This window comes from Caretta caretta, chromosome 28 (genome assembly GCF_965140235.1).
Source record: "Caretta caretta isolate rCarCar2 chromosome 28, rCarCar1.hap1, whole genome shotgun sequence".
In the NCBI taxonomy this organism is placed as follows: Eukaryota; Metazoa; Chordata; order Testudines; family Cheloniidae; genus Caretta; species Caretta caretta.
In genome coordinates, this window is record NC_134233.1 from 3,460,752 (window position 1) to 3,530,764 (window position 70,013).

A 70,013-nucleotide genomic window follows, 5' to 3' on the forward strand; every position below is an offset into this window, starting at 1 on the left:
GTATGGGGTGCTGACTCGGGGAGGAGGGGGGGTCGGGGCTGGGGCAGGGGGGGTCGGGGTGCAGGAGGCGGTATGGGGTGCTGGCTCGGGGAGGAGGGGGGGTCGGGGCTGGGGCAGGGGGGGTCGGGGTGCAGGAGGCGGTATGGGGTGCTGGCTCGGGGAGGAGGGGGGGTCGGGGCTGGGGCAGGGGGGGTCGGGGTGCAGGAGGCGGTATGGGGTGCTGGCTCGGGGAGGAGGGGGGGTCGGGGCTGGGGCAGGGGGGGTCGGGGTGCAGGAGGCGGTATGGGGTGCTGGCTCGGGGAGGAGGGGTGGTCGGGGCTGGGGCAGGGGGGGTCGGGGTGCAGGAGGCGGTATGGGGTGCTGGCTCGGGGAGGAGGGGGGGTAGGGGCTGGGGCAGGGGGGTCGGGGCGCAGGAGGGGTATGGGGTGCTGACTCGGGGAGGAGGGGGGGTCGGGGCTGGGGCAGGGGGGGTCGGGGTGCAGGAGGCGGTATGGGGTGCTGGCTCGGGGAGGAGGGGGGGTCGGGGCTGGGGCAGGGGGGGTCGGGGTGCAGGAGGCGGTATGGGGTGCTGGCTCGGGGAGGAGGGGGGGTCGGGGCTGGGGCAGGGGGGGTCGGGGTGCAGGAGGCGGTATGGGGTGCTGGCTCGGGGAGGAGGGGGGGTCGGGGCTGGGGCAGGGGGGGTCGGGGTGCAGGAGGCGGTATGGGGTGCTGGCTCGGGGAGGAGGGGGGGTCGGGGCTGGGGCAGGGGGGGTCGGGGTGCAGGAGGCGGTATGGGGTGCTGGCTCGGGGAGGAGGGGGGGTCGGGGTGCAGGAGGGGGTATGGGGTGCTGACTCGGGGAGGAGGGGGGGTCGGGGCTGGGGCAGGGGGGGTCGGGGTGCAGGAGGCGGTATGGGGTGCTGGCTCGGGGAGGAGGGGGGGTCGGGGCTGGGGCAGGGGGGGTCGGGGTGCAGGAGGCGGTATGGGGTGCTGGCTCGGGGAGGAGGGGGGGTCGGGGTGCAGGAGGCGGTATGGGGTGCTGGCTCGGGGAGGAGGGGGGGTCGGGGCTGGGGCAGGGGGGGTCGGGGTGCAGGAGGCGGTATGGGGTGCTGGCTCGGGGAGGAGGGGTGGTCGGGGCTGGGGCAGGGGGGGTCGGGGTGCAGGAGGCGGTATGGGGTGCTGGCTCGGGGAGGAGGGGGGGTAGGGGCTGGGGCAGGGGGGTCGGGGCGCAGGAGGGGTATGGGGTGCTGACTCGGGGAGGAGGGGGGGTCGGGGCTGGGGCAGGGGGGGTCGGGGTGCAGGAGGCGGTATGGGGTGCTGGCTCGGGGAGGAGGGGGGGTCGGGGCTGGGGCAGGGGGGGTCGGGGTGCAGGAGGCGGTATGGGGTGCTGGCTCGGGGAGGAGGGGGGGTCGGGGCTGGGGCAGGGGGGGTCGGGGTGCAGGAGGCGGTATGGGGTGCTGGCTCGGGGAGGAGGGGGGGTCGGGGCTGGGGCAGGGGGGGTCGGGGTGCAGGAGGCGGTATGGGGTGCTGGCTCGGGGAGGAGGGGTGGTCGGGGCTGGGGCAGGGGGGTCGGGGCGCAGGAGGGGTATGGGGTGCTGACTCGGGGAGGAGGGGGGGTCGGGGCTGGGGCAGGGGGGGTCGGGGTGCAGGAGGCGGTATGGGGTGCTGGCTCGGGGAGGAGGGGGGGTCGGGGCTGGGGCAGGGGGGGTCGGGGTGCAGGAGGCGGTATGGGGTGCTGGCTCGGGGAGGAGGGGGGGTCGGGGCTGGGGCAGGGGGGGTCGGGGTGCAGGAGGCGGTATGGGGTGCTGGCTCGGGGAGGAGGGGGGGTCGGGGCTGGGGCAGGGGGGGTCGGGGTGCAGGAGGCGGTATGGGGTGCTGGCTCGGGGAGGAGGGGGGGTCGGGGCTGGGGCAGGGGGGGTCGGGGTGCAGGAGGCGGTATGGGGTGCTGGCTCGGGGAGGAGGGGGGGTCGGGGCTGGGGCAGGGGGGGTCGGGGTGCAGGAGGCGGTATGGGGTGCTGGCTCGGGGAGGAGGGGGGGTCGGGGCTGGGGCAGGGGGGGTCGGGGTGCAGGAGGCGGTATGGGGTGCTGGCTCGGGGAGGAGGCGGGGTAGGGGCTGGGGCAGGGGGGTCGGGGCGCAGGAGGGGGTATGGGGTGCTGGCTCGGGGAGGGGGGGTCGGGGCTGGGGCAGGGGGGGTCGGGGTGCAGGAGGCGGTATGGGGTGCTGGCTCGGGGAGGAGGGGGGGTCGGGGCTGGGGCAGGGGGGTCGGGGCGCAGGAGGGGTATGGGGTGCTGACTCGGGGAGGAGGGGGGGTCGGGGTGCAGGAGGGGGTATGGGGTGCTGGCTCGGGGAGGGGGGGTCGGGGCTGGGGCAGGGGGGGTCGGGGTGCAGGAGGCGGTATGGGGTGCTGGCTCGGGGAGGAGGGGGGGTCGGGGCTGGGGCAGGGGGGTCGGGGCGCAGGAGGGGTATGGGGTGCTGACTCGGGGAGGAGGGGGGGTCGGGGCTGGGGCAGGGGGGGTCGGGGTGCAGGAGGCGGTATGGGGTGCTGGCTCGGGGAGGAGGGGGGGTCGGGGCTGGGGCAGGGGGGGTCGGGGTGCAGGAGGCGGTATGGGGTGCTGGCTCGGGGAGGAGGGGGGGTCGGGGTGCAGGAGGGGGTATGGGGTGCTGACTCGGGGAGGAGGGGGGGTCGGGGCTGGGGCAGGGGGGGTCGGGGTGCAGGAGGCGGTATGGGGTGCTGGCTCGGGGAGGAGGGGGGGTCGGGGCTGGGGCAGGGGGGGTCGGGGTGCAGGAGGCGGTATGGGGTGCTGGCTCGGGGAGGAGGGGGGGTCGGGGCTGGGGCAGGGGGGGTCGGGGTGCAGGAGGCGGTATGGGGTGCTGGCTCGGGGAGGAGGGGGGGTCGGGGCTGGGGCAGGGGGGGTCGGGGTGCAGGAGGCGGTATGGGGTGCTGGCTCGGGGAGGAGGGGTGGTCGGGGCTGGGGCAGGGGGGGTCGGGGTGCAGGAGGCGGTATGGGGTGCTGGCTCGGGGAGGAGGGGGGGTAGGGGCTGGGGCAGGGGGGTCGGGGCGCAGGAGGGGTATGGGGTGCTGACTCGGGGAGGAGGGGGGGTCGGGGCTGGGGCAGGGGGGGTCGGGGTGCAGGAGGCGGTATGGGGTGCTGGCTCGGGGAGGAGGGGGGGTCGGGGCTGGGGCAGGGGGGGTCGGGGTGCAGGAGGCGGTATGGGGTGCTGGCTCGGGGAGGAGGGGGGGTCGGGGCTGGGGCAGGGGGGGTCGGGGTGCAGGAGGCGGTATGGGGTGCTGGCTCGGGGAGGAGGGGGGGTCGGGGCTGGGGCAGGGGGGGTCGGGGTGCAGGAGGCGGTATGGGGTGCTGGCTCGGGGAGGAGGGGTGGTCGGGGCTGGGGCAGGGGGGTCGGGGCGCAGGAGGGGTATGGGGTGCTGACTCGGGGAGGAGGGGGGGTCGGGGCTGGGGCAGGGGGGGTCGGGGTGCAGGAGGCGGTATGGGGTGCTGGCTCGGGGAGGAGGGGGGGTCGGGGCTGGGGCAGGGGGGGTCGGGGTGCAGGAGGCGGTATGGGGTGCTGGCTCGGGGAGGAGGGGGGGTCGGGGCTGGGGCAGGGGGGGTCGGGGTGCAGGAGGCGGTATGGGGTGCTGGCTCGGGGAGGAGGGGGGGTCGGGGCTGGGGCAGGGGGGGTCGGGGTGCAGGAGGCGGTATGGGGTGCTGGCTCGGGGAGGAGGGGGGGTCGGGGCTGGGGCAGGGGGGGTCGGGGTGCAGGAGGCGGTATGGGGTGCTGGCTCGGGGAGGAGGGGGGGTCGGGGCTGGGGCAGGGGGGGTCGGGGTGCAGGAGGCGGTATGGGGTGCTGGCTCGGGGAGGAGGGGGGGTCGGGGCTGGGGCAGGGGGGGTCGGGGTGCAGGAGGCGGTATGGGGTGCTGGCTCGGGGAGGAGGGGGGGTCGGGGCTGGGGCAGGGGGGGTCGGGGTGCAGGAGGCGGTATGGGGTGCTGGCTCGGGGAGGAGGGGTGGTCGGGGCTGGGGCAGGGGGGGTCGGGGTGCAGGAGGCGGTATGGGGTGCTGGCTCGGGGAGGAGGGGGGGTCGGGGCTGGGGCAGGGGGGGTCGGGGTGCAGGAGGCGGTATGGGGTGCTGGCTCGGGGAGGAGGGGGGGTCGGGGCTGGGGCAGGGGGGGTCGGGGTGCAGGAGGCGGTATGGGGTGCTGGCTCGGGGAGGAGGGGGGGTCGGGGCTGGGGCAGGGGGGGTCGGGGTGCAGGAGGCGGTATGGGGTGCTGGCTCGGGGAGGAGGGGGGGTCGGGGCTGGGGCAGGGGGTTCGGGGCGCAGGAGGCGGTATGGGGTGCTGGCTCGGGGAGGCCGGGCAGCACTTCCCTCGGGTGACTCCTGGATGACGGTGTAGCGAGGCTCGGGCGGCCTCCCTGCCTGCCCTGACCCCATGCCGCTCCCGGACGGGACCAGTGCACCCCCGTGGGGCTGGGGCCATGTGGCTCTGCACGCTGCCCCTCTCTGCAGGCACCGCCCCTGCAGCTCCCATTGGCTAGGAATGGGGAACTGTGGCCAATGGGAGCTGCGGGGATGGTGCCTGCAGGCAGGAGCGGCGCGCAGAGATCCCTGCCCCCACCCCCGGGCCAGTTCTGGGAGCGGCGTGAGGGGAGCCCCACTGCCCCCCAGAGATGGCCATTGCCTGGGAGAGTGTCTCGGATCGAGCGGTCGGTGCGCACTGGAGTGGACTGATCGGTATTCCTCGCCTTCCCAAATGCAAGGTGAGCTTCCACAGGGTCATGGAAAGTCAGAGCCAAAAGGACACGTTGGGTTTTTGAACATAGGAGGCGGTTCCAGTCCCCAGTGCTCCCGCCTGGGAACCAGTGCCGCGTGCTGGACGTTCTCATCCTCGGGTCCGTCGTGATTTTGCAGCATTTAAATAAAATCTACTGAGTTCTACCCCTTCGTATGTTTCCTTTCATCGTGCTGAAGATAAACCTTGGACTTTAATAGCTGTTTCATGCAAAATATAAAGGTCTAAAATGTTGGCAGTTCCACTAGTTACCCTGCATAACCATGGTCCTAAGCGTTCAGGGCATGATCAATTTTTGTCTGTGTGAAACCATTAATACTGTCTTCAGAAGCTGTCAATTGTTCTCCCATGCTGCAGTGATCTCAGTTAGCTGAATGGCAGCCTCGGGATGCAAACCGCCAGGCAATGGGAAATAATTTGTCTCACGTAGCAACAGCTGATATTATATAAAACAGCAGAAACAGGAACGTGACAATGCATAGAGAGAGGAAAGTCTTAGTCCTTACCCATGGTTACTAGGTCTCTAGCTGCCTCAGCTGAAGCTGAAGCTCGAATCCTTTGGCTTGGACTGATTATCTGTCCCGTTATTTGGACAGTGTCCTTTTTTAGCACTTCGTTTTCCTTGAAGTTGACAAGGCTGGTAAGCATGGGGTGAGCTGGGGGTGATACCTGCAGTGAAGGGGACAGGAGCAGAAAGACAAGTCTATTAAAAATGTAAGCAGTGTCAGGATGAGCTCCACCCTGACATCTGGTGGTGAGGTGTGGCAAGTTGTAGAAAAGAACTTCAGGGGCCAATCTCATTTGCATAGGCACACCCAGCCCACCTAGAATGAGGCCATAGCTGCCCAAATGGTCACTTTGGCTGCTGTGGGATCCCCAGTGTCTCTGTTATTGGGGCAGGAAGAATAAATTGTTATTACCCTGATTATGGGAACTGTGCTTGGAACGGTACTTGGCCTTTTGTTATGATGGAGGGACTCACCATCAACTAAGTAGCACTCGCTAGGCAAGGGTCATGGGTTCCAAAGCTTTGTGGATTGAGGGAGGTTGGGGACAAGTAGTAATACTTAGTGGCATGGCCTCCTGGGTAAGGGCTTTACATGCTAATTGCACTTCCTTCTGTTTCCACTGTAGAATATCAGAGCTAATTTTGATTCTATTAGGAGTCTAGTTATAAGCTGCTGAGCTCACTTTAGGCTAATAGTGTACCAGCACTGAGGCTCCCCTACTAGAAGCTGAATTCACCAAAGAGCTAAACTGACGAAGAGCTGAAATCACTGAGTGTTGTGTTAACTAGTGGGGAAGCCTGAAGATATATTGTGGAGCAGTTTGTGGGGTGGCTGGAGTACCTTGTGGACAGGCTGGTGGAGCAGTTTGTGGGAAGGCTGGAGCTGCTTGTGGGCCATGGAGCAATTCGTGGACAGGCTGGTGGAGCAGTTTGTGGGACGGCAGGAGCTGCTTGTGGGCCACGGAGCCAAGCAAAGCAGTTCATGGGGCGGCTGCTGGAGCGGAGCGAAGGCCTATGGAGCTGTGGGGTGGTCAGCTTCAGATCATGTAAGGTGCCCCTTACCTCTCTCCCCTCCACATCTCCACCCAGGTTGGGAGGTAAAGCTCTGCAGATAAACTTTCGAACTCTGGGGCTGCCCTGACCAGGGACAGAGACTTTTGTCGTGCCATTCAAGGTTAAATTAACTTCAAGGTCTTGTAAGTAGCTGGTAGTGAGAATTTGGCTATGAATGTCTTAAAATGAAGGGAACATGATGGGATGTAGATTTAAAATTATTCTTTTGAGTCAGACTGATGTGTTATAATTAGGCACAAGGCACTGACAAGATGGGTCAAGCTGGAAGGCGTGAGACCAGAACTGGGGGGGCAGAGATGATTTCCACCCTTGAAATGTGAAGTGAGACTTCCCAAAATAAGGCGAATCTGCCAGTGGGTATGGAGGAGTGTTACTGGGTATTTAAGCATCCTAGAATACAAGTTTTAATTTATTATTTGGAGGTCAATTCCTTTTGCCATTACTTACAGTAAGCAGCAGTGTATCGTTTTGTCCATACTAAGCTGTTGATTGTCAACAGCCTCTTAGACAGACAAATTAGGTGAGGTAAGACCTTTTACTGGGCCAACTTCTGCAGGCTCTTGTGATAGCTGGGATCTCCCTTCAAGCTGCTAACTTACAGGGCTGCATCCACTGTAAATTAGGAGGGGAAAAAAGCATCAGCAAGGTGACTTCCAGGGTATTGTCACAGCAGATGTTTCACAGGGCATGTATTAAAGTTAGTTATTCTCAATAATCGCATCACGTGTGTGTTTTCCGCAGCAGCTTTTAAGGAATTGGGCATTAGGCTGATTTACACTTTGATAGACATGAACAAGGAATGCCAGGTTGTGCTTTGTAGTACATTGTGTTCATCACATATACATCTAAGTGGCCCTACAGATTTCCTGTGCACTAATGTGGACACAAGAACAAATGGATATAAACTGGTCATTGGGAAGTTTAGACTTGAAATTAGATGAAGGTTTCTAACCATCAGAGGAGTGAAGTTCTGGAACAGCCTTCCAAGGGGAGCAGTGGGGGCAAAAGATCTATCTGGCTTTAAGATTAGACTCGATAAGTTTATGGAGGAGATGGTATGATGGGATAACATGATTTTGGTAATTAATTGATCTTTAAATATTCATGTTAAATAGGCCCAATGGCCTGTGATGGGATGTTAGATGGGGTGGGATCTGAGTTACTACAGAGAATTCTTTCCTGGGTATCTGGCTGGTGAATCTTGCCCACATGCTCAGGGTTCAGCTGATCACCATATTTGGGGTCAGGAAGGAATTTTCCTCCAGGGCAGATTGGAAGAGGCCCTGAGGTTTTTTTGCCTTCCTCTGTAGCACGGGGCACGGGTCACTTGCTGGAGGATTCTCTGCTCCTTGAAGTCTTTAAACCACGATTTGAGGACTTCAATAGCTCAGACGTAGGTGAGAGGTTTATCGCAGGAGTGGGTGGGTGAGATTCGGTGGCCTGCGTTGTGCAGGAGTTCGGACTGGACGATCATAATGGTCCCTTCTGACCTTAGTAGCTATGAAAAAAATAGTACCAGCGCACAAGTCTGTCAACACTTTGTGGTCCCTCTTTTGGAAATGAAAAATTAATGTTTAATCTGAAAACCCAGTTTGGGAATTGTACGGACTAACTGCTGCACTGTAAAAGAGTAAGTGTGACGGGAGCAGAGAAGCCGAAAGGACCCATAGAGAAGGACTGCTTTGCAATAAATGAAGGTATTTCCTTGAAAAGTAGCCTGTAAAAAGGGTCTATACAATTGTTCTGGTGTTTGTTAGCATTCTGTTCGTGGTTTGGGGTATGGTACAAGAAAATATCCTGCTCCTACACTCTTTTCTTTTATGGACGTGGACGGCAAAGACCAGCAAATCAGTTTCTGCTTTCCCAAAAGATGCCAACTTGAGTCGCTTAAGAAAATAAGCACCATTTTTTCCCATGCACCGTGGAAAAAATGACCATGTAACTTTTCTGAAGTGTCTTGTTTGTATGCCTGAGGTATAAAAGAATTAGACACTGTATTTTATAATAGACCCATTCTGTGCTCTTGTATTATCTCCTTGGAATAGTTAAGATTTTGTAAAGTACATTAGCGGCAGCAGCAAAAATGATGGAGAAATGATTGCAGATGATGTTCTAGATACTAATGCTGGAGCAACGGGGTAGAACGTCGTCTCTGGATTTCATGTGTTCATTCTACAGGAGAGAGAAGAAATTATTCAGGGTATGGATGTCCTGAAGGATATGGAAATACATAACCACTAGGTGACTGTGTAAGTTGAGGACTGATATTGGAAAAATGGATAAACAATAAGACAACATTTATTAAGTAACACTATTCTAGAGCATCAGCCCTGTCTGAAAGAGTAAAGAATTGCTTGGTCAAAACATGTCAAACTCAGATTTTTAGCGACGAGTTCCTTGCAGTTATAAGCTAACACCTTAAGATAAAAAGGCAGCATGTGCAGGAAGGAAAATTTCAATTCTTACTTAAAACAGGCCAAAGGCTAGCTTTATATCCTACTATGCAAATCATTTCTTGCTTCTGTTTGAGAAGTTAATACTGTGACAAAGTTCCTCTTCTGCCTGGGTGGGTCCTGCACTTATTGGCAGATTTGCTCGCCTCAGAGATTCACAGCAGCCCTCAGTTTGGCCACTTTTGCTAGTGGCTCAAACCTGCCATTCACTCAGCTAACTTCATTGCTGGCCAGCATGGGGAAAAGGGAGGAGAACAATGCCCACAGTCTCTGCTGATCCACCTAGTGGGTCAGGGGACAGGCCAGGGACCTCACATTCTAGGTCAACTCCTCTTGTACCCAATATGGGGGGAGGGGAGGGGGACTGGGGGGAACCCGGGCCCGCCCTCTACTCCAGGTTCCAGCCCAGGGCCCTGTGGATCACAGCTGTCTACAGTGTCTCTTGTAACACCTGTGTGACAGCTACAACTCCCTGGGTTACTTCCCCATGGCCTCCTCCCAACACCTTCTTTATCCTCACCACAGGACCTTCCTCCTGATGCCAGATAGAGTTTGTACTCCTCAGCCCTCCAGCAGCACACCCTCTCACTTCCCAGTCCTTGTGCACCCCTCACTGACGGAAGTGAGGTGCTTTTTAAACCAGGTGCCCTGATTAGCCTGCCTGTCTTAATTGGTTCCAGCAAGTTCCTGATTGTTCTGGAACCGCCCCCATTATCTTATCCAGGAAAAAGGTACCTGCTTAATCTGGGGCTAATATATCTGCCTTCTATCACATGGATCCTCCCCTTAGGCTGGTGGGGGGAGGTCCTTTAGCAGTGGGTGGGTGGAAACTGGATCCCAATAGGATCACTCTCCTGTAGCCATCTGGCCCAACCCTGTCACAATAGTGTTTGTTTGTTAATGATTAGAGCCATTTTAGTCATTAAGATAAAGACCTTTGGAGGATTCCTGATCACTGGGTGTTTCTAATACTCAGTTCTGTGATATTCATACTATATAGATCAGGAAGCATAATTTCAGTAGTGTAACTGCAGTTCTCCTACAGAATGTGCTCCTCATTTCTCAGAGTTTGGGATGTTTAACCACTGGACAAGTGAGAAGCCTTGTTAACACTCAGGATGAGAATATCCTTCTTGAGTGAGTGCAGAGTAGAGTAGTTACCCATCCCCTTTTTCTTTGCTCCCTCTGGACAATTTCTGGCATGAAGGAGGGGGGTCTGGAATCAGAGATTGGGTGGAGCAGAGAAGAGGAAAGGCTCATTTGAGAGGGATTTCTGGCAACACAACACTTTATTACTTAGTGAATTAAACTCCTACAAATAAATTAAGCCTGAACACTGACTTAGTTCCTTGCTATAAATCAAGTAGGCAGCAAGCTCCCTCAAGTCAACTCATTCTGTTCTGCAGCCACACAGTCAAGTTTATATTGATTTTAATTTGAAAGCAAATGCGGTTAATTTTCTCTTGACACTTGCCCTCTAATTTCTTGTATTACAAACAAGGAAATTAACGTTAACTTGTCTAAGTAAAAAAATTGGTTAGTAATTTGTTCCCACTAAGCTGACACTTCTTTTGTGATCAGTGTCTGGGAAAAGAAAAATAAGAGACAATCCTAAATTTGAGTGTACTCTAAATATGGAACTCTACTAATCAAAGAAAAAGATGCCCAGGTGATTTTATCCAATGAAACACAGCATGGAAATGCACACTACAATTAATCCCCAAATGAAGGAGGCTTGAAAGTACTAATATTTTAAAATGAGACTCAGGTAAATGTTCCAGTGAAAATATGTATTTAATGTACAAGAGTTTCTGAATAAAGTCTATGTGACCATCTTTGGAGATTAATTTCACTAACGACAAATACAAGATTTCAGGTATCACAAAATACTGCATTTAGATTTCACCTGCGAGGCACTAAGTGACTTATTTCTATAAACTTATAATAAAGCTTTGAGACATCAGGTGGACTAGCTGGTGTTCAAATATTATGGTGATCGCACACAACAAGAACGGGAAATTAAAGCAAGGACATTAACTTAAAAATTATTTATTTGCAATACAGAAAAGGAGTACAAGTCTTTACATTCTGCCTATCAATTCATGACACAATTGTTGCTTTCCTATAGTTAACTGCACATTTATTCCATTCCTTGGTTAGATAATTTTTCTTGTGAGTGTTGTAGGCCACAATATTCTTGAATCCCTGCAAAGAGGCAAAAAACAAGGTAGTAGTGAATTTATTTTATGTATGGTCAATCACTGCATGGATCTATTGCCTGCTGTGGGCATAAGTCACAAAATTTTGTCTATCATATTACCCTCACTTATATTTGAAATGGTTTAAAGAATTTTAGACCCATTTTTCTTCTGCTATTTGAATACTTTCTGCATTTTGTACATTTGCTCTTCCAGAAGTGTCAAGAGTGACATATTCAAAACTTCACTCACTGGTAAGCTGCCAAATTCCATTTAAGAAATGCCTGCTTGTAGAAAATTAGCAAAACTTTTATTTTCTTAGTAAGAGTACATGATGTATTTGCTGGAACTCAATGAAGGTCAAAATAAGCCATAGAAGACACACTTATTTTAGTTACCTGGAGTTAAATAGCTATCCTTTTAACAGAGTTTAATTGTTTAAAATATAATATATATATAAAATGAAGTCATTCTTGAGACAAGTAAAGAGATAACAAATGGTGCGATTTCATGATTCTTATACTGTACATTCTGCCAAAATTACACCTTCATAACATGTTTAAGAAACTAATTGCTCAGACAAGTAATTCACATATCAGCCTTTTAACATGACATACTTACTTTGGATGATATTCCTGTAAGATGAAGTAGCTGGGGACTCAGGTATTTCAGAGAAAAAAGATTGGCCTTCATCACAACTTTTCCCTAAAAAAAGAAAAAAAATAAGCTAAAAACCTTGTGATGCAGAAAAACAAAACAAAAAAAACCTGCCTGAAAATTACCTCCCCAAAATTGCTGTACCAGTCCAGTGAACCAAGCAAGGGCTTATGTTCTTCCTGTGTTGGTAACACATGAATGAAGCATGGTAGCTATTGTCTTATAGACAGCTATTAGAACTAAGTAGCAGAACAATGTCGTTTTTCAGACTGAGGTCCTCTGCTTTCCTAGATTTAGACGTCTCTGTACACGTCCTGTCTATACCATCCTTCCATCTACACGGGATGCTATTCCTTAATTCCATGGAAAACTAGCACCAAGATGGCCTTGCTTTACACCCAATACTGTGTAGATTGGTGTACATGATCTACTCGTAACATGGTATTTTACATACTAGCTCTTTTCTTTTAGTATATGTAATTATCCACTGGAAAAAACCTAACTAAATTCATACAACTAGCATTTTTTCAGTTGTTATAGAAGCTCTAACTGTATCAAAACTTACAAGATTTTATTCTTCCTTGTGGTATGGTTACATCCAGTATGCAACTGTAAGTGAGCAGTTTTTCAAAAAAATGGCACACACAAGATGAATCATGTTACTAAAGGTGAACAGCTGACATGATTACTATTTAAACCTAAGCAGGAAGTTCTCTCATCATTTTACTCATTTCAGACCAAACCATATTATCACCGTTCCACAAACTGTATTTACAGGAATTTTCATTCTAAAAAAGTCAACTATTGGACACTGTTTATCGCAAAAAGAAAAAGGAGTACTTGTGGCACCTTAGAGACTAACCAATTTATTTGAGCATGAGCTTTCGTGAGCTACAAGCTCATGCTCAAATAAATTGGTTAGTCTCTAAGGTGCCACAAGTACTCCTTTTCTTTTTGTGAATACAGACTAACACGGCTGTTCCTCTGAAACCTGTTTATCGCAGTGAATAAATCTAAACCTTAGTTGATACGCCAAAAATGACCCTGAAGTAATGGCAAGCACAGTGTTGCTGTTTATTATTATATAATTTGCCAAGCTTACCTATTTGAGGCTCTAGAGGCACTTTCCCCAGGAGAGAAATATTTAAATTTTGGCACATCTTCTCTGCTCCTCCAGTTGTTGGAGGAAAGATTTGAGATTCAATCTGTAATGTTAAAAAAAAAGAACTAGTATTACAAGACATCTCCACAAAAGATCATTTTGAGAACTACAGTTCTTCAGTTTTTTTTAGCGGTATTTTCAAAACATCACTAACTGAAATCCCAGTTAAAACAGCCCCACATTGTGGGCTTCTGATGGCTATGTATGGTAGTTTCCTGGCATACTATCGCTGCACGTTGGAGTTCTACACCATTAAAACATTTGACCTAAGCTTTCACACAAACCATTTCTGCCCATTAAGAGCATTGTAGGGGCAAATATAAATCACAAGTACCATTTCTAATACATTTGTCCTCTATTCTTCTAGTGTACGTTACTATTCCTCCAAGACATTTATTGTGGTATATACACAATCCTAATTTTAAAACTGTGGGTTAGAATTTAAATTTACAAGAGCGAGGAATTTGAAAGCAGACAGTGTGGCCAGACAAAAGCTGTCAATATTCTTTAATGCTGACCTGCAGAAACCTAATTCTTTCCAAGACCTCGGACTCGTAAGCAGAGACTGACAATTATGTCTGACTTTTCCAAGAACTCATATTACTTTGAGGATGTGTTCAAATGGGTAACAGGTTGATGCCAAGGAACTCACCTGAAACCCATGGACCCACATTCCTAAGACAAGCTGATCATGCATTAGTCTGCATGTTTGGATGGTCGTTACCATCCTTTAGTTCTCTCTCTAACTGAGTTAGTAACATGTAATTTGTCATCTTGTTCCCGTCCTAGCCCAATCCTCAGACTCCACGTTTATCATGACTGGCACATACAATCCAGCATGGGACTGTTTCTAGAAAATGATTACGGTACACAGTGTAGCAACCCCCCATTCCATAATGCTCCCAGTTTGTACTTTCACGTGTTGAAAATGCCAGGAAAGTTCTGAAGCAAAAGCAACATGTGTAGCTCACTTATGTAACAGGGGGGCCAGGAGTTCAGCATCTAAAGGAAACTGTTAGTAAACTGTTAGAAACACAAAAAGAACAGGAGGACTTGTGGCACCTTAGAGACTAACCAATTTATTTGAGCATGAGCTTTCGTGAGCTACAGCTCACTTCATGGGATGCATACCGTGGAAACTGCAGCAGACTTTATATACACACAGAGAATATGAAACAATACCTCCTCCCACCCCACTGTCCTGCTGGTAATAGCTTATCTAAAGTGATCATCAGGTTAGGCCATTTCCAGCACAAATCCAGGTTTTCTCACCCTCCACCCCCCCACACAAATTCACTCTCCTGCTGGTGATAGCCCATCCAAAGTGACAACTCTTTACACAATGTGCATGATAATCAAGTTGGGCTATTTCCTGCACAAATCCAGGTTCTCACATCCCCCCCACCCCCATACACACACAAACTCACTCTCCTGCTGGTAATAGCTCATCTAAACTGACCACTCTCCAAGTTTAAATCCAAGTTAAACCAGAACATCTGGGGGGGGGGGGGGTAGGAAAAACAAGGAAATAGGCTACCTTGCATAATGACTTAGCCACTCCCAGTCTCTATTTAAGCCTAAATTAATAGTATCCAATTTGCAAATCTGAAACCTGTTAGAAACACCTCAATGTTTGCATACAAACTAAACAAGAAGGCAGGCTGCCGTAGTGCTTGAACACATGGCACTTCAGAAGTTTCCTACCTCACAGGAGCTGCAACATCCCACATCAGCGATTCAGCGATGCCAGCCAGTGGCTCCTCTTAATAGGAGCATTTAAGACAGAGTTGTTAAACACTGCCACAAGTACTCCTTCTCTTTTTACAGGTCTTAAAGTAGGTCTATTATTCAAATATAGAGGTCTAACAACGTAGCATCCTGCTGTGTAGCTGAAGCCTCCATTGTTATCCAATGTTCTGGCTCCTAAAAGAACCTACAAAACTAATCCTTGGCCTCAGGAATGCACCTTTCGTAACTATCTAAGGACGACAGTTCCTGTATAAAAGAGCTTGATACTGTTTCCACCAACAGAAACAGGATTTTTTTTTTATTCAGGAGATCAAGCAAGTTTGTGCCATGATAAGTAAATCCTTTCCCTTCTCTCATGGTCACCACAAAACATACATACATTTGGACTGCGTATATTAAGACGAGTGAAAATATTAGCAATAAGTTTTAGATAGTCTTACCTTACATTTTGGGCATACAAAGCCACTCATATTTTCAACAACACCTATGATTGGCAGTTTCACCTTATGACAAAAGTTGATCTCCTTTCGAACATCCTGAAGTGATATTTCCTATCAAAAGCAAGTGTTATTTTGTCAGTCCACATACACTGGACTTTTTCGATCTATGGGTTTTTCCTACAAAGCAAACTTACCTAGCACAGAAATCTTTCAAGCAACTGTTACAATCTTGCTGACTTCTCTTCACATTCTGAGCATGTTTTCCACCAGCAGATTAAACAAATAACCTATTATCTGGTTTACTCAATTAAAGTATCTTCTGTCTTGAGACTGACCAAAGATGATCAAGCTATTTAGATCTTTATTCAACCAATTTAGCTTCCAACACCTTTAAATCTGTCCAACAATTCTGGCATGGGTTCAACCATCTTTATGCATATCGCCTGCATTAATGTCATATCTTCAGTGAAAAGTATTCTTTAAATAGAACGGATTATGCGAATATTACTTTTGCATCTACTGTTAGTTTACAGAAAGACACCAAAAAACTAATCTGGTGAAGGTGTTGAGGAAGATGTGCAGGAACAGGTTTACTCACTCTTTCCAAAATCAATTCTAACACCACTCCCTAACCCTCACCCTTCTCATAAACATGCCTACATAACATAGGAATGGCCCTACTGGATCAGACCAAAGGTCCATCTAGTCCAGTATCCTGTCTTCCAACAGTGGCCAGTGCCAGGTGCCCCAGAGGGTATCAACAGAACAGAGATCCATCCCCTGTCACTCATTCCCAGCTTCTGGCAAACAGGCTAGGGACACCATCCCTGCCCATCCTGGCTAATATCCATTGATAGACTTATCCTCCATGAATTTATCTAGTTCTTTTTTGAACCCTGTTATGGTCTTCACCTTAACATCCTCTGGCAAGGAGTTCCACAGGTTGACTGTGTGTTGTGTGAAAGAATACTTCCTTTTATTTGTTTTAAACCTGCTGCCTATTAATTTCATTTGGTGACCCCTAGTTCTTGTGTTATGAGTAGTAGTAAACAACACTTCCTTATCTACTTTCTCCACACCAGTCATGATTTTACAGAGCTCTATCATCTCCCCTTAGCCATCTCTTTTCCAAGCTGAAAAGTCCTAGTCTTATTAATATCTCCTCATACGGAAGCTGTTCCATTCCCCTAATCATTTTTGATGCCCTTTTCTGAACCTTTTCCAATTCCCATATATTGTTTTTGAGATGGGGCGACCACATCTGCACACAGTATTCAAGATGTGGGCGTCCCATGGATTTATATAGAGGCAACATGATATTTTCTGTCCTATTTTCTATCCCCTTCTTAATTATTCCCAGCATTCAGTTTGCCTTTTTGACAGCTGTTGCACATTGAGTGGATGTTTTCAGAGAACGATCCACAATGACTCCAAGATCTCTTTCTTGAGTGGTAACAGCTCATTCAGATCTCATCATTTTTGATGTATAGTTGAGATTATGCTTCCCTATGTGCATTACTTTGCATTTATCAACATTCAATTTCATCTGCCATTTTGCTGCCCAGTCACCCAGTTTTGAGAGATCCCTTTATAGCTCTTCACAGTCTGCCTGGGTCTTAACTATCTTGAGTAATGTTGTATCATCTGCAAATTTTGCCACCTCACTGTTTACCCCTTTTTCCAGATCATTTATGAACATGTTGAATAGGACTGGTCCCAGTACAGACCCCTGGGGGACACCATTATTCACCTCTCTCCATTCTGAAAATTGACCATTTATACTACCCTTTGTTTCCTACCTTTTAACCAGTTACCAATCCATGAAAGCACCTTCTCTCTTATCCCGTGCTGCTTACTTTGCATAAGAGCCTTTGGTGAGGGACCTGTCAAGGGTTTTCTGAAAATCTAAGAACACTATATCCACTGGATCCCCTTGGTCCACATGCTTGTTAACCCCCTCAAAGAATTATAGTAGATTGGTGAGGCATGATTTCCCTTTACTAAAACCATGTTTGACCTCATTTCCTTCCACTTCCTCCTACACGTCCCTTGCATTCTGCTCACTACTCCCTACTTAATGTTCCACTTGTTTCCTGCCACTTGTGCCTTTGGACATTTTCTTGTTGATCCTACTCCTGGAAAACTGTGCCTCTTCCTGCATAATTGGCCTCTTCTCCCCCTCCTTCAAATTGCCCACTGAGAACGTACCTCTGATTTAGCTAGACTTCTGCCACTAATCTCAACACTGGTACCTGACTTGAAACAAAAAGCCCTCTCCTGCCCCAAACCCCCCTCCCACTATACACATCCTAAGAAGGAAAAGTATACTAACCCAGAGGTTCTACTGTCCATAAATCAATCAATCAATAAATAAAAGCTCACCATGATTCCCCCCACCCCAACATCACTAGTATCTTCTTGCTGTCTATTATCATCATTCCTTACTTCCCTCCTAGCACCATCTGTAAGTCAACAGTATTGCAAGTTCACAGTCCTTTGCCTTCAGGAAGTCTCCAACATGCCATAGAGCTGTAAACAAGTTCCACATAGTGTCATTTGAATGAGAAAATTATCTGATCTCTACGGATCAGCATCCAATAATTTGGTTGTGATGAATGGATCATGCTGGGCATGGGTCACAAATGGCAGGAAGAAGATTCTGAAGCCAATTGGCAGACTTAAATCATCTCCTTCCATGGAGAGACATTCCCTTGTGCCTACATGCTATAGTTGATTGACGAGGTCATTTCTGTAAAGTTAATAAGTGTTCCAAAGCAAAGATTTGATTTAACATTTGTAGCAGAACTTCTCTTACCTGAGGAGTAGTGATTATAACTGCTCCATCTATGTGTGAGGAACTTAGATACTGCACAATAGATAAATGTTCATCTGAAGTACCTGGAGGTGTATCCACAATAAGGTAGTCAATTTCACCCCAATCCACATCACGAAGAAATTGTTTGATCATTCCTAAAAACAGATGCAAGATGAACAACAAATTTGAAATTTAGAAACATACAAGCTAGAAAATAGCAAGTGTGCAGTTTCCTCAATCTCCAGCATAAACTTAAAGGGGCCAAAAGCTTGAGTGAGAGAGTCAGAATTTGGTCTGTTGTTCAAAAAGTCTGAAAGGCACTTCGAGAATCTATTCTGTGCTAAAAGATTACCCAAAATATGACTGCAGCCACACTCAAAGCATGGGTCTATTTTGCAAGGAGAGTATGTAAAATGGCACCTTCTCACTCAAAATATCTGCTCTCTGTCTGACTTCAGCAAATGTATATTTTTACTCCTGTTAACAGAACAGTGCAAAGCCAACACAGATGAGTGAGATGGATTCTATTACTTCACATGTATCAGAATTATTTAACAAGTTCCAATCAGTTACATCTGTAAAACTCCATCTATGGCAAGCAATAAAAGAGGTCATTGAAGCCATAATTTTTGCTGTCAGAAGTTTCATTACTGATAGCGATGCTATAAAGTAAAAAGAACAGGAGGACTTGTGGCACCTTAGAGACTAACAAATTTATTTGGAGCATAAGCTTTTGTGAGCTGCAGCTCACTTCATCGGATGCATTCAGTGGAAAATACAGTGGGTAGATTTATATACACAGAGAACATGAAACAATGGGTGTTACCGTACACACTGTAACCAGAGTGATCAGAGTGTAACGAAAGTGATGAGAGCTTTTCCCCCCCGCTCTCCTGATGGTAATAGCTCACCTTACCTGATCACTCTCATTACAGTGTGTATGGTAACACCCATTGTTTCATGTTCTCTGTGTATATAAATCTCCCCACTGTATTTTCCACTGAATGCATCCGATGACATGAGCTGCAGCTCACGAAAGCTTATGCTCAAATAAATTTGTGAGTCTAAGGTGCCACAAGTCCTCCTTTTCTTTTTGCGAATACAGACTAACACGGCTGCTACTCTGAAACCTGTCGCTATAAAGTAAAGAATTCAGTTTTACTCTCAGATCCCGTCTTTTCAGCTGATCATTTTAAATATAGAAGGTTTTGGATAAACAATCCTGGATCCTTACAATATCAGTACAGAATCACTGTTTCAGAAAGATCTGCACCTTAATTTCTACTTCCAGAGCATTCTACTCAAATTTCTCTATATTTTAACATATGCACTGTCAAACTAGAATTGAGTGTTATCAATAAAAAGTTAGGTACATTCTATTTCAGGAAATTTAAGCAGAAAGCAATGGGATGAGGGACCGAAAGGGCTAAAACTAAGTAATTTAAAATCTACAGTAACATGGAAATCACACGTTAAGGTCTGAAAAAAGAATAAGCCGTTTTATTACATAAATTCATCAGCAAAACTGGCTCAAAAGAATATTATTGTCTATTTCCATAACCAAATAGTCTACTTCCAGTCTTCTTTTATGCACAAAAGGATAGTAAAACAAACAGTATACATTTAAAAGGTTGAATTAACAACCAGATAAGACAGTTTTGCTACCTACATTCATTTACAAAAAAAACCCCCCTGAACATCAGGTAACTGGGAAATTATGATGTTGAATATTGAGATTTCTTTCAGATATGCAATCAATTTAAGAATCTTTTTTAAAACATGAACAATATTCATGCCTATTTAGAAAGTTCAACAGACCCGTGTTAACACAGGGCAATAAACTATAGATATAAATTCTGCCCAAGTGTGAAAAAGTATCAAATGTACATGTTAATCAGTAGTATGCATGCAATATATCAAATATAGACTCCTTAGTTTCCATCTAGCCAGTCTAAACTAAGTTGTTCTGATTATGTTACAGAGCTCAGTTCAATATACGATAGCATTTCCTTTCACTCTAGGATGGTTAAGAATAACGGCTTTGCCAACAAACAAAGTTTTATATGGAAAAAGGAAGCACTGTCTAAATTGCAATAATCAACAACAGTGAAAATACTTGAGATACAGACCATTTTTTTTGGGTCCTCTCCAGATAACAGCATCATCAGGACCACTGAGCAAGAACCCCACAGACATGACACACAAGTTTTCTTCAACATACTAGAAAAGAGGAAGCATACTATTAAAAAAGCCCAGAAAGAAATTTACTTAACAAAATAATATCCTTACCAGTTCTTAAAAAGATTTTAATGGATCAAAACATAGTTTAAAGAAAATGGATGTTTGAAAAAATGAAGTGTCCTTACTTTTCTTCCATCAGTCAAAGGCTGCATGATTTCTGTACAACAGTCAGTAATCTGACTATAGTCACATTTTAAAGAGCCTTTTACAAACTGATAATGCCAATTACTGCAATAACTCTTCACAGAATCACTACTGAGAAGGCATGTGGCGAAAATGACTTCCCTTTCTCTCTCAGCATCAGAAAAATATTTGTGTGGTGGCATGTACAAAAATTTGAACAAAATCTGAAATATTTCCATGCATTTTGTTAAGAACATCACCTCTGTTATTCCTTGGGATTTAATTATCTGCAGTGTTGTTATAACTGGAAGTGAAGTATTGTGCAAGTGCAGGAGAACCAAAAATAATTGAAACTGACTAGTCTATTTTCATTGTCCAAACCAAAATAAGTGCAAAGGGAAACAGCTGAAAAGGCGAAACTTTACTTTGTTTTAAAATGTTCAATTATAATAACCCACTGTGATGTTAGTAACAGAAGGAATTTTTTTTAAAGCTATGCTGTTTAACCTGTAGTGCATCTTTAAGAAGCAGGACTTCTGTATATGGAAAAAAAAAGAGTGGGTAGGAGGGAGAAAATAGTTCTAGTTTCTCTCTGGAATAGGCCCCCCTAAACTGTTTTCTTTTTTAAAACAGAAAAGAAAAAAACCTCACTAACTTACCACTGGAGACCATCCAGAACCACTCTGGTGAACCTGAGGATAAAAGCAATGTTTTAAAAACCCATATATGCAGTATATACACAATGTATGTAAAATATAAGCTACACTGTAATGATACATTTCAAACCAGATGCCAAGAAATATGCTAACTGTATTGAAAGAGTCAAATGGCCATATAAGAAACTGCAAAAAGGCAGAGTCACTGAATTAGGCAGCAAACAACGAATTCTGTTGATGTTGATCAAATGGCTGTTGTAGCAAACATGCTGCCTAACAATTTGCAATATAGCCCTCATTCCCTTGCTGCAGAAAAGTTAACCCTGAAGGACACCACTCTGAGAAATATTTGAAGGAAAGAAAGAGTCAGATGCTGCTAGCCACTGCCTGTAAGTACGGGGATACCTGCTAAAAGTTTGCTATGTAGTACAAAACCAGAACGGGGACTGGCAACCAACTCCAGAGAAACACAAGAGAATACTTCCTTATGTCAATGGCATTACTTTCCTATTAATGTGTCAGCCTGATCATATATAAATGTCTTAGAGGCTGCTAATCACATGGCAAAGGCGGTTCAAATATCCTTCTAATACAAACAGTACCTACCATAACCTATAAGCAATGTTTAAAAGTACATTCCCTGTTCAGAATGTTAAGTATCTTTCTCCTATGCCAGTTAGCTAGTCTTTAACAAAGGTGAACCTTGCTAACACCAATGGTGTACATGATTAGTACCAACACACGGTGTGTGCCTCTACATCTCAAATTGAAAAGCAGAGCTATAATAAGGCTGCAGATCACTAAAAGTTCAGAATTTTGTACAAAGTGATGATTCTGCAGTATTATAGTCTTCAAAAGCAATAAAGTTTATTTTATGTTGTGTTATCCTGGCATTAACTGTTTACTTGAAACGTGCAACTCACTTGTACAAGCTAGCCAAACTGTACTGAATTTGAAGGGGCTCAGCTTGCTTTTTATTATGTAAGCACTTCCACACATATTCCCCAAGAAGTTATTCTTAAACAAGCCCTAAATATACAAAAAAGCAAATTAAGTCAAGCAGAGCGCCCAATAAATAACCTATTAGGCCACTTGAGACAAGTTGCTCTTACTGTTTTTAAAACAAAAACAATCATACCTGTTCTCCCTCTATACCCATTATTTTAGGGATTGATGGTCCACAAATATCTATGTCCAGCAGAGCAACCTAAGAAAAAAAAAGTTGGAAATAAGTGCACACAGTTGTTTACATGATATAAATTAGAAGCAAACACTAAAATGAATTGAAATTTGGAGAGTGTTTAGCTTAGATTAGTAATGGGAAATGAAGCATTCTGACACTAGCCATTCTCACGTTTAGTCTATTGCAATATTCCCTCCAAAAAAGACATGCCCCCTGCAATCCAGTTACAAACCTCACAAACCAACCAGAAAGACTTCTAAGCACATGTATTTTGATTCTTTAAAGGGACACTAAGTTGCATTTGGGCACCGAGCTAGTACCCACCAGCTCTCAGAGCTTTATAGCTGCTGAGCACAGTCAGTTCTTGCACCAAATGCCACCTGCCTTCTAAGCAAGTGATGGAAGTTACAAACTCCATAGCCCACATGAATGTAGAGCTGTAGAATAGCTGAGAACAAATGTTCTATAACAGGTTGGCCAGCTAGTGAGCCAAAACAGGTTGCATATGCAATTACATCTAACTTTCACCATCCAAGAATTTCACTAAGAGCCCCTCTCTAGACTGAGCATTAATCCTTCAATTTTATTCTTAGTTTGCCTACAAAGACTATATTGCTTAATCAAAAGGGCTATATAGCCACCTTAAAAGAGGTACTGAATAACAAAATGATTGGTAGTATCCTCCCAGAAGTTTGAAATCCTGTCTTTGTCTGTTTTAATAATTTACATCTAACAAATTCCACCCCAGCTCCTCCCCACCCTCAACCCCTCTCGCTTAAGAGGCACAAATGTAACATGATCTTCACACAATTCCTGTTGATCTTTATGTATGGTAACATAGCTCTGGGACCTGGGCGTAACTCACGCTCCCTCTAGTGACTGGTATATAAATTATACAGAAACAGGTTTTCAGAGTAACAGCCGTGTTAGTCTGTATTCGCAAAAAGAAAAGGAGTACTTGTGGCACCTTAGAGACTAACCAATTTATTTGAGCATGAGCTTTCGTGAAAGCTCACGAAAGCTCATGCTCAAATAAATTGGTTAGTCTCTAAGGTGCCACAAGTACTCCTTTTCTTTATACAGAAAGAGTTTCTGTATTTGTGTATGTATTTAATGTCTCAGTAACAGAGCGGTGGATTTATAAAAAGATTTAGAACCTAGATGGCACTGCCCACGCATGTAATCTTGAGTATCAGAAATTATTGGATAATACTACAAACTGCACAGACTACCTTCAAACTGACAATCATAGAATCACAGAATATCAGGGTTGGAAGGGACCTCAGGAGGTCATCTAGTCCAACCCTCTGCTCAAAGCAGGACCAATCCCCAACTAAATCATCCCAGCCAGGGCTTTGTCGAGCCTGACCTTAAAAACTTCTAACGAAGGAGATTCCACCACCTCCCTAGGTAACGCATTCCAGTGTTTCACCACCCTCCTAGTGAAAAAGTTTTTCCTAATATCCAACCTAAACCTCCCCCACTGCAACTTGAGACCGTTACTCCTCATTCTGTCATCTGCTACTACTGAGAACAGTCTAGATCCATCCTCTTTGGAACCCCCTTTTAGGTAGTTGAAAGCAGCTATCAGATGTAATTAGAATGCAACCATCAATGGCTGATAGTGAAAGCATATGAACCAAATAAAATTTTAAGCAACTGCATTGTATGGTTGAAAAGAAGATCTAATAACTTTTAGTGCATTTTCTTAGGGGGAAAATTACCAATGTTCCGAATTTATACTGTTGCTTATGAAGATTCACCTTGTCAGGCCTCAGCAAACCTAGTTTTACTTGCACGGAGGCAACGTCAGAGACAAGTAATTTAATTTACATTGGGAAAGTGCAGACTGAACTAACTTATTTAGTAGCACGAAGGCCAAACTGTCCACAGTCACAGATTTCACTTGCCAACAGGCAAGCAGCATACGAAAATATTTCACTTAGTTATTACACATTGTGATTTGTCTAATGTATAACGTGTCAGAAAATAAAGTAACTTATTTCTAGTTTTTTTTATTTCTTTAACATGCCTGAAACACTGATTGTATATGTCAAACAATATTCTGTAGAAACCTGTTCCATATTGATATCAGTTGTGCCACATCAAGGGAAAGGAAAATGAGAGTTGATTACAATATGAAGTGTTTGTGAAAGATTTGTCTTTCTGAATGAAGTAATACTGCATGTGGAAACTTACAAGCATGGAAAACGATTTAAAAGCTATTAATTAAAGGAAAGTTCTTTCCTGAAAAACAGAAGCGGATTTCATAGCATTAACTGCAAGCCTATTGAGAGAGATTTTAGAAAAAAAAGTTCATAAAAATAAAATTCTATCAGTACTAAGCACATAGCACACATGTTCAAGATGTTGTTACTGAATCTATTTGCTCTATGTGTTGCAGAAAATCTCTCTTTGTGCATACTGACAAAGACAACTTTTTACTGTTATCAGTATTGGAGAATCCAGACAGCATTAGAAGAGTTAGCTACATTCTAGACTACCTCATGTATGAACAATACAAATGTGTAAGCTCATATTTAAGAAAATATTGTTTATGGTAACTGAGGAAGTAGGAAGCCAAGAAGAGCTGCACACCACAATAACTTGACATTGAGTCTGTTGGCAGTCAAGCTTACAAGTCAGCACAAGACTCTTAACAGATTTGATAATGGAAGCTACTGGGGAAGAATGGCACACGCCATTTTTATAGTTATTTCTGTGATCTTAACTGCACTTGAAACAACCAATGAAATTTTAAGGTTTTTTCCTGTGTATGTCAGGTTGTTTTTGTTTGTTTGTTTTTTTAAAGATGCATGTTAATACTTTTCACTTTTCTGGGGTGGGAAGGAAGGTATAGCAGCAAAATAAAGCCTCCTTCTTACTCACAGAACCCCTGAGAACAACTAACAGGCACATGGAAAGACAACCACATGCCTGAGCTACGTTTACCTTCTCCCCACAGTGCCCAGGTATGTGCAAGATAAATCTAGAACATTTCTTTTATTCATGTACTAACCACCAACCTACTGGACTTTGACAACAGTAATGAAAATCAAGTACAATACCATAAGAACCATCTGTAACTCTAGTTTTAGGTTGTCTGATAAGTAACAAAAATCTGGTATATAATTTTTAGCATTATTCTAAAAAAAAGTGATGTAGTCTCTTCCCCTACCACCTTCGACGTGTTAAAATGAAGTTTCAATCAGATATTCCTGTCTATATTTTTACCCCAAGCTGTAGTCTCTGTACAGCCATACAAAGACCTACAGGTGAGGGGTTTCTCACCTGTTTAGTCTCGTCCTCAGCTAAGCCATGAGCCAAGTGGGCGCTGAAAGTGCTCTTGCCGACTCCTCCTTTCCCAGACAAAACTAGGATTTTGTGCTTCACAATTTTCATTTTCTCCTTTATTTCTTCTATAGCTGCAAAGTCAAAGGCGTTCCCAAGAGTTTGCGCCACGAGCATAAGGGACAGCACACCAGGAACCCTCAGACTCAGCCTAGGCCCCCCGCCACCTGAAAGGGCTGCGGGCCAGTTTCGATTCTTCTCCCCATTCACCACCCGCTGTTGCCTCCCCATGCACCCCACCCCTTCCCCCTCCCCTGAGAGACATGCTCAATGCGCTCCCCAGACACCACCAATAGCTACCCCTCCCCTCCACTCCCCATGCACCCCACCCCCCTCCTCCCCCAAGAGACACGCTCCATGCGCTCCCCAGAACCACCCAATAGCTACCCCTCCCCCATTGACCCCACCCCCCTCTTCCCCCAAGAGACACGCTCAATGCGCTCCCCAGACCCCCCCCCAATAGCTACCCCTCCCCCAAGAGACACGCTCAACTCGCTCCCCAGACATCCCAATAGCTACCCCTCCCCTCCTCTCCCCATGCACCCCACACCCCTCCTCCCCAAGGGATATGCTCAATGCGCTCCCCAGACACCCCCAATAGCTACGCCTCCCCTCCTCTCCCCATGCACCCCACCCCCCTCCTCCCTCAAGAGACACGCTCCACGCGCTCCCCGGACACCCCCAATAGCTACCCCTCCCCTCCTCTCCCCATGCACCCCACCCCCCTCCTCCCCCAACAGACACGCTCAATGTGCTCCCCAGACCCCCCCAATAGCTACCCCTCCCCCATTCACCCCACCCCCTCCTCCCCAAGAAACACGCTCAATGCACTCCCCAGAGACCCCCAATAGCTACCCCTCCCCTCCTCTCCCCATGCACCCCACCCCCTCCTCCCCAAGAGACACGCTCAATGCGCTCCCCGGAGACCCCCAATAGCTACCCCTCCCCTCCTCTCCCCATTCACCCCACCCCCTCCTCCCCCAAGAGACACGCTCCACGCGCTCCCCAACACCCCCAATAGCTACCCCTCCCCTCCTCCCCCCATTCACCCCACCCCCCTCCCCCCCAAGAGACACGCTCAATGCGCTCCCCAGACACCCCCCATAGTAACCCCTCCCCTCCTCTCCCCATTCACCCCACCCCCCTCCTCCCCCAAGAGACACGCTCAATGCGCTCCCCAGAACCACCCAATAGCTACCCCTCCCCCAAGAGACACGCTCAATGCACTCCCCAGACCCCCCCGATAGCTACCCCTCCCCTCCTCTCCCCATTCACCCCACCCCCTCCTCCCGCAAGAGACACGATCAATGCGCTCCCCAGACCCCCCCAATAGCTACCCCTCCCCTCCTCCCCCCATTCACCCCACCCCCCTCCTCCCCCAAGAGACATGCTCAATGCGCTCCCCAGACACCCCCAATAGCTACCCCTCCCCTCCCCCATGCACCCCACCCCCTCCTCCCCCAGAGACACGCTCAATGCGCTCCCCAGAGACCCCCAATAGCTACCCCTCCTCTCCTCTTCCCATTCACCCCACCCCCCTCCTCCCCCAAGAGACACGCTCAATGCGCTCCCCAGACACCCCCAATAGCTACCCCTCCCCTCCTCCCCCCATTCACCCCACCCCCCTCCTCCCCAAGAGACACGCTCAATGCGCTCCCCAGACACCCCCAATAGCTACCCCTCCCCTCCTCCCCCCATTCACCCCACCCCCCTCCTCCCCCAAGAGACACGCTCAATGCGCTCCCCAGACACCCCCAATAGCTACCCCTCCCCTCCTCCCCCCATTCACCCCACCCCCCTCCTCCCCCAAGAGACACGCTCAATGCGCTCCCCAGACACCCCCAATAGCTACCCCTCCCCTCCTCTCCCCATGCACCCCACCCCCCTCCTCCCCCAGAGACACGCTCCACGCGCTCCCCGGACACCCCCAATAGTTACCCCTCCCCTCCTCTCCCCATGCACCCCACCCCCCTCCTCCCCCAAGAGACACGCTCAATGCGCTCCCCAGACACCCCCAATAGCTACCCCTCCCCTCCTCCCCCCATTCACCCCACCCCCCTCCTCCCCAAGAGACACGCTCAATGCGCTCCCCAGACACCCGCAATAGCTACCCCTCCCCTCCTCCCCCCATTCACCCCACCCCCCTCCTCCCCCAAGAGACACGCTCAATGCGCTCCCCGGACACCCCCAATAGCTACCCCTCCCCTCCCCCATGCACCCCACCCCCCTCCTCCCCCAAGAGACACGCTCAATGCGCTCCCCAGACACCCCCAATAGCTACCCCTCCCCTCCTCCCCCCATTCACCCCACCCCCCTCCTCCCCAAGAGACACGCTCAATGCGCTCCCCAGACACCCCCAATAGCTACCCCTCCCCTCCTCCCCCCATTCACCCCACCCCCCTCCTCCCCCAAGAGACACGCTCAATGCGCTCCCCAGACACCCCCAATAGCTACCCCTCCCCTCCTCCCCCCATTCACCCCACCCCCCTCCTCCCCCAAGAGACACGCTCAATGCGCTCCCCGGACACCCCCAGTACCTACCCCTCCCCTCCTCTCCCCATGCACCCCACCCCCCTCCTCCCCCAAGAGACACGCTCAATGCGCTCCCCAGACACCCCCCATAGTAACCCCTCCCCTCCTCTCCCCATTCACCCCACCCCCCTCCTCCCCCAAGAGACACGCTCAATGCGCTCCCCAGAACCACCCAATAGCTACCCCTCCCCCATTGACCCCACCCCCTCCTCCCCCAAGAGACACGCTCAATGCACTCCCCAGACCCCCCCGATAGCTACCCCTCCCCCATTCACCCCACCCCCTCCTCCCCAAGAGACACGCTCAATGCACTCCCCAGAGACCCCCAATAGCTACCCCTCCCCTCCTCTCCCCATGCACCCCACCCCCTCCTCCCCAAGAGACACGCTCAATGCGCTCCCCGGAGACCCCCAATAGCTACCCCTCCCCTCCTCTCCCCATTCACCCCACCCCCTCCTCCCCCAAGAGACACGCTCCACGCGCTCCCCAACACCCCCAATAGCTACCCCTCCCCTCCTCCCCCCATTCACCCCACCCCCCTCCCCCCCAAGAGACACGCTCAATGCGCTCCCCAGACACCCCCAATAGCTACCCCTCCCCTCCTCCCCCCATTCACCCCACCCCCCTCCTCCCCAAGAGACACGCTCAATGCGCTCCCCAGACACCCGCAATAGCTACCCCTCCCCTCCTCCCCCCATTCACCCCACCCCCCTCCTCCCCCAAGAGACACGCTCAATGCGCTCCCCAGACACCCCCAATAGCTACCCCTCCCCTCCTCCCCCCATTCACCCCACCCCCCTCCTCCCCAAGAGACACGCTCAATGCGCTCCCCAGACACCCCCAATAGCTACCCCTCCCCTCCTCCCCCCATTCACCCCACCCCCCTCCTCCCCCAAGAGACACGCTCAATGCGCTCCCCATGCACCCCACCCCCCTCCTCCCCCAACAGACACGCTCAATGTGCTCCCCAGACCCCCCCAATAGCTACCCCTCCCCCATTCACCCCACCCCCTCCTCCCCAAGAGACACGCTCAATGCACTCCCCAGAGACCCCCAATAGCTACCCCTCCCCTCCTCTCCCCATGCACCCACCCCCCTCCTCCCCAAGAGACACGCTCAATGCGCTCCCCGGAGACCCCCAATAGCTACCCCTCCCCTCCTCTCCCCATTCACCCCACCCCCTCCTCCCCCAAGAGACACGCTCCACGCGCTCCCCAACACCCCCAATAGCTACCCCTCCCCTCCTCCCCCCATTCACCCCACCCCCTCCCCCCCAAGAGACACGCTCAATGCGCTCCCCAGACACCCCCCATAGTAACCCCTCCCCTCCTCTCCCCATTCACCCCACCCCCCTCCTCCCCCAAGAGACACGCTCAATGCGCTCCCCAGACACCCCCAATAGCTACCCCTCCCCCATTGACCCCACCCCCTCCTCCCCCAAGAGACACGCTCAATGCACTCCCCAGACCCCCCCGATAGCTACCCCTCCCCTCCTCTCCCCATTCACCCCACCCCCTCCTCCCGCAAGAGACACGATCAATGCGCTCCCCAGACCCCCCCAATAGCTACCCCTCCCCTCCTCCCCCCATTCACCCCACCCCCCTCCTCCCCCAAGAGACATGCTCAATGCGCTCCCCAGACACCCCCAATAGCTACCCCTCCCCTCCCCCATGCACCCCACCCCCTCCTCCCCCAGAGACACGCTCAATGCGCTCCCCAGAGACCCCCAATAGCTACCCCTCCTCTCCTCTTCCCATTCACCCCACCCCCCTCCTCCCCCAAGAGACACGCTCAATGCGCTCCCCAGACACCCCCAATAGCTACCCCTCCCCTCCTCCCCCCATTCACCCCACCCCCCTCCTCCCCAAGAGACACGCTCAATGCGCTCCCCAGACACCCCCAATAGCTACCCCTCCCCTCCTCTCCCCATGCACCCCACCCCCCTCCTCCCCCAGAGACACGCTCCACGCGCTCCCCGGACACCCCCAATAGTTACCCCTCCCCTCCTCTCCCCATGCACCCCACCCCCCTCCTCCCCCAAGAGACACGCTCAATGCGCTCCCCAGACACCCCCAATAGCTACCCCTCCCCTCCTCCCCCCATTCACCCCACCCCCCTCCTCCCCAAGAGACATGCTCAATGTGCTCCCCAGACACCCCCAATAGCTACCCGTCCCCTCCTCTCCCCATTCACCCCACCCCCCTCCTCCCCCAAGAGACACGCTCCACGCGCTCCCCGGAGACCCCCAATAGCTACCCCTCCCCTCCTCTCCCCATTCACCCCACCCCCTCCTCCCCCAAGAGACACGCTCCACGCGCTCCCCAACACCCCCAATAGCTACCCCTCCCCTCCTCCCCCCATTCACCCCACCCCCCTCCCCCCCAAGAGACACGCTCAATGCGCTCCCCAGACACCCCCCATAGTAACCCCTCCCCTCCTCTCCCCATTCACCCCACCCCCCTCCTCCCCCAAGAGACACGCTCAATGCGCTCCCCAGAACCACCCAATAGCTACCCCTCCCCCATTGACCCCACCCCCTCCTCCCCCAAGAGACACGCTCAATGCACTCCCCAGACCCCCCCGATAGCTACCCCTCCCCTCCTCTCCCCATTCACCCCACCCCCTCCTCCCGCAAGAGACACGCTCAATGCGCTCCCCAGACCCCCCCAATAGCTACCCCTCCCCTCCTCCCCCCATTCACCCCACCCCCCTCCTCCCCCAAGAGACATGCTCAATGCGCTCCCCAGACACCCCCAATAGCTACCCCTCCCCTCCCCCATGCACCCCACCCCCTCCTCCCCCAGAGACACGCTCAATGCGCTCCCCAGAGACCCCCAATAGCTACCCCTCCTCTCCTCTTCCCATTCACCCCACCCCCCTCCTCCCCCAAGAGACACGCTCAATGCGCTCCCCAGACACCCCCAATAGCTACCCCTCCCCCATTGACCCCACCCCCCTCCTCCCCCAGAGACACGCTCAATGCGCTCCCCAGACACCCCCAATAGCTACCCCTCCCCTCCTCCCCCCATTCACCCCACCCCCCTCCTCCCCCAAGAGACACGCTCAATGCGCTCCCCAGACACCCCCAATAGCTACCCCTCCCCTCCTCCCCCCATTCACCCCACCCCCCTCCTCCCCAAGAGACACGCTCAATGCGCTCCCCAGACACCCCCAATAGCTACCCCTCCCCTCCTCCCCCCATTCACCCCACCCCCCTCCTCCCCCAAGAGACACGCTCAATGCGCTCCCCAGACACCCCCAATAGCTACCCCTCCCCTCCCCCATGCACCCCACCCCCCTCCTCCCCCAAGAGACACGCTCAATGCGCTCCCCAGACACCCCCAATAGCTACCCCTCCCCCATTGACCCCACCCCCTCCTCCCCAAGAGACACGCTCAATGCACTCCCCAGAGACCCCCAATAGCTACCCCTCCCCTCCTCTCCCCATGCACCCACCCCCCTCCTCCCCAAGAGACACGCTCAATGCGCTCCCCGGAGACCCCCAATAGCTACCCCTCCCCTCCTCCCCCCATTCACCCCACCCCCTCCTCCCCCCCAAGAGACACGCTCCACGCGCTCCCCAGACACCCCCAATAGCTACCCCTCCCCTCCTCCCCCCATTCACCCCACCCCCTCCTCCCCCAAGAGACACGCTCAATGCGCTCCCCGGAGACCCCCAATAGCTACCCCTCCCCTCCTCCCCCCATTCACCCCACCCCCTCCTCCCCCCCAAGAGACACGCTCCACGCGCTCCCCAGACACCCCCAATAGCTACCCCTCCCCTCCTCCCCCCATTCACCCCACCCCCTCCCCCCCCAGAGACACGCTCCACGCGCTCCCCGGACCCCCGCGCGGCTCACCGGGGTCCGAGGCGGCGGGGCCGGCGGCGGCGCACAGCCGCTGGTTGGGGCAGCCCTGGCAGGCGGCGGCTTTGCCGGCTTGGACGCTGCTGGTGCCGGGGCAGCCTGCAAGGGAAGGCGAGAGAGCGGGCGGGGGCCCGGGTCAGGGGAGCCGAGACGCCGCCGCCGAGACACCCCCCCGCCGGCCGGCGCGCCCAGCTCCCCTCACCGTGCGGCAGCGGCGCGGCCCCGGGCTCGGCCTCCGCCATCGCGCAGCCGCCGCCGCCGCCGCCGCTTCCGGGGTGGGGGCGGGGGCGCCTCGCGGGGACCGTTGTGACGTCGCCGATCCGCCAGAGAACGTGCGGCTGGAAGGTCGCGCGACGTTCCCGTGTCACGTGGTTGGGCCGCTGCTGGCCGGGGAGCCGCCCCCTGCTGGCCTGTGCTGCTCCCCGGGGCCTCCTGCTCGCTGTCGGGGGGGCTGACGTCAGCGTGTCCCCCTCCCCCACTCCCGTACCGGGGAGCGACTGCTGTCTCAACTGGCTGACCTACTGAAAAGGGCAAGTCCTGAGTGTGGGGCCCTCGTCCTTAAAGAGGCAATGCTCGTCTCTCTCTCTGACACCCACGGGGGGGGGGGGGGGTTGTGTGTCTCTCTCATGCACACACAGTGTGTCTTTGTCACTCTCACAGTGGGTGTCACTCATGTACACACAGAGTGTGTCTTTGTCACTCTCACAGTGGGTGTCACTCATGCACACACAGAGTGTGTCTTTGTCACTCTCACAGTGGGTGTCACTCATGCACACACAGAGTGTGTCTTTGTCACTCTCACAGTGGGTGTCACTCATGCACACACACACACACACACACACACACACGAGTGTGTCTTTGTCACACACACGGCGTGTGTCTCACACACACGTTGCCGGCACAGAGTGCCCGAGGCAAGCCACAGTTGGGTTTGTTGTGTGTCTCTGCCAGGCTGCGTCTCCTCCCTCCATGGGTGCCGCCTTGTAGAGTGGGGGGCTACATTAACAACGCCGTGTTCACCCCCGAGGGCTCAGCCCAGCACTAGTTCATCATTTAGCAGCGAGGCATCGGGGAAGTAGCCCACCCCCTCCCTCCACCACCCCAACCAAGCGAAAAAAATGTCCCTGGAGCCTAACACCATCCCCCCACCCCCCATTTACATTAACTCTTTTGGGGAAATTGGATTCACTTAACATCATTTTGCTTAACGTAGCATGTTTCAGGAATGTAACTACCACGTTGAGGGAGGAATTACTGTACAGTTCTGCTGCCCTCGATTCACACAACAAGGTTAACAACCCTTTATTACTCCTGCCCCAACAAGAGGGAAACTGGGGATCCAACACCAGCCAAAAGTGATCATTTGGGCAAGCAGTCCCATCACGCTGAGCACCTAGGCAGGGTGGCTGTGAGATCAGCTCCTGAAATCCTCTTCCACAGCTCATCAAGATGCCAGGGGAGGACTCATTCAGACTCCGCTTTCGTATGCAAGGCCTAGCTCTGAATACTTGCTGCAGCTGTGGTTTGATTCTGGTGGCTTCCAATAAAACACAGGGAATGCTCCTAGAGCAGCAGTTCTCAACAGGGGGGCTGTGGGGCCCTGCAGCTAAAACCCAGAGCCCAAGCCCCAACACTTCCCATGGGGCTGAAGCCAGGAGCTGGGGTGTTGAAGCCCCTATCCTCAGCACCCCCCACGGGGCTAAAGCCAGGAACAGCTGGCTGAATTCCAGAGCCCCGAGCCCCAGTACTCCCCACAGGGCAGAAGCTGATAGCCCATGGGCAGAGTTGGGGGGCACAGGGGGCATTGCTCCCCCCCAATCTACAGGGCAAGAGCAGGGCAGTCTTGGGGCAGCTCCACCCCCCGCACCTCCTTCTCTCCCCACCCCCTGGCCAGGTCGGAGGCAGGAAGCCAGAGGGGGGGTTCCCTGGTCTTCTGCTGCTGTAGGGGGTTGAAGCTGTTCCATAGCTCCCAGCCCCCCCTTTAGAGCTACCTGGACGGGGGACCCAGGTCCGTGGCTGGCAGAGCCCTCAAGGAAACAGGGACTGCAGAGGAGCCCTCCTGGCACACAGCCCCTGCCTGCACACAGACCCAGCTACCCCACCCACACACAGCCCCTACCCACTCCCTCCCTGCACCCTGAGCTACCTCCTGCCCACACAAAGCCCCTAGCTACCCCCTCCCTGCCCCCTGAGCTGTTTTCAAACTTTTTGAGCTGAGCCCCCCACCTTTGAGTTATAATTTTTGGTTGCACCCCCACACACACACCTTTGTTTGGCTGTTTGTGTTTTTCTTTTTCTTTCAGGTTATTTCAGTTACAGGGTCAAATTTGCAAAAAGAAAAGGAGTACTTGTGGCACCTTAGAGACTAACCAATTTATTTGAGCATGAGCTTTCGTGAGCTAAGGTGCCACAAGTATTCCTTTTCTAATTGGGATTGTATGTTTGGGGACAGTTTGAGCCCTTGTTCCCTTGATCAGCCTCGTGCTCACCCTCCCCCTGTGCGATTAACAAGGGGGTAGGGCTGACCTAGGAGGGAAGGCCTTAAACGCCAGAGGCTAAGCAACCCGTGGGAGCTAGCGAGCAGGGGAGTTTGAGAGAGGGAGTTTTGGCAGGAGGGAGTCGTAACATTACCGTGATGGTTAGGAAGGGCCCCGTCTCCTCCACCTGCGCCCAGGGCCAGTGCAACCACTAGGCAACTAGGCAGCCGCCTAGGGTACCAACTTATTGGGGGCAGCCAAAAGCGCGCTCTGGGGAGGTGGTGGAGCGGAGGTGAGCTGGGGCAGGGGGGCACGGAGAGGGCCGCCTGGAGCAAGTAGCAGGGGGGAACAGCGCACAAGGGAACCATTCCCCAGCTCACCTCTGCTCTGCTTCTCTCCCTCCCAGGCTTGCGGCGCCAAACAGCTGATTGGCGCCGCAAGCCTGGGAGGCGGGAGAGGTGGGGCGGCAGCGGCGTGCTCGGGGAGGAGGCGGAGTAGAGATGAGCTGGGGTGGGGAGCTGGCGTACGGCTCCCCAGGCTGGGGGGGGTTGGGAAGCTGCCGGGGGGCACGTCTCAGGATGGAGGGGGGGGCAGGGAGCTGCCGCAGGGCTCCCCAGGGGGGAACGGGGCACGAGGTGGAAGTTTCACCTAGGGCACGAAACATCCTTGCACCGGCCCTGCCTGCAGCTGTATCCAAACAGAGACCCTAACCATGGATGCCTCTGCCCAGATGCTGGTGTGGGTTTGCAGAGACTGTGGCCTGCATTTCCCACTCACGGGAAGCTAGAGTGGGGGGGACCATCCAGTGTGAAAGGTACCTGCTGGTGAAATCTCTCAGAAAGCAGGTGGGAGAGCTACAGGAGGAGGTGGCTAGGCTGAGGAGCATCCGTACCTACGAGGAATTCCTTGAGAGTATTCATGTGGAGACATCCAAGGCTGAGGACACTATCCAGCTAGAGAGGATGGCTGTCATACCACCAGAGGAGGAGGACATGGCTCTGTCACAGGGAGGACACTGGCTGCTGGTTACTTCTGGCAGCAGGCAGTGCTCCCCCCCTACTCCCTACCCACCCACCATGGTGACGGAGAATAGTTATGCTGCCTTGGCAACGAGTGAGGAATCACCCCCAAAGGTTGAAGAGTAGAAGCCATGTACCCCCAAGGCTGGGAGGATCACAGCCACCACTCCCAGGAGGGAACATAGGGTAGTGGTCGTTGGAGACTCTCTCTGAGGGGGACGGAGGCACCCATCTGTCGCCCTGACATGGCATCCCGGGAAGTATGCTGCCAGTCAGGGGCCCATATCCGAGATGTGAGAGATTGTCGAGGATCATCCGGCCGACTGACTACTACCCCATGCTACTCATCCATGTGGGCTACTCGTCCAAGGGTGAGGGAGTTGGGAGCACAGGTACTGGTCTCTTCAGTCCTTCCAGTCAAGGCGAGGGGCCTCGGCAGAGACAGAAGCATCCTGGAGGTGAATGCCTGGCTGCGAGGATGGTGTTGCCAGGAGGAGGGCTTCGGCTTCGGCTCCCTTAACCACAGGATGCTGTTCCAGGAAGCAGGTTTCAGAGGAACAGCCGTGTTAGTCTGTATTCGCAAAAAGAAAAGGAGTACTTGTGGCACCTTAGAGACTAACCAATTTATTTGAGCATGAGCTTTCGTGAGCTACAGCTCACTTCAGAAGGATGCTAAACAGAGATGGGAGCCACCTACACAGGAAGGGGAAGAGCATATCTGCCCTAACAGTTCATCTGCATTGGTGGTTCAGTGGTAGAATTCTCGCCTGCCACGCGGGAGGCCCGGGTTCGATTCCCGGCCAATGCAATGATGGATTTTTTGGCTCTGTGATGCAACTGATCACAAACTAGCAACATGTCTGCACGCAGAGGTCAGGAGTCCTGAGCAACGTTTCAGTCCAGTGCTGAGTCTTGGGTGCTCCTGGTCGTCTTCGGTGCCAGTGAACTTTCCCCAACAAACCCCTTCGGTGCCCTCCTCCGCCGCTCTCTGCAAAGCTACACAGAGCGACAGCCTCCCCACTTCACTAACTAGCAGCCTTCCTCCTTATTCCCAATGCAGAGTCACAAGCCCCAGTACTCACGGCCCCGTGCAGCTCTGGGCTGCAGTGGTACTGGGTCCAGCTCCGGCCTGTCCTCCTCAGGCGATTCCCCCCCGGCACAGTGCTCCTCCTGGCTCACCCTGTCCTTCCCCGGCTTCAGGCAGGTTCTCTCTCCTTCACTTTGTCCAGGGCCTCCCTGCTGCAGCCCTTCTTCCCCGCTCGCCCCAGAGCCACACCCCCAAGTTTCCCTCCTTTCTCTCACTGCTCCCCCTCCCCAGTAGGAAAAAGATTTAAAGGGGCCATGCCCTCTAAACCCCAAGGGGTTACATGTACATGCAGTGCTACTGTTCCAGTCCGGGGCTCTGCCGATGCCCCTCGAGCATTCCCGGTGAGGGAATGCAGTTTTACTTTGGTGCAGAAACCGAAAAGGCCTTGAGAGTCTAACCTGGGCCTTGGAGCCCTGCAGGCCGAGCATCCTGCTTTCACAGGGAGCCTAATAGACTCTGAGTCACCTTGTTCCTCAGGATTAGACTGCCTGCTGGAAACCCGGATGAGATGAGCCCTTGGATTTTCACTTTGGGGTCTGAGTTTCTTCTCTCCCCTGGTGATTGCTTTGCAGGACGGGTCTGAGCAAGCGCAATCGAACCTCCGATTCCTTTCCATCCTGAAAGAGCCGTTCCAGGAGCTGTCCACACTGCGGCCCAGAGACATCCCTAACAAGCTTCCCCACCTCATCAGCCTGGTCCGCATCATATGGGTCAACTCCCTGTTGGGGACACTGGGGCATGGCCACTAGGTAACTCGAGGGGATGGAAGACCACGAGTGTCGATGAAGCCCCCTTGCACTAGGCCCCGGTGTCCTTGGCCCCCCCTCCTGCCTGGAGGCACTCGCAGCAGCTCTGCCTACTCGGCCCAAGTGTCCTTGGCCCCCCCCGCCTGGAGGCACACACAGCAGTTATGCTGAGAATCTGCAACAGTATGTTGCAGAGTCAGACTGCCTGAAACTAAGCAAGGCCAAACAGGGGAGATATGGAAGAACAATGCTGAATAAAGCAGATTTATGTAGAGTTTAACAAATGATACAGAGAATCAGGGAACTAGCTGGGAACTGGATTGGCTGGCTATATGAATACTTGGGGCAGCTTGCTATTGGATAAGTATGCTAGGAAAAAGGATGTATAAAAGCCTGTGTAACTTCCTGCTCTGTTGTGCAGGATTTGAGATTTTATTCTCCCTGTACCTTTTTGCAGCTGCAAATAAACTTTTCTGCTTCTCCACCCCGTTGTGATTATTGGGTGTAGCACACCGGGTAACGAACCACTCAAGCTGTTGTTCAGCCTCTCGGCACTGGGTGCCGGCAACATCCCCATATTACAATACCAGAGAGAGAATCACAGCCCTCTTCCGAAAGGTGGGGGGCTAGTGGGTCAGAGCAAGGGGGGCGCTGGGAGCCAGGACTCCCGGTTCTATTCCTAGCTCTGAGAGGGTCTACTTGGTTAGAGCAGGGATGCGATATAGCTCACCTTGGTACCTTTGCCCAGACTGTCAAAAGGTGGGCCAGAGACATCCAGCCCACTAGGGACAAACTGAAACACGCTCGGTGGCTGGGAGACGGGAATGAGTGGAACTAGTGAGCCGGATGGGAAAGGCCCTGTGTCCCAGTCCCCTAAAGCAGCCACTCCCTTCTGCCTGGCTCCAGCCTCCCTTCCCTGATTCTCCTGAGCTGTAAAAACCGTAATCTATCATTATGATTAGGGATGTCAGGTTTAAGTGGGTGCCTGGTCCTTGAAAATTAAGTCTAAATGTTACTTGTCTGCTTCAGATTCAGATTTGTAGAGCTGGATCAATATTTTATAAGACAAAGACATTAACGCGCAAGCCAGGCAAATACAGCTGAGTGAGGATTATGTACTTGAGCTTTGCTCTCAGGGTCTGTGATCTCCCCAGAGCTCCTGGATAGGATAATCCCCCCGTGTCTTCCTACAGCCCTGTCTCCCTGTCAGTGGGAAGAGATTCTGGGGCATCTCAAAGACTGTGAGCTCTTCCAGCCTTTCCTGGGGCTCTCTTGGGAGAGGGAACAGAGAGACGGTCTGCAGGCTTGATGTGCCCTTTGGGGGCTGATCCTCAATTCAAATAACGTGCATTTGTGAAATCCTATCCTGGGATTCATGTCCGAGACCCCAGAACCTGAGGTCTGTGAGCAAGGAATCTCTGGGTGACGTTCCTATCCCTTGTGCCAGCAGGGCACTGCCTTCTGTCCCCAGAGCGGTGCTCTACCTTTTCTGCAAGGCCTGGACGATAAACATGCGGCTGACTCTGCGAAGCAATGGAGCTAACATGCCCACCTAGGAGAGTCTACTCCCCAACTCGGTGCCTGCCTCTGAGGCGGCTGTTGGGCACAACAAACATTTTCTCCTTCCGCACTTCTAACAGGCTCTCCGGGAAAGGCTGGGTCCTGGACCAGACTAGCATCTTTGCCCAAGTGGATGCCTTTGTTCAGCGCTGCAAAGACCTCCTGGAGGTACGTGGAAGTGGCACGTGATTCCCCCTTCGCAGTGACAGGACTAGGACATGGCCTGGCATTGCCCTGCGGGATGATACTCTCACTGCAGCATTGGCACCCTGGCATCGTTGTGAGAGGAGGCTGCATCTCAGCCTCACAATTATTGGTGTTCATTTACTTCGAGCCAACGGCTGCTCTCAGGTGCACCAGGACAAATCCATCTGTTTCCACGACAGAGCAGTTTGGTGCTCAGCGTTTTGTACCGTGCCTGAGACAAGTAGCAGGTGCTGTGTAGTGATCGTTAACAGCTCAGTGCCTGGCATCAAACACTCCCCACACCGAAAGCACAGTAGCGTTCAGCCCAGTGTGCTGTGGGGAGCTGCGCGGGCGGTACACTGCCCTATGTGACAGTGGGGAGCCCCACCAAGGAGGTAGACAGCCCTGGGTGGTGGTGGGAACGCAGCCTTCTGCATCAGCTGATCGTCCCTGCCGCTTCAGGTAGATTTCGTTACAGTGCCCCATTCTGGCGGCGATGTGTGGAGAACTGGCAGATGCTCCTTCCCCGCAACGCATGCAACGTCGTCACATCATGCCATGCTGCCCTGCGTGGGTTGTTGTGAGCTGTGGAAGGGCTGCTCCCAGACTGGTTAGCTGGGCAGTACGGGGGTGTTGACAGCCCCTAGGTTATGTCAACGAGTGCATCCCCCAGATGAAGTGGGGAGACCAGCCCCTGGATGGGCAGTGGGTTGCTGGTGCAGCTGCTGCATTGCATGGGCTCAGCTGGCCTCTTTCCTCCCCTAGGCCATCAAGCGCACCTTTGACAAGAAAGCCGTGGATGTCTACATGCTGTTCAACAGAGAGCTCGCCCTGGTCAACAAAGAGCTGAGCAAGAAGCTGCCATTCCTGCCGGCACACATGTGCCATTATGCGGGCCTGGCGCACTGGCTGCGGGCTCTGCACCGGCGCATCGACAGACCCCTAAAGGTGAGTATCCCACATCCATGGCAAGACCCTGTTCCAGCGTCCATCTCTCCCTGTCTCATGCCGCCATGTCAGGGGCCCTTTCTATCTCTGTCGAATGGGACAGAGCTCTCCTTGGGGGCCTGTTAGCACTGCCCCATAGTCAGCTGCAGAGTGGCTCTTGGAGAGACATAAGAAAGCTCCTTCACCCCAAAGTCTGCCTGTCAGAGAGAGAGGGCAGGACTGACAACCCAGCCGACTCCTGGGCACTAGTTAGACCAATGTACCCATCTCGCCCAGTAGCCCTGCCTTCCTGATGCATCGGGTCAGATCACTGGTCCGTGTAGTGTGGTATCCCTGCCTTCACGCAGCACCGACCCAGACAAATGGTTCATCTCGTCGGATATCTCTGCCTCCGACAGGGGCCAACACCTACTGCTTCCAGGAGTAACATGCCACCCCGTTTCAGGCCAGCACTATCCTGTGTTGCTTGGGGGAGTGCGTGTGTGGGCACAGACACATGTATGTTTGAAGCCATTCTGACGCTCCGCCGGGGACCCCCTTCCTCCCGGTATCTTGAAGACTTGGAATTTCTGCCCAAGCAATTGTCGTGGCAGATGTTGTTTTTATTCATCTAACTACCTCATCTGTTTTTGACTCTTTGCCTCAATAACATTCTCTGTCAGTGAGTTCCTTTGACAGGTTTAATTCTACGTTGTGTAACAACAAAACAGCATTTCCAGCATCAATCACAAAACTTCCAGTATGTGCAGGCTTGCAACTGCCAAATCTAGGTCTGAAAATCACCTCTGCCTTTCCTACCTGCCCAGCCCAGGGCTCGGCATTCTGGGGCTCACCTCTCTTCTGTCTGGCAAACACCTCATGGCTCATGTCTCTCTGTCCTGCATTAGGGGTTAGTCATACAATCACGGGCTGCACCAGCCCCAGCACGTCGCTCTGGTGGGTACGCAGGAACTGATTGTAGAAATACCTCCTGCTCCTATTTCTCATTTTGAAGGATCTCAAAGCACTTTACAAGCTATAGACTTGCAATGATCGCTTCACACACCATGGAAAGGCAGTTTCCCCTGGGGTGGAGCATTGCAGGAGTTTGCCAGCCACACACCAGTGTTGCACAGGGGTAGCTAACCCAGCACTGACATGCAGCTGCCCCTGGCGTGGGACACAACCGCTGTTCAACAGTATTGCTGCTCAGCAGTTTAAAACAGGACGCAAAGGAGAAGCCCTTGGCCGGCTGAAATTACAGTAGGAGTCACCGAGGATGGCATTTGGCCAGGACATCACTTTTCTACCCAGTGCCCTCTACATATTCCCGCTTCTGTGCTGGGCTCTGCACAGAGTTGGAACTCCCTAGCGAGTAGAGACGGCTGGGGCCTCAAGAACGCTTTCTTGGGGCATCTCAATTGGGCCTGTAGTTATATAGGGGTCACGCAGCCTCCACCTTCCTCAGTTTCTTCTGTTACCCCTTGAGAGTCCAGTGATGTAGAGGGGAACAAGTAGGGCGAGAGGAGGTGGGCGGGGAGCTTGAGTAGGGAGAACTCCAGGGTCACAACTCTCATTTTGCATCCCCTCTGAAAGAGGGCACCTCCAGCGCAGCTCTGACTCAGCCCTGCTGCTCACCCGTCAATTGCTTTTGGTTGCCCTAAGGTTGTTTGTGCACGTGTTGGTTTCTTTATCGCGCTGGTCTGAAAGAGCTGAATGTCCAGTGTGAATTTTATCTTCGGATTTCACTTGTTCTCCAAGCAGTCAGCTAATGACCTAGCCATGTTTGGGGAGTGCAGGGCTGGGACAGCAAGGGGCTGTGAGTGGGGACTGAGGGGCATCAGCAGAGGTAGGGGTGTGTGTGTGAGTGTGTGTGTGTAGTCCAGAGTTGCAATAGCCAGGGGGTGGGGAGGAGACCCTGCTGCATGTACCTATCAAGGGCCCAATCCATGGAGCCAGACTGATTGCACCAGCATGTGCCACACCCATCCCTTTTACAGACCGAGCATGGCCACGTCTCTGCGCCTTGCTTTGTCGACCTGTTTTCCCAGCCTCGTATCCTTTTTGGGGACTCACCGTTGACCTGTCTGGAGACAGGCCCGTTCTGTGGGTTGGTGGGAGGAATGCACTGCATAGATCTGAATTGTTGATGGGGCTGGAAGCCTGACTCATCTCGCCCTCCTTGCCCCCTTAGGATCATTGCTATGCTGTCCCCAGAGGAGAGGGCCTTGTTCAAGGAGTGGATCCGATACCTGGACAGGAAGATCCAGCCCGGCTTGAAGAAGCTGCACTGGTCTCTGAAAGGGGCCAGTGCTACCTTCATCAATGAGTGCTGACTGCACGCGAGCAAGGTGAGCTTTCCTCTGACCTCCGTGGCCCCCATGCCCGACTAGCTGGCCCCAAGGCTCCATCCTTCCTCCACAGAGATCTCAATTAACAGATGGTTAAGGGGTCTCCAGCTGCCGGCATCCCATTGATCTGTACTCTGCTCAGTCTGCCTAGGCTTGGGTGTAGTGGGAGAAAGTCTGAACATGGGTGTTCTCTGCTTAATACGCGTCTCTGGAGGTAGGGAGCAGAGAACCCAGCCTGGCAGACAACACCCCCCGGTTAGGGAGTGAGGAAGAGGTAGAGACAGGGAACCCTCTCTGCCCCCAGGATCCAGGTGGGGAGCAAAGGGAGAGCCTCCCACCCCTCAGCCTCATGCCTGCCTCGCCCAGGTGGAGCCGTAGCTGGTCAGTTTCACCTCGGTCAAACCCTGGGGCCCTAAGGTGCCTGATCAGAGTGCTGCCTGCCCTGAGCCTGCCTTGCGGCCACTGGCCCTCAGGTGCAGACCATTGTGAACGAATACAAGGCAGCCACCCTGGCCATCGCTCGCAGTGCCCAGCAGATCAGCGAGGCACTGCTGGTGCGGATCACCGGCAAGCGGGTCTACAATGACTTGGAGTTTGAGGAGGACCAGAAGGAGCACCGTGCCTGGGTGCAGCAGAAGCTGATGGATATCCACGAGGAGGTCACCAGCATCATGCGGCAAACCTATGAAGTCTTCAAACACGATAGCGCCGAGGTAAGGCCAGGGCCGGGCCAGGCAGCTCCCAGCAGGCCGTGCTCTGTCCGCCTCCTGGAGCAGGTCCCAGCATGCAGTGCTTGGTTTTGATTCTGTCAGGAGACCTGTGTGTAAGGACCTGTGTTCTCAGAGACCTTCTTCTGCCACCTGCAACTTCTCCTTCTTCTCCAACAGCTGACCCTGCCCACCCACCTATCTACCTGACTCCATTCACTTGCCTCCCTCCCTCACCACCGCCTCCCCAGCAGCACTGAAGGGTCAGGGCCCAGGTCATAGAGGTATTCTGGGTTCTTTTTCTGCCTTTGAAGCGTCAGAGGTCGGCCACAGCCAGAGATGGGACACAGGGCTGGTGCTCTCTGGTGGTCCAGAGAATCCTCTCTCTAGCTGCCTGGCCAGTGGGTCTAACTCACCTGCTCAGTGCCCTACCGATCACCAGATTTGGGGTCAGGAAGGAATTCCCCCCCCAGGTCAGATTGGCAAGGACCTTGGCATTTTTAGCATCCTCTGCAGGATGGGGCATGGATTGCCTGCTGAGATCATCTGGGCATGCCTCACCTAGTCAGTTCCCAGTCGTCACAGGGGCTTTGGACATGGCTGGCTCGTCGGTCTTGCCCGTTTTCTCCCTGTAGGGCCCAACAGTTTAGTCTTACGAAGACTGAGGTACTTTAGTCTAACTCGGTATAAGGGCACTGGGTGAAATGTAGTGATCTGTGATATACAGCAGGCCCTTAGGGCTTAAATTCTGTGGCCCTCAGTTTCTTTCTGCAGCAAGCTGTGGGCATATGGCCTGTCATAAATATAAAGGGAAGGGTAAACCCCTTTAAAATCCCTCCTGGCCAGAGGAAAAATCCTCTCACCTGTAAAGGGTTAAGAAGCTAGGATAACCTTGCTGGCACCTGACCAAAATGACCAATGAGGAGACAAGATACTTTCAAAAGCTGGGGGGAGGAAAAAACAAAGAGTCTGTCTGTGTGATGCTTTTGCCGGGGACAGAACAGGAATGGAGTCTTAGAATTTAGTAAATAATCTAGCTAGATATGCATTAGATTATGATTTCTTTAAATGGCTGAGAAATTAAGCTGTGCTGAATAGAATGGATATTCCAGTCTGTGTGTCTTTTTGTAACTTATGGTTTTGCCGAGAGGGATTCTCTATGTTTTGAATCTAATTACCCTGTAAGGTATTTACCATCCTGATTTTACAGAGGTGATTCTGTTTTACTTTTTACTTGTATTAAAATCCTTCTTTGCAGAAACTGAATGCTTGTTCATTGTTCTTAAGATCCAAGGGTTTGGGTCTGTGGTCACCTATGCAAATTGGTGAGGATTTTTACCAAACCTTCCCCAGGAAGTGGGGTGCAAGGGTTGGAAGGATTTTGCGGGGGAAAGACGTTTCCAAACAATGCTTTCCTAATAAATAAACCCAGATAAACGTTTGGTGGTGGCAGTGGAAGTCCAAAGGCAAAGGGTAAAATAGTTTGTACCTTGGGGAAGTTTTAACCTAAGCTGGTAAAAGTAAGCTTAGGGGGTCTTTCATGCAGGTCCCCACATCTGTACCCTAGAGTTCAGAGTGGGGAAGGAACCTTGACACGGCCCCTCTGGGCATGAGGTGACATTAGATTAGGGAGGAGGAGGTTGAGTTGCCCAGCAAATTGTACCAGCATCTAGCTGCTCTATTTTACCCTGCCCCAGTGCCCCAGCATCTGGCACTACTTCCGACAACAAAGTAGGACATTCTCTGGTTGCTTCTACCCAAATGAGTGGCAGTGAAACAGTTAAATCTGGTGTCATTTAATTTAGCACTAGCCTTTGGTGCTAACCCCCACTGAGATGAATGGGAGCAGTTCCCACCTTTCCAAGGTGGACAGACCGAGGAGCTACTTGGGTCACGTAGCGAAGGTCACCTTTGCAGCCAGAAGGGCCAGTGGCCAGAGTCAGGAGCGCAATTCTGCAGCATTCACTGTCTTTTATCCTGGCTGCCCCTTGCTCTGGTGGCTCCTCCTTGTCTACACTGCCTTTCTCAGCTGGCTTGTCTCTCCCCTCAGGTGCAGCAGTACTGGATGGCCTACACCATCAAGATGAACAGAATGATGGAAGAGGCCTTCAGGCTCAATGTCAAATGGTCCCTACTGGAACTTTCCAAGGCCATCAATGGAGATGGCAAGACTACACCTAACCCCCTGTTCAGGGTCAAGGTAATCCTACAGAACAACTACCCAGCGCCATCTGCACAGGTGAGCCCTTCCACTACAGCTTCCAGTCCACTGCAGCCCTCAGACACCCAGCTGAGCCCTGCCCCAAGGTCCCAGCCAGGAATTAGCAGCATGTCGGGGAGGGGTTAAGGCAGGAATTGAAAATGGTTCTAGGTCTGGGGCTTGCTGTGTTCAGTCCTGAATTCGTGTCCCCGCCAAAGCACAGCTTGACCCAGGGCCGGGGAGAGAGTTCAGAGCTAATATTATGCATGCCATCAGGGTCAGAAATGAATGCTGGGAGGCTGGGATTCCCAGCTGCTCAGTCGTGCCAGGATAACACATTCACTTCAAGCCTTGTCCAGGACAAGATATTTGACCTCAAAATCACGGCTGTCTGATTACCTTCTTGCTTTTCTTTCTCCCTCAACGGGCAGCTGCGTGGGCTAATCCTACCCCCCCAGGACCCTGGGTAAATCCACAGGTGACAGCTGCCTGCGCTGTCATAGCTTCCCTGCTGTTGTTACCCGAGCTAGCTGGAGCGATCAAAGCTAACTCGGGTCTGTCTACACGTGCTGCAGTCAGACCTCTCCACTGAAGTGTAGACAGACCCTCAGAGCCGGGCAAGCTGACCTTAGTGCCAGAGCAGCACCAAGCAGCTGCAGAAGGGCTTCTGCTGCATGGGGGGTGGCCAGGGGAGAAGGGAGCATGGCCCGATCATCCCTGTGGCCTGTCCTAGCTCTTCCTGGCTGGCAGCACAGGCCCGTGATGCCTTTGACCACTACTGTGGCTTTGTTGAGTCTTGTGTTGGAAATATGAGTTGTCATTAATATAAAGGGAAGGGTAACCACCTTTCTGTATACAGTGCTATAAAATCCCTCCTGGCTAGAGGCAAAGTCCTTTTACCTGTAAAGGGTTGAGAAGCTCAGGTAACCTGGCTGGCACCTGACCCAAAATGACCAATGAGGGGACAAGATACTTTCAAATCTGGAGGGGGGGAAAGGCTTTTGTCTGTCTGTGTGATACCTTTGCCAGGAACAGATCAAGGATGCAAGCCCACCAACTCCTGTAAAGTTAGTAAGTAATCTAGCTAGAAAATGCATTAGGTTTTCTTTGTTTTGGCTTGTGAAATTCGCTGTGCTGGAGGAAATGTGTATTCCTGTTTTTGATCCCTGATTCTCTGTGTTTTGAATCTGACTGCCTGTAAGATTATCTTCCATTCTGATCTTACAGAGTTGTTCTCTCTTATCTTTTTTTTTTTGTTCTTCTAATAAAGTTCTGGGGTTTTTGGGTCTTAAAAATCCAAGGCTGGTTTGTGCTCATCTTGTTTATTCTCAAGCCTCCCCAGGATAGGGGGTGTAAGGGCTTGGGGGGATATTTTGGGGAAATAGGAACTCCAAGTGGTCCTTTCCCTATTCTTTGTCTAAATCACTTGGTGGTGGCAGCATACTGTTCAAGGACAAGGTGAAATTTCTGCCTTGGGAAAGTTTTTAACCTAAGGTGGTAAAAATAAGCTTAGGGGGTCTTTCATGAGGGTCCCCACATCTGTACCCCAGAGTTCAGAGTGGGGAGGGAATCCTGACATGAGCCAGTGCAGATCATCCCCAGGAACAAGAGACCCATAAAGGTGGCTTTAAGCCACCTTTGCCCTGGTCTTGCCCCAAGCAGAGCTGTTGGACTGGGGGATTTGGCCTGTAACCTCTAGCTGCTGTGTGTGGGAGCAAGGTGAGGAAGGGGGTAGCAAGATGAAAATCGGAATGGTGGGATTTTCAGGTCGAGGATCTTGCAGCCTGCTTTTGCAGATGTGGAAATGGAATAGATTTTCCAGCGCTCACCCCGTGGATCAGTTTGTGTTCGCTGAGCAGTTGTTGCCTCTCTTCTGGGTTGGGTTCCTCTCTCTACTGGACCTGCTGTTTTGTGTTTCCAGGTGGAGTTTCCCCAACTCTGGCCCAGCTCGCGAATATGGTCAATGACATCAGCAGCCACCTCATCACCAGCATCTCTGTCTTCTGCCACCTGCCGGAGATCCTGACCAAAGGCAGATTCCTCCACGATCCCATCTCGGTTCTCGTGGGTAAGGAGACCTCACCTGCACTCACATGCTCTCTGTGGGGGCCCTGCAGCTCAGTCTAAAGGAGTCTGCAGCTGCCTTGCCGAGTTGTGCATCCACACTGTCTTGTTCCCTGCAGCCCCACGTTCAGGCACTTCCTGGGTAGACCCGGGCTCCGAGTCTCGCCGCTCTGGGATTGAAAACCCAGTGTAGTGATACCCTCTGTGTTCAGACCACAATGAACTGGCTGCGGTAACTTGGCTGGATCCTTTCTCCCACCCTATCCCTGGAGGAGACGATTCCCCAGCCTGGTATTCAGCTGTCATTCCCCCTTAGCTCAGTTTCCTTGCACTAACACTGTGGCACTTGGTAGCTGGCTTAGCAGCTACTGCGAGTCACATGTTGAGTCTAGACAGACACTGCCTGAGTATAGCCTACATCTGTCATGGAATGAGTTCCTGCCTGTGTACACCCAACCCCCTAGAAGTCATTTCCCCTTTCTGTGCCTCAGTTTCCTCCCCTTCTAACATAGGGACAATATTTCCCAGGGGACTGGTGAGGCTTTGCAAAACCAGCATGGAAGAGAAGCAAGGGGATTGACTAGGACTGGCTGTTTGGGCATCGAAACAGCTGATCACCATTCTGTTTGTCCTCCCTCCACACTCAGAGCGTGATGAAGATATCAAGAAAATCCAGGCACTGATCAGTGGTGGCATGCAGGCAAACGCCATGCACCTCCAGGCATACCTGAAGACCTGGGATGTGTACCATGAGATCTGGGAGGTCAACAAGGACTCCTTCATTAACCGCTACCGGCACCTCAACCCACTCGTGTCTTCCTTCGATGCGGACACTGCTCGGTAAGGGAGGACCTGTGTCCATGGATGCTCGAATCCTGCAATGCCCTTCATTGAACAGACGGGTCTCTTGTACCAGTAAGGATGAGGGCCAAGACCCTTCAGATTCAGGGAAGTTCGCCCTCTTACCCTTCTGAAATGGACAGAGTTCACAAGCTAAGTCGGGCCCGGCCTGTTTAATATTGAATGTGAGACCCCAGGGAAAATCAGAGTCCTGCCGAGCAGGGTGGGTGGGTCGGTAGGGGGCCCCTTGAGGTGCCAGGGAGCAGTGTGGGTGGGTGGGTAGGTAGGGGGCGCTCTCCCCACAGACAGCACTGATCCCCGTGAGGTGCAGGGAGCAGTGTGGGTGGGTGGGTCGGTAGGGGGCCCGCCCTGTTTCTTCCCGCCCAACTCCTTTAGTATGAAGAGTCTCCGAGAGGGCTGTAGGAGGCGGAGTTGGGCGGGAAGCAACAGGGCGGGCGTGGGGACGTGGGGGAAGGAGTCGGGGCAGGGCCTGAGGCAGCGGGTAGTTGAAAGCAGCTATCATATCAGGTAGAAAGCAGCTAGCAATGTGGCTGACACAGCGCGGGCCTGATGCAGTTGCTGTGTCAGCCACATTGTGGCTGCTGAGTCCCTGTCACTCGCCGTGGCCCCATCTCCTGTGGCTCCTCCGTGAAGTGTCAGCCACGCCAGCTCCCCTCTGAGGCCTCCCCCGCCCAGGCCACAGGCCGGAAGGCAGAGCTGGACAGGGCGGATGGGGTGGTGCCAGGGGTGCTGGGATAAAGGTGGAGCAGGTGTCAATTTCAGAAAGAGGAGCGCATATCAGGATAACGTAACTTCCGGTCACTGTTCCCGGTTGGACTATAAAGGAGAGCTTACCAGGAAAACGTAACTTCCGTTTCCTGTTCCTGGTCACGCAGAGTCCATTGGCCGCCTGGGCTGTGCCCCCTCCGCCCTCATTGAGTCTGCAGCTCAAAGCCATTAGGGTTGTGTCCTGACCCTCTGCCACGGGACGGTCGTGCCTAGTGACTCGTGCCTGCTCCTGAGGGATTTCTCATGGAGTCTTCAAATAAAATAAGTTCAGATTCTGGCCTTATCATTTAAAACAAGGCGGGTCATAAAAATTACAAATAGTAACTCACTCCTGATAAGTGCAGGTGATAAATTTCTCAGAAATTTTTCGCCTTAAAGCCATTAGGATTCTGTCTTGTTAATTTGGTAGATATCAGTACATGATGTTACAAACAAAAACCTCATTAAAATTACAGTTACAGAAAAGCAAAACTCATTACTGACCATTGCAGGTGGGAAATTTCTCATAGAATCTTCTTTATAAAGCAGTTAGAATGACGTCTGGAGAATTTGGGCTACATTGGTCCATGGAAATTACAAAAAAGAGAAGGTCATTACTGATGAGTGTTTGTGACAATTTTCTCATGGAAACTTCACCAGGATTCTGACCTGATCATTTGAAACAGATGAGTTTGTGAAAATTATAAGCTAAGAACACAATTCTTTCTCTTTGTTTGTAGTTTCCTCACTGCTTTAAAAAGATTCATCGGGAAATTTCTCACTTGCAAGGGTCAGTAATGAGTTTTGCTTTTGTCTGTAATTGTAATGTTCTCTACCAAATGACCAGGACAGAATCCTAATGGCTTTTAGGTGAAGAATTCATGAGAAATATATCACCCACACTGATCAGCAATAAAATTATCTTTTTTTGTAATTTTCATGACCCGATCAATCGTATAGTCTCAGTACAGAGTCATACCCAATTTAAAATTAAAAGTCCATTATAATTTTCGCCACCAGTGCTCAGTAATGATTTTTGGTTTTGATTTTAATATTCATGAACCAATCTCTGCCAAATGATCAGGACATAATCCTATTGGGTTTTTGATTACGGTTCCAGGAGAAATTAATCACATGCACTGATCAGTAACGACTTTCTCTTTTTCTGGATTTTTTCACTAACCAATCTATCACAGAGGCTGAGAACACAATAAAAACTGGTTTAAAATTAAGGTTCTCTCAAAAATTTATCACCCACAATGTTCAGTAATGGTAAATTTCATGAACCAATCTGTTCCAAATTATAGGGACAGAGTCCTCATGGCCTTGAGATATTTGTCAATAGCACTGAGCAGTAACGAGATTTTCTTTGTTTGTAAGCTATCTGAGCTCTCCGAGCTTTCTCATTTCAACCAGTAGTTATGCTATGTTTACCTAGCTTCCAATGTGGGGCTTAAAATAGATCTTTAAATTAAAAAAACATGTCTAACAATTGTGTAACTATATCAAGTATTTTTCTCTCTAAAGAAGGACTAATCTTTTGATCTAGGGAGATGACTGAAACTGGTCATTGCAGTGCTACATTTACTGTCTATTCACTGAACTTGTACAACATCATTGCTTTGATACTTTACTATTATCCAAAAAAAATTTAACCATCAATTATCCTCTGTTGCCCCACCTCCTGTGTCTGCTCAGTGAAGTGTCAACCCCGCCTCCTGCCGTTTGTGGCCCCATCCCCTGCTCAGGTCAGAGGCCAGAAGGCAGAGCTGGACAGGGTGGGGCGTGGTGCCAGGGATATCCGGGACAGTGGTGGTGGCAGTGAGCTGCTCTTGAGTCACGCCCTGGGGCCACCTCATTTCCAGTTTCTGTCCCCGGTTGCACTCTACAGGTGCGTGCACAAGGGCAACATAACTTCCGCTCCCCGTTCCTGGTCAGGCAGTGCCCGCTGCTCGTCTGGGCCCTGCCCCGCACCCCTGGTGCTGCCGAGCCCGGTGAGCAATGTCCAGCCCAGGTCAGGTGTGGGTCTGGGGCTCCTGGGGGACCAGCCCTAGACCCCGCAGCTGCAGCCCACCCCGCTCAGCCCCTCTGGCTGTGATGCCTCCACTGCCTGTTCCCCAGCGCCCGGGCGGGGCCCTGCTCGAGGGCACCAGGGTTGGCACCAGCCCGGCCAGACCCTCCCTGGGCCCAGCCGTGTAAAGGCCCCGGCCCAGCCCTCCGAACCCTGGGGAATCCCCGAGCACAAAGTCTGCAGCATAAACCAGTGTCCAGAGTTACCCCGAGGGCACCGAGACAAACAGCCTTCAAAGTGGTGCGGTGGAACTGGGGTCAAGTCGGGTCATCATCAGCATGACTGGCTGAGCCACTAGGCGAACTAGGCAGTCGCTTAGGGGGCCAAGTGGTTGGGGGCGCCAAAAAGCGGTGCCCTGGCTCGGCAGGGAGGAGCCACCGTCCGGAGGCACCGGAGAGGCGAGCCCCAGCCACGGAGGAGCCGGCATGGCGCAGGGGGGCAGCATGCAAAGGCCGTGGTGCCGCCAGCAGGGAGCAGCCGCACCCCCCGCCCCTCCGGCCCAGGCTGAGGCCCGGCTTTCCCCTCCTACCCCCCGGGGCTCCTGTGGCGGATGCATGCGGGCGGTGGCCCCCGTGCGCCCCCCGGCTCCTCCCTCGCCGCGCTCGGGTTCTGCGGCTTCCGGGCTCGTGAGCCGCCGCTGCCCCAGCACGCTGCCGGGGGGGCTGTGCGCGCAGCCTCCAGGCGGAGCCAGCGTCTGACCGGCATGGCCGGGGGCAGGCAGGGGGCAGGGGGAGGGTTGGATGGGTCGGGAGTTCTGGGGGTCCTGGCAGGGGGCAGGGGTGTAGATAAGGGTTGGGGCAGCCAGGGGACAGGTGGGGGGAGAGTCCCAGGAGGACAGGTAGGGTGGGGGGTCCCAGGAGGGGACAGTCAGGGGACAAGGAGCGGGGGGTTGGGGGTTCTGAGGGGGGCAGTCGGGGGGGTGGGAAGTGGGAGGGAGTGGATGAAGGCAGGACTAGGGCAGGGCTTTCCCCCTCCCCCCGTCCTCTTTTTGGATTGTTGAAATATGGTAACCCCAGGTGAGGGGGGAGCCGGGGGGCGCACGGGGTCCGGCGTCCACATGCATCCACTGCAGCCTGCAGGAGCCCCTGGTGGGGGGCGCCAAGCTGCAGGAGGGGCGGGGGGTGCGGCTGCTCCCCACTAGTGGTGCCACCGCCTTTGCAGGGCTGCTGCCCCCCTGCGCCTCGCCGGCTCCTCCATGGCTGGGGCTCGCCGCCGCCGCCAGCAGGACGCTCTGGCTCTCCCAGTGCCTCTGGAAGGCAGCTCCTCCCTGCTGCCCCCCTGCGCCTCGCTGGCTCCTCCATGGCTGGGGCTCGCCGCCGCCGCCAGCAGGACGCTCTGGCTCTCCCAGTGCCTCTGAAAGGCAGCTCCTCCCTGCTGCCCCCCTGCGCCTCGCTGGCTCCTCCATGGCTGGGGCTCGCCGCCGCCGCCAGCAGGACGCTCTGGCTCTCCCAGTGCCTCTGGAAGGCAGCTCCTCCCTGCTGAGCTGCTGCATTGGCCCAACCCAGCAAGGCCAGTGAGTGGACTTGGGGTGGGGGCCACTGGGGTGGGGTGGAGAGGGCTCGTAGGGGGGCTGTGCACCCTCCAGGGGGCGGGGAGGGGGGAACCTGGTCTGGGGAGCAGCCCCTGGGCACAACTGGCCCCTGGGCAGGCTGGCCCTGGGGTCTCTAAAGGCTCATTGGGATTTGCCCCTTGAACCAATGTGCGGGGGGGGAGGGGGGTTGCAAGGTGGAAGTTTCGCCTAGCTCTGCTGAGCCCCTCTGCAGGGCTTTTCCTTCACAGGAGTGTGTTGTCAGCCCTGGATTACCAACTGGGAGACAACCAGAGACCTCTTTCTAATAGCCGTTGACTTGCGGGGGGCGGGGGGGGGTTGTGATGGAGGCTTTACGGAGTAGGAAGCTACTGTACCATCTCAGCTTGTTTGCTTTTCTTCTTCAATAGCCTTAGCCCAAGGCAAAGCAGACAGACGCTCTCTAAGGATAGAAAACCGCTTGTTTCATACTAAATCTACAAAAATGTGGTCAAAAACCCTCCTTATTTAGAATAATAAGGAAACTGACCCTTGAAATTATTAGTAATAAAGCATTCAGGGAAGCTCCAAATTATTAATCGTTTATAAAATACATTTAATATTGAACTTGCTTTCAGGCAAAAACCAAAGCTCTCTCAGCTTTCTGCATTTCAAACATTAATTATCCTATGTTTACCTAGCTTCCAATATGGGGCTTAAAATAGATCTTTGAATTAAAAAATGTGTTTAACAATTGTGTAACTGTGTCAAATATTTTTCTCTTTAGAGGAGGATTAATCTTTTGATCTAGGGAGATCATAGAATAACAGGGTTGGAAGAGACCTCAGGAACCTGCTGCTCAAAAGCAGGACCAATCCCCAATTTTTGCCCCAGATTCCTAAATGGCCCCCTCAAGGATTGAGCTTACACCCCTGGGTTTAGCAGGCTACTGCTCAAACCCCTGAGCTATCCCTCCTGAAGCCAACCACTGCTGTGCTACATTTACTGTCTCTGCACAACATCATTGCTTTGCTACTCTACTATTATCTGAGAAATTTTTCACCAGCAATTATCAGTAATGAGATTCTTTTTGCTTATAATTTTCAAATTCCCAGATGATGAGAACAGACTCCCGACTTCTTTAATATGGAGATTGTCTGTGGTCATCAATTATCAGTAATGAGATTCTCTTTGCTTATAATTTTCAAATGTTCAAATTCCTGAGTGATGGGAACAGACTCGAGTCTCCGAGAAGGGCTAGAGCACCCAGACCCCATGGCCAGCAGCGGTAAGGCACAACAGCAGTGACACCCAGTGGCCAGTCGGGGTAAGGCACACGCTGTGTTCTCAGGAACAGCAGTGACACCTGGTGGCCAGTCGCGGTGATACAGAAAGAGCATTTCCAAGAGACTAGTTGTGACAAGCTGCGGCCATCAGGGGCAGGCGCCAGCTTCTTCCCGGTGGGGAGGTGAGGTGGAGTAGGCAGATGCTCCCCCCGCCATGAGTCCCGGTCACTCTCTGTGGCCCTCAGTGAAGTGTCAGCCCCGCCTCCTCCCCTCTGAGGCCCTGCCCAGGTCCCAGGCCAGAAGGCAGAGCTGGACAGGGCGGGGCAGCTGTCGCGCTAGCTGGTGCCATGATGACAGGGATTCTAGGGATGATGGTGGCACTGAACCTAGGGTGACCAGCTATCCCGATTTTATAGGGACAGTCCTGATTTTTGGGTCTCTTTCTTCTATAGGCGCCTATTGCCTGCCCCCACCCACCCCCTGTCCTGATTTCTCACATTTGCTGTCTGGTCACCATAACGGAACCGCTCACGAGTCCCGTCTGGCAGTGTCCTTGATAAAGGAGGAGCAGGCCCCGGGGCCACATAATTTCCAGTCTCTGTCCCTGGTTGGACTCTAAAGGCGCGCGTAGCAAGACAACAATATGTTCTGGTCACTGTTCCCCGTTGGACTGTAAAGGCACGCGCACCTTGGCTACATAACTTCCGGTCACTGTTCCCGGATGGACATTGAAGGAGACCTTACAGGGACAATATAACTTCCGGTCGCTGTTCCCTGTTGAACTGGAAAAAGGCACTCTCCAGGGCAACATGACGTCTGGTCACTATTCCCGGGTGGACCTTAAAGGTGCGCGCACAAGGGGAAAATAACTTCCGGTCACTGTTTCCGGTGGGATTTTTAAGGTGCGCGCACAAGGGAAAACATAACTTCTGGTCACAGTTCCTGGAAGGACTCCAAAGGAGTGCGCACAGGATCAACATATCTTCTGGTCACTGTTCCCGGAAGGATTCCAAAGGAGTGCGCACAGGATCAACATAACTTCCGGTCACTGTTCCCAATTGGACATTGAAGGAGACCCGGTTGGACTAAAAAGGAGCTCTCCAGGGCAACATAACTTCCGGTCACTGTACCCGGACGGAATCCAAAGGAGCGCACAAGGGGAAACATGACTTCCGGTCACTGTTCCCAGTGGGATTTTAAAGGTGAGCGCACAAGGGGAAATATAACTTCCGGTCACTGTTCCCGGTGGGAGGTTAAAGGTGCGCGCACAAGGGGAAATATAACTTCCGGTCACTGTTCCCGGTGGGATTTTAAAGGTGCGCGCACAAGGGGAAATATAACTTCCGGTCACTGTTCCCGGTTGGACCTTAAAGGTGCGCGCACAAGGGGAAATATAACTTCCGGTCACTGTTCCCGGTGGGGATTTTAAAGGTGTGCGCACAAAGGGAAACATAAGTTCCGGTCACTGTTCCCGGTTGGACTATAAAATAGTGAGTGAGTTTGTGTGTGTGTGTGTGTGGGGGGGGGGGGGGTGTGAGAGAGCCTGGATTTGTGCTGGACATGGCCCACCTTGATTATCATGCACATTGTAGGGAGAGTGGTCACTTTGGATAAGCTATTACCAGCAGGAGAGTGAGTTTGTGTGTGTGTGTGTGTGTGTGTGTGTGTGTGTTTTTGAAAAAAGGGGGTGGGGAGGGTGAGAAAACCTGGATTTGTGCTGGAAATGGCCCAACTTGATTATCATGCACATTGTGAAGAGAGTTGTCACTTTGGATGGGCTATCACCAGCAGGAGAGTGAGTTTGTGGGGCGGGGCGGAGCGGGGCGGAGGGTGAGAAAACCTGGATTTGTGCTGGAAATGGCCCAACTTGATGATCACTTTAGATAAGCTATTACCAGCAGGAGAGTGGGGTGGGAGGAGGTATTGTTTCATGGTCTCTGTGTGTATATAATGTCTGCTGCAGTTTCCACAGGATGCATCCGATGAAGTGAGCTGTAGCTCACGAAAGCTCATGCTCAAATAAATTGGTTAGTCTCTAAGGTGCCACAAGTCCTCCTTTTCTTTTTATAAAATAGCGGTTACCGGGACAACGTAATTTCTGCTTACTGTTTCCGGTTAGGCCGCGCCTGCTGCCTGCTGGGGCCCTGCCCCGCCCGCGGTGCTGTCGACCCCGGTGAGCGCAGCTGGGGCAGGTTCCCACCTGGGAGCAGCCACCGCCTGGGTGGGGCCCTGCTCCAGGGCACCAGGGTTGGCACCAGCCCAGCCAGACCCTCCCTGGCCCCAGCATGTAAAGGCCCCGGCCTGGCCCTCCGAGCCCACGGCGTGAACAAGCTTCCAGAGCTACCCCGGGGGAGCAGGGACAAGCAGCCTTCAAAGGGGGGCGGAGGGATTGCAGTCAAGGGGGTTCACCGTCCGCATGGCTCCCTGTGCGCCCCCTGCCCCCCCCCCCGGCGGCCCCTGTGCGCCCCCTGCCCACCCGCCCGCCGGCCCCTGCACGCCCCCTGCACGCCCGCCCGCCAGCCCCTGCGCGCCCTCTGCAAATAACACTTCCTTGTCTACTTTCTTCACACCAGTCGTGCATTTATAGACCTCTATTATATTCCCACTTAGTCATCTCTTTTCCAAGCTGAAAAGTCCTAGTCTTAGTAATCTCTGCTTATACGGAAGCCGTTCTATACCCCTCATCATTTTTTTGCCCTTTTCTGTACCTTTTCCAATTCCAATAGATCTTTTTTGAGGTGGGGCAACCACACCTGCTTGTAGTATTCAAGATGTGGACGTACCATGGATTTATATAGAGGCAATAGGATATTTTCGGTCTTATTATCTATCCCTCTCTTAATGATTCCAAACATTCTGTTCGCTTTTTTGACGCTGCTGCACACTGAGTGGATATTTTCAGAGAACTCTCCACAGCGACTCCAAGATCTCATTCTTCAGTGGTATCAACTAAGTTTTAGGTGTATAGTTGTGATTATGTTTTCCAATGTGCATTACTTTGCATTTATCAACATTGAATTTCATCTGCCATTTTGTTGCCCAGTTTTTGAGAGATCCTTTTGTAGCTCTTTGTAGTCTGCCTCTTCTGCAGATTTGCCATCACTTGGAGAATTTACCCAGCCCTGGTTGCTAAATACTTCTTTTCTCCGCAGGGAAAATTTGTATGGAAATTAGCTTTGGATTTTCTGGAGGTTGCTTTTTTTGGGGGGGTGGGGTAGGGGAGGTTTGGTCAAAATTTTTAGTGGAAGTTGTTGTCCTCAAACTGTAATCCGAAGGATTTTTGGCCAGCAGTCTTTGAAAAACCACAACATTTTCAGCTGCAAACTGAGCAAATGAGAACGGTTTTGGCCCAAATCGTCCAAACCCAGAAAATCTTCTGAGGAAAACTGCTCAGAACCAGACATTTCTGGAAAAAAAATGAAAAATGTTCTCTTTTCAGATTCTAATTTTCAAAATGAAAACAGAAAACAAAAAGCAATGTTTTTAGAAGAAAGTTAACATGTCCCACAAACTTTCATTTTGTTGAAAACAAATTTAAAAAAAAAAGAAGTTTGAATGGAAAATGTCCAGCCAGGCATAGCCTTTCCATTGGATTTGGATGTCTCTTTTAAAAAGCGACTCTTTAGCTCAGGTACAACTTCTTGGGCTCAGTTCAGGACTTTCTGGGTGAGATTTTGATGTGTGGGTTGGGCAGGGGGACAGAGTAGGTGATTGTAGGGGTGTTAACTTCCAGGAATCACTGAAATCACATCAGTGCTGTTAACAGCATCCTGCCACTGATACAAATATCTTCGTGTGGAATCACAAATGCTGGGCACATCTGGGCACAGATGTCCTTGGGTGCAGCTGGCACACGGCTGTTTGCTGGCCAAAGGTGCACGAAGGACGTGAGAGTCGTACCCCAGCTTCTCCCAGGAGCCCGTGCATACGGAGAAACCCTTCAGCTTCAGCTCCAGTTTCCTTGGGACAAGAGAGCCACTTAGAGGAGAGACTGGCCAGTAAAGACGAAGGGGGCACGGCCAGAGCGCCATCCCCAGGCAGGCATGCGCAACCAGCTGCCCAATTGAAGGAAGGGCCTTGCAAGGGCCCCATTGTGACAGCACACTCCATATATGTGAACATATGCTAATGAGTGTGAACATGACGTGACTGGAATATTCTCCATGCAAAAGGTCTCTTGTAAGGTATCGTTACAAAGTTTATAATCTATTGAGCATGGTCATCCTATTTGTATAAATGTATCACTCTTGTGTCTGAATCTAGAAATGTGAACTATAACTCTGAGGTCCCATTGCAAATATGCAAAGTGTGGGCCATTAATGGTGGCTTGGAATCGTGATGTTTCCCATTAACCAGGACAACTAACTGTAGATGGCTCTGTGTACTTGTAAGTCTTCCTGTGTACCTGTGTGCTGGCAAGTGGGTAATGAAGTCTTACAGTGACATGTGATTGTGTCACCGGAACTGGAATCCATCTTTAACCTGGTGCTTTTCCACCTAGAGGGAGGGGTGGAAACCCAGAGAGGGACAAAGAATTCCCGCCTTGTGCAAAATATATATAAGGGGGTGGAACAGAACAAAGAGGGCTACAGTCATGAGAAATCGTCTAGCTACCACCTGAGCTGGAACAAAGACTGGAGCAGGGGAAAGGACTGGGCCCAGACTAGGAAGGCATCCATTTTGTGTGAAAGAAGCTTATTGAAACATCTCTAAGGGTGAGATTTTATCTGTATTCAGCTTCTTACTGTATTAGGCTTAGACTTGCGTGTTTTATTTTATTTTGCTTGGTAATTTACAGTACTTTGTTCTGTCTGTTATTACGTGAGGTAGAAAATTAACCACGGGTTGTGTTTGGATCAGAACAGCCTGACACTCCTTTATTGTAATACAAACATGCAGGGAGACACAGCTAGCCAGGAGCTGCTCTGCCTGATTCAGGAAAATTTAACAACGTATAAAGGGTTATGTTCATGCTCAAACCAAGCATACTTCCCCGTTAGTATTTTTCCTACTTAGCAATACAGCAAAGATCATCTTTTCCTTACATGGCAAACACAAGCTTTTCCTGTTCTTAACAGTTGGTTCTTTTGCGGTTAGTGGTTGTAATATGGCTAGCTGTTGCAGCTACATAGAATCATAGAATATAAGGGTTGGAAGGGACCCCAGAAGGTCATCTAGTCCAACCCCCTGCTCGAAGCAGGACCAATTCCCAGTTAAATCATCCCAGCCAGGGCTTTGTCAAGCCTGACCTTAAAAACCTCTAAGGAAGGAGATTCTACCACCTCCCTAGGTAACGCATTCCAGTGTTTCACCACCCTCTTAGTGAAAAAGTTTTTCCTAATATCCAATCTAAACCTCCCCCACTGCAGCTTGAGACCATTACTCCTCGTTCTGTCATCTGATACCATTGAGAACAGTCTAGAGCCATCCTCTTTGGAACCCCCTTTCAGGTAGTTGAAAGCAGCTATCAAATCCCCCCTCATTCTTCTCTTCTGCAGGCTAAACAATCCCAGCTCCCTCAGCCTCTCCTCATAAGTCATGTGTTCCAGACCCCTAATCATTTTTGTTGCCCTTCGCTGGACTCTCTCCAATTTATCCACATCCTTCTTGAAGTGTGGGGCCCAAAACTGGACACAGTACTCCAGATGAGGCCTCACCAATGTCGAATAGAGGGGAACGATCACGTCCCTCGATCTGCTCGCTATGCCCCTACTTATACATCCCAAAATGCCATTGGCCTTCTTGGCAACAAAGGCACACTGCTGACTCATATCCAGCTTCTCGTCCACTGTCACCCCTAGGTCCTTTTCCGCAGAACTGCTGCCTAGCCATTCGGTCCCTAGTCTGTAGCTGTGCATTGGGTTCTTCCGTCCTAAGTGCAGGACCCTGCACTTATCCTTATTGAACCTCATCAGATTTCGTTTGGCCCAATCCTCCAATTTGTCTACATGTTGCAATTGCATTACTCAGAGCCCCCCCCCTCCCCCCCCCGTCCTCTTGTCACATACACAGTCAGACTGGTGAAAGTTTGGCTAGCTTGACCAAAGTCTAGGCCCACGCAATTTTGCCTCCACGATCCCCACTTTTGTTCTTTTTATAGCACAACTATTACTCTTAAACCTTTATTTTTATTAAATCTTGTATTTCTGGTTCTAAATGAAAGGGATCGACCTTATAAACCTTAGCTGGATACATTAATAATGCATGTTTAGTACGAACATGAAAGGCGTTCCCATTATTACAGTTTTCACAATAACAACACATTCTCAAACTACACAACAAAAATACAAGCATTAATGCTCCATTGTAACACTACACTGGGGTTATTTTATAGCCTTAGTTACATGATGCAACACATTATAATCAGTACCTAAGGTAGACACTTTATAGGCTGTATGAAAAGCATGTTTTTCAATTTGATATATATTTTGAAGGACATGAATTTGACCTTGCAATTCAGAAATTTTTCGGATCTTTGGTAGGAACGAAAGTAGATTTTGAAATCGATCAGGTACTAAAATGGTCCAGTTAAAAGATATTTTAAATTTAAAAGCTACCTGCCGGAACTTGTCTGCAGGCCAATAAATAATGTGATTTCCTGCAGCAGTGGAGAGATTGAAATGCAGGTCTTACAAGGTGGTGGCCTTAACATTTACACAGCTATTATTAGCTTGAAAAAGCAGGTGTCCTATCAGGGTAGTTTCTCGTCCAATACCTTCCCAGCAAACACTGTCATAAACAGTGGTAACTTCCCCTGGCTTCTGCTTTTGTATACACAAAAGGGCCAAAATGGTCATTGATTTCCTATTCTTATTTAAACGTTGGGTGTTATTCCAGGAGCACTGACAGCAAATTGGCCAGGCATACCAGGTGGTTTAATTTCCCAGATGTCACGGTGAATAATCCAGTCCCACATGCATCCTCCCCACAGACCTGGCAGGATTTGGTGTGTGGGAACACCCCCCCCCCCCCCCCCGACTGGCCCACGGTGAGTAATCCAGTCCCACATGCATCCTCCCCACAGACCTGGCAGGATTTGGTGTGTGGGAACCCCCCGACTGGCCCATATGCTTGGAAGGAGCACTGCAGGTACTTGCAACTCCACCCTGAAAATTGTCAAGTATGTCTCCATGGCCACAGATTAGATGGTCCTCCTGAAGCACTAGTAAGGGCAGTGGGCCAAGACCGATGCTGTAGCCAGACAGCCAGCCCCCCCCCCCCCCCCCCCCCAGACCAGCATTGCTGAAAACACAGGAGGAAGCCGGAACAGGGCACTTAACATATATTCCAGCACAGCCTTTGAAGCTGTGAAAAGCACAGGTGTGCTGCTACAATGTGCCTCTGGGAACAGATAAAACGATTAAGCTCACAGCAGGCAGAGGCCCTGTGACAGACATGGCTCTTAGCCCCTACTAAATAGCGTGATGCACACACACCAACATCCTAGGTGGGAAAATATTTACCCTGATAAAAGAAATGTCCAGTAGTCGAAACTTATTGTTTCTCTCCCTTGTTAGTGTAAACTACTCTTGCGAAAGCTGGCATCACCCCGACAGACCAGCTTCAATTTGGCATAAGAAAGGAGAAAGAGAATAAAGGAGTACAGAGGTATAAGTAGGGGACCTACAGCACCATGATTTTTGAGGGCTTTTCACTATCTATCTGCTGGTCAGATAAGTGACAGCCTCCCAAGGCTTCTGCAGCTAAGAGGGTCCCTACGCCTTGTCCCTTATTCGTCTTTCCGCGGAATTGAGTGACCGATCCTGGCTTGGCACCGCTGGAATCGAGAGATGCAAGGAGGGTAAGAAGCACCCACACCTGATCTCCTATCTTTAGTGTACACATATTTTGAAATAGAGCTCTATACTTTGTTTTCTTTCTTTGGGATTGTGGCTTCAGTTTTGTAACTTGTTTGTGTGTGTAACATCTCTACATTTAAATAAGTAGGCACTAGCAATTTTGTAACCACATGATTAGAATCTAGCTTAATAAATTTTGGTAACCATTTGTGCATAAGCCTGACTTGTTTTCTCTGGTTTACTGTAAAGCAGCCGACACAATTAAAGAACCTCAGCCGTTTTGGCTCTAAAGCCTGGCCATTAGGTGAGAGTACTAAGAGCCTAGCGTTGAGTTGTGCCGCCTCCACGGGGCAAACTCTTGGGGCACCCATCAGTCAATCCTGGCTGCCCGCTGCGAAGGAGCTCTGAGCTCTAGCAGTTAAAGTCACGGGTGGTTAGGACCTTGGGGCATCCGTCAGCCTAGCCCGGGCTGCCCGCCGCGAAGGGACAGTGCGTCCTAGCGGTTAAAGTCACGGATGGTATAAACGGGCATAGCTGGCACCTCACCAAACATCCTTGGCCGTCAGCTAACAGATGCTCAAGATGACTCCGAATGGCCATGAGCTGGTCATCCAGGAAATCCTGAATTTCTGAACATGCTAGATCCCACCGCAATTCCTTTCCCGCCTTAGTGACATTTAACACCATCTTTGTTAGCGATTCCTGTGTCATGGAACTAAGAGTGGAAATAACATGTAATTTACCAAATTCAGCCTGCACCCGGGTTAACTGAGCTCCCGTAGCCTTTTCCAGCTGCCCCAATTTCTTATCATGTTATTGACCTTTATAAATATTCCAAATCGCTGCTGAACGATTTGCACCAACCCATAGGCGTCCAGCCAAATTTCTTTTCCTTCTAGAGGAAACCCATGCCCTCTGCTGTGCTAACTGAAGAGCAGCCCCCTTGGGAGCAATTTGGATACATGGAAGTAATTTGAAAGCTGGATAAGGGCAGGATAAATTTTACAGTTCCTAGGGTAGCATTAATTTCTGTTAGCTGGTATCCTGAATAGTACTGTACCACATCTGTTGGTGAAAAAATTTTTATATACTTTTGTGAGGCATTAATATTAAGATAGGTTTCAGAGGAACAGCCGTGTTAGTCTGTATTCGCAAAAAGAAAAGGAGGACTTGTGGCACCTTAGAGACTAACCAATTTATTTGAGCATGAGCTTTCGTGAGCTACAGCTCACTTCATCAGATGTATACCGTGGAAACTGCAGCAGACTTTATATACACACAGAGAATATGAAACAATACCTCCTCCCACCCCACTGTCCTGCTGGTAATAGCTTATCTAAAATGATCAACAGGTGAGCCTTTTCCAGCACAAATCCAGGTTTTCTCACCCTCCACCCCCCCACACAAATTCACTCTCCTGCTGGTGCTAGCCCATCCAAAGTGACAACTCTTTACATAATCAAGTCGGGCTATTTCCTGCATAGACCCAGGTTTTCTCACATCCCCCCCACCCCCATACACACACAAACTCACTCTCCTGCTGGTAATAGCTCATCTAAACTGACCACTCTCCAAGTGTAAATCCAAGTTAAACCAGAACATCTCGGGGGGGGGGGGGGGTAGGAAAAAACAAGAGGAAACAGGCTACCTTGCATAATGACTTAGCCACTCCCAGTCTCTATTTAAGCCTAAATTAATAGTATCCAATTTGCAAATGAATTCCAATTCAGCAGTTTCTCGCTGGAGTCTGGATTTGAAGTTTTTTTGTTTTAAGATAGCGACCTTCACGTCTGATTGCGTGACCAGAGAGATTGAAGTGTTCTCCGACTGGTTTATGAATGTTATAATTCTTGACATCTGATTTGTGTCCATTTATTCTTTGACGTAGAGACTGTCCAGTTTGACCAATGTACATGGCAGAGGGGCATTGCTGGCACATGATGGCATATATCACATTGGTGGATGTGCAGGTGAACGAGCCTCTGATAGTGTGGCTGATGTTATTAGGCCCTGTGATGGTGTCCCCTGAATAGATATGTGGGCACAATTGGCAACGGGCTTTGTTGCAAGGATAAGTTCCTGGGTTAGTGGTTCTGTTGTGTGGTATGTGGTTGTTGGTGAGTATTTGCTTCAGGTTGCGGGGCTGTCTGTAGGCAAGGACTGGCCTGTTTCCCAAGACTTGTGAGAGTGTTGGGTCATCCTTTAGGATAGGTTGTAGATCCTTAATAATGCGTTGGAGGGGTTTTAGTTGGGGGCTGAAGGTGACCGCTAGTGGCGTTCTGTTATTTTCTTTGTTAGGCCTGTCCTGTAGTAGGTAACTTCTGGGAACTCTTCTGGCTCTATCAATCTGTTTCTTTACTTCTGCAGGTGGGTATTGTAGTTGTAAGAAAGCTTGACAGAGATCTTGTAGGTGTTTGTCTCTGTCTGAGGGGTTGGAGCAAATGCGGTTGTATCGCAGAGCTTGGCTGTAGACGATGGATCGTGTGGTGTGGTCAGGGTGAAAGCTGGAGGCATGCAGGTAGGAATAGCGGTCAGTAGGTTTCCGGTATAGGGTGGTGTTTATGTGGCCATTGTTTATTAGCACTGTAGTGTCCAGGAAGTGGATCTCTTGTGTGGACTGGACCAGGCTGAGGTTGGTGGTGGGATGGAAATTGTTGAAATCATGGTGGAATTCCTCAAGGGCTTCTTTTCCATGGGTCCAGATGATGAAGATGTCATCAATATAGCGCAAGTAGAGTAGGGGCTTTAGGGGACGAGAGCTGAGGAAGCGTTGTTCTAAATCAGCCATAAAAATGTTGGCATACTGTGGGGCCATGCGGGTACCCATAGCAGTGCCGCTGATCTGAAGGTATACATTGTCCCCACGGTATACATCTGATGAAGTGAGCTGTAGCTCACGAAAGCTCATGCTCAAATAAATTAATATTAAGAGCATAGGAAGGGGTATATTGCAATATGGTACAGGTTAAATTATTTCAATACAGGTAAAATTTCCGGTGACAGAGCACACTTTTTTTTGAGTATGAGTTTGATTATTTACGAACTGGGTGAATAAACAACAATAAGGGCCCATTGCCGCTGATACGCTGCAAACCCCCGGAATGGCCATCCTATCAACTTCCTCATAGAACCCATCAACCTCAAATTCAGAGTCCTGGGGCTTGTGTGTTGGGGTATTATACTCTTCTATTTTTACTGACCCATTTGTTCTCCACTTAATTGTTTGCTCATATGACATTTTATACCTGGGAAAATAAATGTTTCAAACAATATTTAAATAGATCACTAAGATGTGAAGGTCTTGGCCTTTCTTGGTCTGAACCTTGGTCTGGGTTTCATCAGAATATATGGTGCTCTCGGTTTCTGGATATATTGGAGGGGACATAGTGGTGATGGGGGAAATGGCAGGGGTAGTGGCAGCAAAACGCTTTTGATATTTATCATCTGAAAGCCAAGTAGGGGGAGCAGTACACGCAGAAGGTACTTGTTCAGAAATACAAGGCACATCCTGTGGAATAAACCCCAATATCCAATCAGTACCACATTCCCAAGAGGGGGACCCCCAATTTCCTCCCTGCCAGTGTATAATGCTTCCTTTCTTTCACCAGGGCCAGTTTTTAATGTCCTTTGTAGTCAGGAACTCCTGGGCCTTGGCAGGTTCAGCGGAGCGAGCATTTCTTTCTTCTTTCCTGGAACAGTCGTGGTTCAGTGTCATACAGGGGAGAGGTTGCCAGCACATCACCCTGTAGTGCTTTGGTTTCTGCAGCAAATGCTGAAGGCACGATAATTCTATCAGTGGACAAGGGAGAGGTAACTAGCACTTCACCTTGTCCTTTCCCTCCTGCTGGCCTTGTTGTTTTGCAGAAACTGTGAGCAGTGTCCTTGGGCAGGGGCCAGCATTTTCTCTTTGGACTGAGCTTGCCAGCTACAGTGTTGAGTTTACTCGTTCTTGATTCTTTTCTTCTTCTTTTCCCCTTCTCAGCCTTTTGTAACCTACAAAGGAAACTTCCATTCTCCACTCACAGACCTTTTCCCAAAAATTAACATATGCACATTACATTGCCCATTATACAGCACTTTAGTCTTATTATTTAATTCATGCCACATACACCCTTCCGTGAAATGTCTTTATTACAGAGCTTTGGAGCAACAGTTCAGCACAAGCACACCCACTTCTGAGGAGTCCACTCGGTACAACCTCTGGTGTCTAATAGCTTTCCTCCTTCCCCAGCCCTCTGGCTTGAGATCCAGGGTAGCCAGAAGGATTGCATGTGCAATACAGGGAGTGGGCTAACTTTTCATGTCTTTGCTTCCAAAGTCTGTTGGTTTGCAATTTTAACAACAATTTTCCCAATTAAAAGGTCTGGCCATACTATGCTACCAACATACTGTACCCGTTTGTACTGATAAGTCTCAGTAATTTTTCTTTTCCCTTGCTTTACCCCGTGCACTAAACCCCTAGTATTTCGTGATAGTCGCCAAAACGTTTTGTATTCAAGTTGAATAAAACAAGTATCTGCGTTTTTGGTCTGAGCCTTCCATTTGGTTTTGAACTAGACTGTCCTGTGGAAAATTAAACACAACAGTCCTAGCCATGCCGCAAAACATAACACCACACGACAGGACATAAAACATAAAACACAATTTTCATCATGCCAGTAAATTCATGATATGTTGGATTGTTCCTCAGCTGAAATTAGCTTTTTCTGATTTTCTGAAAGACAAAAGAACATATTTCTACCCCTTTTGGGGCAATTAGTTATTGCTTAAAATATTTTTCTTTTATACAAATACCCGTTCTGAGTGCAGGCTAAACAGAGGAATGACCCCCATTTTTCCTGTGTTTGTTTCATAGGCAGGCTAGTTTCAGTAGCTTTTATCAGTTAGGTAATTTGCATGAGCACACACATGCTTTTTTGCTTGCTTTTGGATCCAGAGCCATTTACAATTAAAAACTTGTACTTAATTTTTTTTTTAGCGTTCTGATTGCCTTTTACTTTTAACGCTTGCTTTCAAAATACACAGTGATCTAAAGAGAAACCAGCACCTAGGGTATGTCTACACTACGGAATAAGGTCGAATTTATAGAAGTCGGTTTTTTAGAAATCGGTTTTATAAATTCGAGTGTGTGTGTCCCCACAGTAAATGCTCTAAGTGCATTAAGTGCATTAACTCGGCGGAGCGCTTCCACAGTACCGAGGCAAGCGTCGACTTCCGGAGCGTTGCACTGTGGGTAGCTATCCCACAGTTCCCGCAGTCTCCGCTGCCCATTGGAATTCTGGGTTGAGATCCCAATGCCTGATGGGGCTAAAACATTGTCGCGGGTGGTTCTGGGTACATATCGTCAGCCTCCCGTTCCCTCCCTCCCCCCGTGAAAGCAAGGGCAGACAATCATTTCGCGCCTTTTTTCCTGAGTTACCTGTGCAGACGCCATACCACAGCAAGCATGGAGCCCGCTCAGGTAACCGTCACCCTATGTCTCCTGGGTGCTGGCAGACGCGGTACGGCTTTGCTGCACAGTAGCAGCAACCCCTTGCCTTCTGGCAGCAGACGGTGCAATACGATTGGTAGTCGTCCTCATCGTGTCCGAGGTGCTCCTGGCCGCGTCGGCTGGGAGCGCCTGGGCAGACATGGGCGCAGGGACTAAATTTGGAGTGACTTGACCAGGTCATTCTCTTTAGTCCTGCAGTCAGTCCTATTGAACCGTCTTATGGTGAGCAGGCAGGCGATACGGACTGCTAGCAGTCGTACTGTACCATCTTCTGCCAGGCAGGCAAGAGATGAGGATTGCTAGCAGTCGTATTGCACCATCTTCTGCCAGGCAGGCAAGAGATGGGGATGGCTAGCAGGCGTACTGTACCATCTTCTGCCAAGCAGCCATGAGATGTGGATGGCATGCAGTCCTTCTGCACCGTCTGCTGCCAGCCAAAGATGTAAAAGATAGATGGAGTGGGTCAAAACAAGAAATAGACCAGATTTGTTTTGTACTCATTTGCCTCCTCCCCTGTCTAGGGGACTCATTCCTCTAGGTCACACTGCAGTCACTCACAGAGAAGGTGCAGCGAGGTAAATCTAGCCATGTATCAATCAGAGGCCAGGCTAACCTCCTTGTTCCAATAACAACGATAACTTAGGTGCACCATTTCTTATTGGAACCCTCCGTGCAGTCCTGCCTGAAATACTCCTTGATGTACAGGCACCCCCTTTGTTGATTTTAGCTCCCTGAAGCCAACCCTGTAAGCCGTGTCGTCAGTCGCCCCTCCCTCCGTCAGAGCAACGGCAGACAATCGTTCCGCGCCTTTTTTCTGTGCGGACGCCATACCACGGCAAGCATGGAGCCCGCTCAGCTCACTTTGGCAATTAGGAGCACATTAACCACCACACGCATTATTCAGCAGTATATGCAGCACCAGAACATGGCAACGCGATACCGGGCGAGGAGGCGACGTCAGCGCGGTCCCGTGAGTGATCAGGACATGGACACAGATTTCTCTGAAAGCATGGGCCCTGACAATGCATGCATCATGGTGCTAATGGGGCAGGTTCATGCTGTGGAACGCCGATTCTGGGCTCGGGAAACAAGCACAGACTGGTGGGACCGCATAGTGTTGCAGGTCTGGGACGATTCCCAGTGGCTACGAAACTTTCGCATGCGTAAGGGCACTTTCATGGAACTTTGTGACTTGCTTTCCCCTGTCCTGAAGCGCATGAATACCAAGATGAGAGCAGCCCTCACAGTTGAGAAGCGAGTGGCGATAGCCCTGTGGAAGCTTGCAACGCCAGACAGCTACCGGTCAGTTGGGAATCAATTTGGAGTGGGCAAATCTACTGTGGGGGCTGCTGTGATGCAAGTAGCCCACGCAATCAAAGATCTGCTGATATCAAGGGTAGTGACCCTGGGAAATGTGCAGGTCATAGTGGATGGCTTTGCTGCAATGGGATTCCCTAACTGTGGTGGGGCTATAGATGGAACCCATATCCCTATCTTGGCACCGGAGCACCAAGCCGCCGAGTACATAAACCGCAAGGGGTACTTTTCAATAGTGCTGCAAGCTCTGGTGGATCACAAGGGACGTTTCACCAACATCAACGTGGGATGGCCGGGAAAGGTGCATGATGCTCGCATCTTCAGGAACTCTGGTCTGTTTCAAAAGCTGCAGGAAGGGACTTTATTCCCAGACCAGAAAATAACTGTTGGGGATGTTGAAATGCCTATATGTATCCTTGGGGACCCAGCCTACCCCTTAATGCCATGGCTCATGAAGCCGTACACAGGCAGCCTGGACAGTGGTCAGGAGCTGTTCAACTACAGGCTGAGCAAGTGCAGAATGGTGGTAGAATGTGCATTTGGACGTTTAAAGGCGCGCTGGCGCAGTTTATTGACTCGCTTAGACCTCAGCGAAACCAATATTCCCACTGTTATTACTGCTTGCTGTGTGCTCCACAATATCTGTGAGAGTAAGGGGGAGACGTTTATGGCGGGGTGGGAGGTTGAGGCAAATCGCCTGGCTGCTGGTTACGCGCAGCCAGACACCAGGGCGGTTAGAAGAGCACAGGAGGGCGCGGTACGCATCAGAGAAGCTTTGAAAAACAGTTTCATGACTGGCCAGGCTACGGTGTAAAAGTTCTGTTTGTTTCTCCTTGATGAACCCCCCCGCCCCTTGGTTCACTCTACTTCCCTGTAAGCTAACCACCCTCCCCTCCTCCCTTTAATCATTGCTTGCAGAGCCAATAAAGTCATTGCTGCTTCACAGTCATGCATTCGTTATTCATTCATCACACAAATAGGGGGATGACTACCAAGGTATCCCAGGAGGGGTGGTGGAGGAGGGAAGGAAAATGCCACACAGCACTTTAAGCACAGCACTTTAAAAGTTTACAACTTTAAAATTTATTGAATGACAGCCTTCTTTTTTTTGGGCAATCCTCTGTGGGGGAATGGCTGGTTGGCCGGAGGCCTCCCCACCGTGTTCTTGGGCGTCTGGGTGTGGAGGCTATGGAACTTGGGGAGGAGGGCGGTTGGTTACAGAGGGGCTGCAGTGGCAGTCTGTGCTCCAGCTGCCTTTGCTGCAGCTCAACCATACACTGGAGCATACTGGTTTGGTCCTGCAGCAGCCTCAGCATTGAATCCTGCCTCCTCTCATCACGCTGCCGCCACCTTTGAGCTTCAGCCCTGTCTTCAGCCCGCCACTTACTCTCTTCAGCCCGCCACTTACTCTCTTCAGCCCTCCACCTCTCCTCCCGGTCATTTTGTGCTTTCCTGCACTCTGACATTATTTGCCTCCACGCATTCGTCTGTGCTCTGTCAGTGTGGGAGGACAGCATGAGCTCGGAGAACATTTCATCGCGAGTGCGTTTTTTTTTCTTTCTAAGCTTCACTAGCCTCTGGGAAGGAGAAGATCCTGTGATCATTGAAACACATGCAGCTGGTGGAGAAAAAAAAAGGGACAGCGGTATTTAAAAAGACACATTTTATAAAACAGTGGCTACACTCTTTCAGGGTAAACCTTGAAAGTTAACATTACATACATAGCACATGTGCTTTCGTTACAAGGTCGCATTTTGCCTCCTCCCACCGCGTGAACGGATTTTGGTTGAATGCCAGCAAACATACACTGCAATGCTTTGTTCTACAGTGATTCC

The 70,013-nt window shown here is 51.1% G+C and overlaps 2 protein-coding genes, 2 long non-coding RNA genes and 1 other non-coding gene across 6 annotated transcripts in view; 3 read left to right on the forward strand and 2 right to left on the reverse strand.

The window, feature by feature from the left end:
* Window positions 1-10,835: 10,835 nt before the first annotated feature.
* On the reverse strand, window positions 10,836-32,088 carry NUBP1 (NUBP iron-sulfur cluster assembly factor 1, cytosolic). Its single transcript, XM_048833909.2, has 11 exons — window positions 31,978-32,088; window positions 31,770-31,874; window positions 25,318-25,451; window positions 21,982-22,050; window positions 20,847-20,879; window positions 19,953-20,043; window positions 17,824-17,978; window positions 15,009-15,119; window positions 12,760-12,862; window positions 11,622-11,705; window positions 10,836-11,007 (listed from the first exon to the last, which is right to left on the reverse strand). Exons 1-11 carry the CDS (start codon window positions 32,015-32,017, stop codon window positions 10,943-10,945), a joined length of 990 nt encoding a protein of 329 aa, XP_048689866.1. The 5' UTR covers window positions 32,018-32,088; the 3' UTR covers window positions 10,836-10,942.
* Window positions 32,089-33,052: 964 nt separating this feature from the next.
* LOC125628663 (uncharacterized) lies at window positions 33,053-36,734 on the reverse strand. 2 transcript variants are annotated; one of them, XR_012666328.1, is made up of 2 exons: window positions 36,451-36,734; window positions 33,053-35,842 (listed from the first exon to the last, which is right to left on the reverse strand). It is a non-coding gene; the product is annotated as an uncharacterized LOC125628663 (long non-coding RNA). The 2 variants fall into 2 exon arrangements; XR_012666327.1 differs by having other exon boundaries at window positions 36,354-36,734.
* TRNAG-GCC (transfer RNA glycine (anticodon GCC)) lies at window positions 36,009-36,079 on the forward strand. The gene has a single exon. It is a non-coding gene; the product is annotated as a tRNA-Gly (tRNA).
* Window positions 36,735-38,637: 1,903 nt separating the features above from the next.
* LOC125628549 (dynein axonemal heavy chain 2) lies at window positions 38,638-48,187 on the forward strand. Its single transcript, XM_075123761.1, has 6 exons — window positions 38,638-38,832; window positions 39,616-39,798; window positions 42,602-42,841; window positions 44,886-45,074; window positions 46,957-47,103; window positions 47,747-48,187. The coding sequence occupies exons 1-5, from the start codon at window positions 38,638-38,640 to the stop codon at window positions 47,059-47,061; spliced, it is 912 nt and encodes a 303-aa protein (XP_074979862.1). The 3' UTR covers window positions 47,062-47,103; window positions 47,747-48,187.
* Window positions 48,188-51,742: 3,555 nt separating this feature from the next.
* Window positions 51,743-70,013, forward strand: part of LOC142070371 (uncharacterized) — a 42,804-nt gene continuing 24,533 nt past the window's right edge. Inside the window, exons 1-2 of the long non-coding RNA XR_012666326.1 lie at window positions 51,743-52,291; window positions 54,024-54,773. This is a non-coding gene — a long non-coding RNA (uncharacterized LOC142070371). The remainder of the gene's footprint in view (window positions 52,292-54,023; window positions 54,774-70,013) is intronic.

Bases quoted from the DNA above. Each gene is read 5' to 3' on its own strand.
- LOC125628549 (XM_075123761.1), top strand. From the start codon at position 38,638: ATGGAGCTAACATGCCCACCTAGGAGAGTCTACTCCCCAACTCGGTGC. The intron at 38,833-39,615 runs GTACGTGGAAGT...TTCCTCCCCTAG, and splicing joins GCTGCAAAGACCTCCTGGAG to GCCATCAAGCGCACCTTTGA. The intron at 39,799-42,601 runs GTGAGTATCCCA...ACTGGCCCTCAG, and splicing joins GCATCGACAGACCCCTAAAG to GTGCAGACCATTGTGAACGA.
- NUBP1 (XM_048833909.2), bottom strand. From the start codon at position 32,017: ATGGCGGAGGCCGAGCCCGGGGCCGCGCCGCTGCCGCACG. The intron at 20,044-20,846 runs GTAAGTTAGTGA...CCTCTTTTCTAG, and splicing joins GTTCTGGATGGTCTCCAGTG to TATGTTGAAGAAAACTTGTG. The intron at 11,008-11,621 runs GTAAGTATGTCA...GCCTCTTTGCAG, and splicing joins TTACAGGAATATCATCCAAA to GGATTCAAGAATATTGTGGC.